This window comes from Henckelia pumila, chromosome 2, assembly GCF_033568475.1.
Source record: "Henckelia pumila isolate YLH828 chromosome 2, ASM3356847v2, whole genome shotgun sequence".
NCBI classification, from domain to species: Eukaryota; Viridiplantae; Streptophyta; class Magnoliopsida; order Lamiales; family Gesneriaceae; genus Henckelia; species Henckelia pumila.
The window spans coordinates 194,449,187-194,504,690 of NC_133121.1; the positions used below are offsets into that span (position 1 = coordinate 194,449,187).

General features: G+C 39.2%; 2 protein-coding genes across 2 annotated transcripts; one reads left to right on the top strand and one right to left on the bottom strand.

The window, feature by feature from the left end:
- Nucleotides 1-26,902: 26,902 nt before the first annotated feature.
- LOC140881406 (probable methyltransferase PMT28) lies at nucleotides 26,903-32,776 on the top strand. Its single transcript, XM_073286698.1, has 8 exons — nucleotides 26,903-28,154; nucleotides 28,219-28,368; nucleotides 28,660-28,930; nucleotides 29,024-29,116; nucleotides 29,411-29,585; nucleotides 31,014-31,256; nucleotides 31,622-31,819; nucleotides 32,195-32,776. The coding sequence occupies exons 1-8, from the start codon at nucleotides 27,309-27,311 to the stop codon at nucleotides 32,391-32,393; spliced, it is 2,175 nt and encodes a 724-aa protein (XP_073142799.1). The 5' UTR covers nucleotides 26,903-27,308; the 3' UTR covers nucleotides 32,394-32,776.
- Nucleotides 32,777-33,366: 590 nt separating this feature from the next.
- On the bottom strand, nucleotides 33,367-33,843 carry LOC140879297 (uncharacterized). The gene has a single exon (XM_073282974.1). It carries the CDS (start codon nucleotides 33,841-33,843, stop codon nucleotides 33,367-33,369), a length of 477 nt encoding a protein of 158 aa, XP_073139075.1.
- Between the last annotated feature and the right edge of the window lie 21,661 nt (nucleotides 33,844-55,504).

Consider the following 55,504-nt stretch of genomic DNA (forward strand, 5'->3'; position numbering starts at 1 on the left):
TTGCTATGGGTGGACATAGATTTTTGAATGGGGTAGGGGATAAGGAAAGGCGGCATGAAGGGGAGAGGAAGAGGAGAGAAAAGTTTGACGCAACTACTTTGGGGTATACTAATGGGCCGAAAGATGGCCCGTTGATTTTATATTCTTTAAGGCTTTCTCCACTCCGACTTTTAAAAAAAAAGTTACATCTTTTGTATTAAAAGTATGCAGAACCAAAACATTTAACTTAAAATTTTTCTTACACTACATTCGTAGGCAAACCTCGACTCCTTTGGTCTCCGTAAATCATTCCATACCTGGAAAACATTAAAATAACATGAAAATAATAAAACATTGGCATAACATATAATAACTTTTTAACACTCCTAAATAAAATACATATAATTATAAAAAAATTTAATTAAAACATTTTAAATCCTCGTGAGAGGGTTAGTGGACTAATAGACCTTACAATCTACCTTCCTTAAAAGAATTTCGTCCTCAAAATTTGACTTACCAAACAGCTCTGGATAGCAACTACGCATATCATCCTCAGTCTCCCACGTAGCTTTCTCTACCAACTGATTACGCCACAAAACCTTAACCATTCCGATTTCTTGGTTTCTCAACTTTGTGACTTGTTGGTCCAAGATTTGAACAGACATATTCTCATAAGACAAGTTTGGTGTCCAATGGTCTGGTTCATGATGAACCACATGGGATGTGTTCGAGACATATTTCCTCAACATGGATATTTGGAACACGTTGTGTACATTCGATATATTTGGAGGTAAGGCAACTCGGTAAGATCGAGCCCCACCTTTCTCTAGAATCTCGAAAGGTCATATGTATCTCGGACTCAGCTTCCCTTTCTTTCCAAACCTCATTAATCCCTTCAAAGGTGACACCTTCAGAAAAACATGATCTCCAACCTTTAACTTCAACTTATACGTCGCTGAACGGCATAGATTTTCTGACGACTTTGGGTTTTCTGCATTCTATCTCTGATCGAGGATACTAGATCCAACCTCATCCCAATGCAAAGGAGTTTTACACTTCTTCCCATACAAGGCTTCATATGGAACCATACCAATCGTCTCTTGGTAACTGTTATTGTAGATGAGGCAAATTCGACTCCCAACTACCTCTAAAATCGATTACACAAGCTCTTAGCATATACTCAAGAATCTAGATAACTCTCTCTGACTGCCCATATGTCTGTGGGTGAAATGATGTACTGAAAGCCCACTTAGTACCTAACCCACAGTGCAAACTCACCCAAAACCCCGAAGTAAATCCAGGGTCTATACCCCATGTAATCTGACTATCCCTTGAATGTACAATTCTGCATACTGATTCATCGAGAAAGTAGTCCTAAACGGTAGAAAAATGATCTGACTTCGTCAATTTGTCAACTATCACCCAAATAAAGTTCATATTTTGTGGTGTAACCGGCAATCCTACCACGAAATCCATGGTGACATCCTCCTACTTCCACGTGGGAATCGGAAGTGGTTTCAGAAGAATTGTTGGACTCTGATACTCCTCTTTAACATGCTGACATGTTAACACTCGTTTACGAGCTTAACAATGTCTTTATTCATGCATGGCCACCAAAACTACAACTACAGATCCTTGAACATCTTTATACTCCCAGGGTGAATGGAATACGGAGAAGTATGAGCCTCAGTAATCACATCTTCCCTCAATGAGTCAATTGCTGGCACCCACATTCTAACCTTGTACTGCACGATCCCATCCTTCACTGTGTAAAAGGTATTACCCTTAGCCTCATCTCTGCTTTTTCACTTGATCAACTGCTGATCCAACACTTGGCCAGTTCGAATTCTGTCAATCAAATTCGGCACTATTGATAAAGATGCCAAGCTTCCCAACTCCCTAGGTTCAACTAATTCCAAACTCAATCTCTAAAATTCTGCAATCAATTCCTGTTGTGTTGTCAATTGGTTCAAAGTCTCAGACTTGCGACTCAAAGAATCTGCCACCACATTAGCCTTACCCGGATGGTAGCTAATGCCGTAGTCGTAGTCCTTAACCAACTCCAATCATCTCCTCTCCGTCATATTCAACTTCTTCTAGGTGAATAAGTACTTAAGAATCTTGTGGTCAGTGAAAATCTGACATTTCATACCATAAAGATATTGTCTCCACAAATTTAGTGCGAACACCACTGCTTCCAACTCTAGATCATGAGTCGGGTAGTTTCTCTCATGAACTTTTAGTGTCGTGATGCATAAGCTATCACTTTGTAATCTTGCATCAAGGCTGCCCCCAATAAATTCTTAGAAGCATCTGTATAAACCACAAATCGACATGTGCCTTCCGAAATTTCTAGCACTGGCGATGTCATCAATCTCTCCTTTAGTTTAATGAAACTCTCCTCGCACTCGTCTGACCACTCGAACTTCACACCCTTCCTGGTCAATGACGTCAATGGTAGAGCTATCTTGAATAAATCCTTAATAAACCTCCGGTAGTAACTTGCAAGACCCTAGAAAATCCAAATCTTTGTAGCATTCTTCGAAGCAACCAATTCCAAATCGCTTCCACATTAGCTGGATCAACTTCATTCCCCTTACTCGAGACTATGTGACCCAAAAATATGATTTGCTCCAACCAAAAATCACACTTTTTGAAATTCGCATACAGTTGATTCTTCTTCAAAGTCTGCAATATTTTAGTTAGATGTTGACGATGCTTATCCCAACTACGAGAGTAGACCAATATTTCATATATGAAGACTATGACAAACTGGTCCAAGAAAGGCTGAAACACTCGGTTCATCAAATCCATGAACGCTGCCAGTACATTCGTCAACCCAAATGTCATAACCAAAAACTCATATTGACCTTAACGAGTTCTGAAAGCCGTTTTCTGGATATCTCCATCTTTCACCTTCAACTGATGGAAGCTTGATCTCAAATCAATTTTGGAGAACACCACCGCCCCTTGAAACTGATCGAACAAATCATCTATTCTCGGTAGTAGATACTTGTTCTTCACTGTGAGTCGGTTCAGCTCTCTGTAATCAATGCACAACCTCATCGACCCATCTTTCTTGGGAACAAAAAATACTGGTGCACCCAAGGGTGACACACTCGATTTGATGAACCCTTTGTCTAGCAGTTCTTCCTACTTATCTTTTAACTCTTTCATTTCGGTCGGTGCCAATCTATACGATAGCTTAGAAACCGGCGTAGTACCAATTACTAACTCAATTCCAAACTCCACTTCCCTAGCTGGAGGTAATCCCACAACGTCATCTGGGAACACCTCTGGGAACTCCCTCACTAATTCTACCTCTTCTAACTTCGATCAAGGAAAATCTACTTCTCAAGAGATACTCGCTAGGATGCCTAAACACCCCTTTCTCAACAACTGCCAAGCCTTACTTGCTGAAATCATATGAGGTAAAGTCGGCCTTGGTGTATCATAGAACACAAACGCCTCACCCCCCTTGCGGTTTCAATGTGATTGTTCTCTTCTTGCAGTCAATGGTAGCCCCGTGTTGGGACAACCAGTCCAACCCAAAATTACGTCAAAATCTGTCATACCCAGCACAATAAAATCTGCACATAGTTTGTGACCCTGCATCTAAATTTTATAGTTTCTCACAACACTGTTACTCCTCAATTCTTCCCCTGAAGGTAAAAAAACATTAAGCCCCAAAATCAACTGATCTAGTACTACCCCCAACTTAGCCACAATGTTCACATACATAAAATAATGCGTAGAACCCAAATCAATCAAAGCACAAACAGGAAAACCAACAATTAATAATTATACCAGTGACAATAGAAGAGTCTGTATCCACCTTCTCCTGCTTCATGGAAAAAACTCGTCCCTTAATTGGCTCCCTAGAGTGGGGACAATCCTTCACGAAATGTCCCGGATTCTTTCAAAGAAAGCAGACACTAGATCCCATTATACATTGGTCTGGGTGGAACCTTCCACACTTTTGACATGCAGCCCTGATGTTAGTCCTGGGAGCACCACCGATTGCTGGTCATTGCCTTTGAGGCTTAGGCTGAATCGATAAATGTTGTTGTTGCAGCCTCCTCTGAGACATAGACTGATACGGCCTCTTTGTCCCAATCGCATGCTGGTCATGGCCTTGGTAGCTAGCCCTCTTTCCCTGAGCCTCCTTTATGATATCATTTTTGTCCTTCTCCGCTAGCATCATTTGATCCATAGCCTCCCTATAAGTTGTAGCCCCACTTAATTGGACATCACGACCAATAGAGGCATGCAGACCCTCCATAAAATGTTTCAAATCCTCTTCTGGTCTCTCAGAAATCAAGGGCACAAAGTACCGCCCCCGTTCAAAATTCTTGACATACTCCGCTATGCCCATGCTCCCCTAACGAAGCTCCAAGAACTCCATTGCCAACCGGTTCTTGGTACTCACAGTGAAGTACTACCCATAAAACAAATCCTTGAACCCATTCCACGTCAGTGTGGTCAGTTTCACATCAGACCGGGCTCCTTGCCACAAAATACGGGCATCGTCCCAGAACATAAAGGTAGCACACCTTAATCTATCTGTGTCTGTTAGCTGCATGAATTCAAATATGGTCTCCAACAACCCGATCCACTCCTCTTCCACAATCAGATTAGATGATCCCTTGAATTTACTTGGCCCCAAATTCTTGAACAGCTTGAATATGGGGTTCGTGATTGCTACAGTGCAGTTATTTCCTGTATTGGCCGTTTAAGCCTGAAGCAACTGCTGGATCTGCTCCCCTTGATCACGATTCTATTCCTGTAGAATTGCGGCTAGACCCGTAAAAAACTAATTATTCTTATTATTCAAATTGCTCTGATCATTGCCATCGTTGTTGTTCTGTCCTCTCTGAGTAGTCATAGTCCTGATGTCCAACATCATCCACACACTCAGTCACGACTTTTACATAGAAAACATAACCTTTAACATGCATACATCATAAATTTAAAATGCTATATAACATTTTATCACTTGAAACTTTAAAACTTACAGACATGAAGACGAAGCATCCGAGTCGTGGCGAGAATATATGCACGCACTGTATTACAGAACTAACCACTCTGATACCAAGCTGTAACGTCCCCGAAACACAAGGACGCTACTGAAATAACATCTTAAAATACTTAAGAAAATGCGGAAAAATAGAAATTTTTATTTAATGGAATTGTGTATCAAACAACAGTACTAAAATCGTTCGCAGAAGTTTTCCATCAAGCCCAAAAAAAATAAATAGTTTTCCCTTCAACTAAACTTTCAAGATGCACACAAAAATATAAAGATCTCTCTAACAGCGCGTTTTTGCATCGTCCTTTGCCGTACCGGCTACTCCGTTTCTTGTACCTCAACATACTCGTCGATAACAACATTAATATCCTCATCACCTACATCATTTAAGTATAGTGAGTCTAACGACTCAGCAAAAAACTTACATTCAAAGCTATTTCAAAATTAAAACGTAAAAACATGATCTTGACTAAATAAAAACATCATGCATAAATCATATATCATAAAATTATTCATTTTTGGGTGATGAAATACATGCAATTGTGTTAGCCACCATTTATGAACACATTGGGTTCTCGTGATCACGGTCGTTGTACAACAAGCATATGAAGCAATACTGGCCTTGGCCAATATGCCTCTCATCTCGACCTTGGCTGCTTAAACTTTCAGTTTTTGGAAGGGCCTCTCCGGGGTTCAAGCCAGAGTACCATTCCCATATTTCTACGACAAGAACACATACAACATCAAAATATTTTCTAAAAACGTCAAGAACGATACACGTATCCCAATTCTACATCATTCTCTCCGAAAAATCACATAGAATCAATGCAATATACATAACTTACACATCAAAAAGTATAATTTTCATATAAAAATACCTATATTCTTTAATGATGGTTTCAAAACATTAAAAACTTGCCTTTGATTGCCGATATGGAGAAATCATTGACCTCGGGTGCAAGTTAGCCCTACAAACAAACGATGACCGAACTTCTTCTTGCTAGGGGTGGAGGCAGATTTTCGAATGGTGTAAGGGAGAAGGGAAGGCGGCATGAAGATTAGAGGTAGAGGAGAGAAAAGTTTGACGCAACGACTTTTGGGTAATGGGCCATAAGCTAGCCTGCTAACTAAAATAATATTCTTTAAGCTTTTCCCCACTCCAACTTTTAAAATAAAAGTTACACACAACTTTTGTATGAAAAGTCTGCACAATAAACATTATAACTTGAAAGTTTTCTTACACTTCGTTCGTAGACTAACTTCGATTCCTTTGGTCTCCGGAAGTCATTCTATACCTGGACAACATTAAACTAACATGAAAATAATAAAACATCGGCATAACAGATCATAACTTTTAACACTCCTAAATAAAATACATATAATCATAAAAATTAATTAAAACATTTTAAATCCTCATGATTGGTTTAATGGACTATTGGATCTTACAGTTTGATGCAGGGAATTGAAATTTGACAGTGTATTGGAACTTGTCTTGCTAGGGGATTTCTAGCATAATTCCGGCTTCACTTCCATGTAATGTGGAGGATCCATATACATAAAGTGTCCATGGTTGGCGCTAAGGATTCTGCATCATCAGTTCTCATCTCAACGAGAAAATCTTCAAGAACTTGTGCTTTAATAGTCGGGTGATGTTGGAACTCAATTCCATACTCACTCAATTCGACGGCCCATTTAACCATTCTACCAGATGACTCCGGCCCGACGAGCACTTTCTTGAGCAGATGATTGGTTAGAACCACCACTTAATGAGATTGAAAGTAGGGACATAACTTTCTTGTTGCAGTCACTAAAGCTAATGAATGCCAGCTTTTATATGCTGGTATACCGAATCTCTGCCCCTTACAACGTCCGGCTTGTGTAATACACAAGTTTGTTCTCTCTTCCTTCTTCAACCACTATTACATCCCTAACTACTCTCTTCCTTCTTCAACAAAAGTATCTCCTTCATGAGGTTTGGTCAGGAGTGGTGGTGTTGATAAATAAATTTTCAAATCTTCAAAGGCTTGCTGGCATGCTTCAGTCCATTGGAATCTCTTTCCTTTTCATAACACCTTGAAGAATGGCAAGCATTTGTCTCCAGATCTAGAATTGAAGCGGTTTAAAGCCGTTATTCTTCCGGTCAATTATTGTATTCCTTTCATGCTTTGTGGGGGTGTCATGCCTAGAACAACTTTGATCTTTTTGAGATTCACCTCTATGCCTCTTTGTGAAACCATGTAACCCAAAAAATTTCCACATCGCATGTCGAAAGAGAATTTTTTGGGATTTAGTTTCATCTAATACTTTCTCAATATTTCAAAACACTCTGAAAGGTCCTCCACATGTTTGTTTGCATGGATTCTCTTAACTAGCTTGTCATCTATGTATACCTCCATGTTTCGTCCAATTAAGTTTGCAAACATTTTGTTGACCAATCGCTGATATGTGGCTCCGAAATTCTTGAGTCCAAAGGGCATTACATCATAGCAATATATTCCGCGATCAGGGATAAAACTTGATTTTTCTTGATATTGGTGGTTAGGCCTATTTGATTGTACCCTTGGTACGCATCAAGGAATCTAAGTATCTTGCAGCCTGTAGTCGAATCGACAAAGATGTCTATGCGAGGAAACATGAAAAGATATTCTGGACAAGCTTTATTTAAATTGGTATAATATATTCAAAAATGCCACTTTCCTCCGGGTTTTGGGAAGAATACGACATTTTCAAGCCATTCTGGATACGAAACCAATCTGATATATTTCGATGTTAAAAACTTTTCAACCTTTGCAACGATATGTTTGTTTTTGTCTGGACCGAAAGATCTTTTTTTCTACTTGACTGGTTTCATTCGTGGGTCCACATTAATATGACGTAGTGCAAGTTCTGGAGGTATACCTGGTAAGGCCTCATCACCCCAAGTAAAGACATCAAAATTATGCTACAAAAAGTTCGTCAAAGCATTTTCCTCTTCAACTGGCAAATCTGATCCGATATTTAGGATTTTATTTGGATCTCCTGGCACTATCTCTATATATTTGAGGGTTTCTGTGGCCTTAATTCTCTCTTGCTCTTCTGATTCTCCCTCAATAAGGTGTATTTTGTTTCCATCAATATCATAGTCAAGCTTTTTCTTCTTTCCTTTCAATGAGTCTTCACAAGGACCTGACTATATACGACTTCCCGTAGAGTTCCGTAGGATAGATGCATGATATTCCGTCGCAAGCCGAATATCTCCGTTTGCCTGACCAATTTCGTCAGTAGTTGGAAATTTAAATTTCATATGTGGATGCTATTGCTTGAAACAGATTCAATCTTGGACGTCCAAGTATTACATTGTAAGGAGAAGAGGCCTTAACAATTAAGAATTTCACCATTTTGGTCATTCATTAGGGATATGATCCTAGAGAAAGTGGCAGCATGAGTTCCCCCGCTGCTTCAACTATATCTCCTACAAAACCGACGACATGAGTTTTCACTTGCATTTGTTGTGTGTTGCTGATTCCCATTTTCTGGAATGCCCCATAAAAAATGATATACGCTGAACTTCCAGAGTCCACTAGCATCTTTTTTACCCAAAAGTTAGAAATTGTGGCGGAAATTATTAATGCATCATTGTGTTTATCTCAAGAGGCTTCCAAGTCTGCATTTCCAAATGACACCTCTTCACTTTTTCTTGAAATCTCATGTACTGTTTGGGTGGAGACCGGGCGTCAGGATGGATGATCTCCTCTGACTGCACGCGCCAGATTTTTCCATGCATGATTTGTATCACCGCAAGTAGGCTATTGGGATATGTTTTGGTATTTGACAGAACATGAAGAAATATTTCTAAGCAGTCCAGTCGGACATTATATTGATACAGTTCAAGACCATTTCACATATCTAGTCCCAGTATCAAGACTGTTGAGGAAATGAATTATTCAAGACATATTTCAAATATAAAAAAGATTGTTGTAAGATCCAGACACTTTTATTGAAGAATGAGCAACATCATTAAAGTCCTCATAAATAATTATTGAAGATCTAGAGGAAAAGGAGACATGCATTTATGACAAAGATGAACGTTGCAAATATGCATATATAAATGTATGAAAGCTTCAGAAAGGAGTTAGAGAAAATTAGAAAACAAATATATACAACATATACAGTAGCAAGATACATAAAGATACAAGCTTATTGAGCACTCATAAAAGATTTATCTAATCTGCTCAACGTGCCACTTATACAATTCATTAGGGGTGGAAAATTTTATATAAATCCCGACCCGTCCCGATTCCCAACCCGATCCCGTCCCAAAATTTTCCCGACCCGATTAATTTCGGGATCGGGATTGGGATAGGCTACTCTTCCCGACGGGATTCCCGACCCGACCCGAATATAAAAATAATTTTTTTTTAATAATATTTTTTAATTAAAAAAATATTTTTTAAAAAATTTTATGTTTTAATATTAATGTTTTTATAATTATATACCATATAATTTTTTACATGGTGCAGGTGAGTATTTTTAAATGTTTTAAAAAAAATTTCTAGCATTTTATTAGATTGAGTCGTTTCATTTGGTATCAGAGCACGGTCTTTGGAGGGTGACTAGTTTGCTACGTGAAACTCAGAAGCCACACTACCGGTCTGTAAATTTTAAATGTTTTAATATATTTTACTAGGAGCATGTGTTTATGGTTTAAGAGTTTAGGTTAAGAAAGTTTTAAAATACTTAGTTATGCATTGCGATTTACGTGAAGAAATTGTGGTGATGCAGTATGGCTTCTAGACGAATTACCCGCCGTAGAGATGATCAACCTCCACCTCCACCTCATCCACTTGAGCAGCTTTCAGCATTGGAGAGGGCCAGTGCTAATATGATGGTGGGGATTACCAGGCTATTAGAGCATCAGACCACACGGCCTGGGTTGTCTCATGATGAGGGTGTCACTGAGCGGTTCCAGAAGAAGGGACCGAAGGAGTTCACTGGCACCACCGATCCACTCGTTGCTGAGGGGTGGATCCATTCCTTGGAGAGCATCTTTGCTTATATGGGTTTGACTGATGCAGACAAGGTGAGGTGTACGGTGTACATGATGAGGGATGATGCGGCCCTTTGGTGGGAGGGCGCAGTACGAGGGGTGAACCTGGAGACGTTGTCTTGGGAGGATTTTAGGCGGATGTTTTTCGCCAAGTACTTTACCGAGGACTTACGTAGCCAGATGATTCGAGATTTCATGAGTCTCCGACAGGGAGACAAGTCAGTAGTCGAGTACATCAAGAAATTTGAGCGGGGGTGTTACTTTGTGCCCCTGATTGCGGGAGATGCTCGGGAGAAGATGAGGTCGTTTATTGATGGGCTTCGGGCGGACATCAAGCATGATGTACGCAAGATGGATGTGGCTACCTACGAGGCAGCAGTGAGTAGGGCTCTTCAATCTGAGGATGGCAGGAAGGAAATCCTGCGAGAGCAGCAGAGCAATAGGCCGTTCCAGCCAGCGTATCATCGACCATCTTTGCAGCCCCCTGCGAAGAAGCAGTTCACTGGGCCATCCAAGGGCCCGATTCAACAGAGACCACCGCAGAGGCCTCTGGGACGCCAGCAGCAGCAGCAGAGGGACGCGGCCCCTAACCCTGGAGGAGTTCCTCTTTGTCCGAAGTGTCAGAGGCCGCATTCGGGCCAGTGCCTGGTTGGGTCGAATGTTTGCTATCATTGCAAGGAGTCGGGCATATGTCTGCTAGCTGTCCAAGGAAGAGGAACACCACTGGGAGGGTGTTTTTTATGCAGGCCGAGGAGGCAGACCCAGATACCTCCTTGATCACTGGTATATCCTATCTCTTACTTCGAAAATTTATGATTTAATTGTCTTGGTTATCGAAGGCATGTTATCTGGGTTATCAATCTGTATGAATAGTGTAAGAATTATGTTTTCTTGTGATTAGAAGTAAGGGGTTATTAGTAAATTATCTTTGGGTAACTTAAGTTTTGGTATGCAATGGTTGGGATTTTCTGCGTGCAGGGAGAATTCTAGTCGGGGGCAACTCCATGTTTGCGTTTCTTGATTTAGGAGCCACGCATTCGTTTATCTCCCTGGATTTTATCAGACGGATAGGTATCACACATGAGGTTGTTACCATAGGGTATGATGTCACCATTCCGTCTGGGCAGATTCTTACTACCACTAACATCATCAGAGGTTTGGATTTAGAGCTACAGGGACACTCCATCAAGGCTGATCTAGTGGTTTTGCGGATGACCGGGTTTGATTTGATTTTGGGTATGGACTGGCTGAAAGTTAATGGAGCTTCGATTGATTTCCGTCGGAGAATAATATCAGTGAAACCTGCTGAGGGCAACTCGTTTATTTTCTTTGCATCTCAAAGCAGCAGTGTTTTGAATATTATCTCCTTTGTTCGTGCGAGGAAATTATTGCGACGAGGTTTCCAGGGGTTTCTGGCCAGTGTTGTTACAGCGTAAGAACCGGATAGTAGATCTTTACAAGATATAGATGTTGTTCATGATTTCCGGATGTCTTTCCGGATGACGTTGCAGGAATTCCACCAGTGAGAGAGGTGGAATTCAGTATTGAGTTCTATCTCTAAGGAACCATACCGACTTGCTCCAACCGAGATGAAAGAGTTGAAGGAGCAGATTCAGGAATTATTGGAGAAAGGCTTTATTCGCCCTAGCTTTTTGCCTTGGGGAGCGCCAGTATTATTCGTGAAGAAGAAGGATGGCAGCATGAGATTGTGTATTGACTACGGAGAGCTCAACAGGGTTATAGTGAAGAATAAGTATCCACTGCCAAGGATAGAGGACTTATTCGATCAGTTGCAGGGAGCCTCGATATTCTCCAAGATCGATCTGCGATCTGGTTATCATCAATTGCGGATTAAAGATGCAGATGTGTTCAAGACTGCTTTCCGGAAATGTTATGGACATTACGAGTTCTTGGTGATTCCATTTGGGTTGACCAATGCTCCAGCGGTATTCATGGATCTCATGAACCGTGTATTTCAGCCGTATCTAGATCAGTATATCATAGTGTTTATTGATGATATATTGATTTACTCGAGGAGCATCGAGGATCATGGACAACACTTGCAGACAGCTTTGCAGACTTTGAGGGAGCATCAACTGTATGCGAAGTTCAGCAAGTGCGTGTTTTGTCTTGAGCAGGTGGCATTTCTTGGCCATGTTGTTTCTAGAGACGGGATAGCAGTGGATCAGTCTAAGGTAGAGGCAGTGCAGAATTGGGGGACTCCGAAGAATGCATTGGAGATTCGCAGTTTCTTGGGTTTGGCAGGATACTATAGAAAGTTTATCAAGGGCTTTTCTTCTATTGCAGTGCCCTTGACATCCTTAACCTAGAAGAATGCGAAGTTTGTGTGGAGTCCTGATTGTCAGAGGAGCTTTGACCAGTTGAAGAAAGCACTAACTTCTGCGCCAGTGTTGGCGATGCCAGTAGCACACGAGGAGTTAGTGGTGTACACCGACGTGTCTAAGCTGGGTTTAGGCTCCGTACTTATGCAGTGTGACAGGGTTATTGCGTATGCGTCGAGACAGCTGAAAATTCATGAGCAGAATTATCCGACGCATGATTTAGATCTTGCAGCAGTAGTATTTGCGTTGAAAATCTGGAGGTACTATCTGTATAGCGAGAAGTGCAAGATTTTCACCGATCACAAGAGCCTCAAGTACTTCTTCACCCAGAAGGAGTTGAACATGAGGCAACGCAGATGGTTAGAGCTGGTGAAGGATTATGATTGTGACATTAACTACCATCTGGGTAAAGCTAATGTAGTGGTCGATGCTTTGAGTTGGAAGACATCAGTGGTATCTTTCTTGTCAGTTCAGTTTCCACTTCAGAGACAGATTTAGAGGTTTGAGTTGGAGTTCTACTCGGACGGGCATGCGCCGAGTTTGGCAGTGTTGACAGTACATCCGAATCTTCGAGATCGGATCAGAGATGGACAGCCTGCTGATGAGGAGTTACAGCGATTGAGGCAGAGAGATGAGGCCAAGGGCAATCTCCTTTATACTGTTGTTGATGGCATTGTTCAGTACCGTGGTCGGATGTGGGTACTGAACGTTGATCAGTTGAGGATAGAGATCTTAATGGAGGCTCACACATCTCCGTACTCTATTCATCCCTGAAGTACGAAGATGTACAGAGATTTGCAATCATTGTATTGGTGGCCTGACATGAAGAGAGACATCGAACTATTCGTATCAGAGTGCTTGACTTGTAAGCAAGTCAAGGCAGAGAATCAGCATCCAGCAGGGTTGCTTAGACCTCTTGATAAGTGTATTTTATACACTTAATTTATATATGATTTTAATTGTTAATTATTTGTTTCGAGCAGATTTATGCGGAGTTTTGTTGTTTTTGTGGTTGAAGGAAATTATTGAAGTGTTGTGGAAAAGAAGAGAAAAATAAGAATTTAGAAGAGAGAAGAAAATAAAAAGGAAGAGAAGAGAAGTCAGGAAAAGAACAGACAAGAAAGATTAATGGGCTTTCCTAATGGGCTTCAAATTTCAGCGCTTGCTTTTAGCGCTTGAAGAAGCGCTATCGCGCTGTTCACGTGAAGATTGAAGATTGAAGTCAGAGACGTATACGCGTCCGCCTCGATTATTTGGAGCGCCCGCGCCTGTGGGATTTTTTATCGGGAAGGAAACTTTTAATAATTTCTTGGGCTCTTAGCTGGGCTTCTCATAACGATATAAAAGGGATTTTTCATCAGATTCAAGGGGGTTAGCCTCCACACACATATCTTACGTACAGATCAGAGACTTGAACGTGAGATTTTCTGAAGGATTTTGGGCATACTTGAAGAACGAAGACGGATATTGATCGACCGAACACGGTGTCGACGACGGATTTGTTTTCTTTATCTTTTGTTTACTTAATTCTAAATATTTCTGGATTTATGAATTATTGTTTTATTCAAAATTTTATTATGAACTAAACTTTTTAAGTCTAGAGGTTGATGAAACCTGGTGTAGACGCTTTCATGAATTTTTGATTTTATTGAATTGAGTTTCTTCTAGATTAATTGTTTTTCTAGAATTGATTGTCTTTTCAATTACCTGATCAATAATTGAATTGTTATATTTATTTGAAATCTGGCACTCGGGAGAGGAGATTTTGAATAGGACCATTAGAAAATACACTGTTAATTATTTATATAACTCGGGAGAGTATATAATTTTAACAGAGCTTTTAAAAAAAACATTGTTTCGAATTGATCACTGCAAGTAGATTCTTAATAGGGATATTGGAATTGAATTGTAGTTGATATATTTTATTTGGCACTCGGGAGAGGGAATAATACACTTAAGTGTTCTTGGCTATTAATTGACTAGAATTCATGAAACTAAATTAATTAGGATTGATTGTTCTTGAAACCAGGTGAAATATAAACCTCTAGACCATTTTTCTCTGATTGATTATTTCTGAAAGTTGTGTGCGTGCTATTAAAATTCATTGATTATTTTATTATTCTGCAAAATTATGAGATTTTGATTTTCTAGATAAAGTTTAGACTATTTTAATTACAAACACTGAATATTTTTATTTTACTCTCTGTGGGATCGATACTTGATTTTATCACTATATTAAAACTTGACACTCGTACGCTTGCGAGTATTTTTCACAACAAGTTTTTGACGCCGTTGCCGGGGAGTAAATTTTTATTATTTTTTAGTCTTGTTACCAATTAGTCTAGATTTTAATTTAGAGTTTTTTATTTTATTTTAATTTAAAAATTAATTTCTTCTTATTTTTAATTGCAGTTTGTGCGACGATCTCAAAGTGCGAATTCTTTACTGTTTGACCCGAAGATCGAGCGAACTGCACGTGCTTTGAGAAGAGCGAGAAGAAAAGAATTAAGGAACATGGCTAAAGAAGAAGTAAATCAAGCTCCCCTGGTGCCAATCAGAGATCACTTCAGGCCAGTAATCCAGGCTCACTACTCTGGAATAGCTCGTGGAACTACCAATGCTAACAATTTTGAGCTAAAGCCTGCCTTGATCAACATGGTTCAACAGAACCAATTTAATGGGAGCGCCACTGCTGATCCTCACCTACACCTACTCACTTTCTTGGAGATAACCGATACGGTAAAAATTAATGGTGTGTCTGAGGATATTATACGCTTACGCTTGTTTTCGTTTTCTCTCAGGGATCAAGCAAGGAGTTGGTTGCAATCACTGCCGCTAGGAAGCATTACTACTTGGGAGGGAATGACAGAAAAATTTCTTGCAAAATATTTTCCACCTGCCAAATCCACCCAATTGAAGATCGAAATCAGCATTTTCCGGCAGATGGAGTCTGAACAGCTCTACGAGGCATGGGAAAAGTATAAAGAATTATTAAGATGTTGTCCTAACCACAATTTTGCAAATTGGGAACAGATCGAGTGGTTTTACAACGGACTAAATGCGCCTAGGGGATGAATGTGGATTCTGCAGCTGGAGGTACTATATTTGCAAAGGACCATGTACAGGCCTACGATATGCTGGAACAGATGACGGTCAATAGTTTTCAATGGCCATCTGAGCGTATGAGGGTCAAGAAGCTAGTTGGAGTGTATGCAGTGGATCCTCTCACATCGATCACCGCTCAATTATCTGCACTGACTACACAGGTAGCTGCATTGAATGAAGTGAGTGTTACAGAACCAGCATGTGTTCCGGGTGCTATGGACGAATCTCACTATCCTGAACAAGTGCAGTACATCAATCAGAGAGGTTATGGAGGCTATCGAGGTAACCTTATTCCCAATACTTATCACCATAGTTTGAGGAATCATGAAAATTTTTCTTATGCTAACAATAACAATGTGTTGAATCCTCCGGGGTTCATTACAAATAAGGGTGAGGTTAAGTCATCTTTGAAGGATGTTGTTAGTACTTTCGTGCAGGAATCGAGTAAGAGAATGACGAGGACTGAGACTCGCCTGGACAGCTTGAAGACACACATGGCCAACATGGGTGCTGTATTGCAATCCATGGAGACTAGCATTGGGCAGTTGGCGAACGCACTGAAAGACAACAACCGCGGCCAGTTCCCTAGCAACACAGAGGTAAATCCGAAGGAGCAGTGCAATGCTATCATGTTTAAGAGTGTAAAGCAAGTAGATAGAGAAGAAATCCAGCCATCCGAAAGGACTAAGAAAGCTGTAGTTGAAGAGAAGGAAGTCGAGAATAAGGAGCCTGAACCTGAGCCGAAACCGATGTACAAGCCTCCACTGCCATATCCTCAGAGGTTCAAGAAGAAAGTTTTAGATGAGCAGTTCTCCAAATTCTTGGAGATTTTCATGAAAATCCATATCAACATTCCCTTTGCTGATGCTTTGGAACAAATGCCGAATTATGCAAAGTTCATCAAGGAGGTGATGTCCAAGAAAAAGAGGCTGCTAGAGAATGAGGTGGTGAGTCTAACTGAAGAATGTAGTGCCGTTCTACAAAAGAAGATGCCACAAAAGTTTAAGGATCTAGGGAGTTTTACTATTTCTTGTTCTATTGGTGGTTCTCATTTTACTACTGCACTTTGTGATTTAGGGGCCAGTATTAATTTAATGTCATTATCTATTTACAGGGCCTTAGAGTTTGGAGAGATGAAATCGACCATGATTTCATTGCAGTTGGCGGATAGCAGCAGTACATACCCACTTGGAATTGTTGAAGATGTTCTACTCAAAGTGGATAAATTCATATTCCCCGCGGATTTTGTGATCTTGGACATAGAAGCAGATCATGGTGCTCCACTGATTTTTGGAAGACCATTCTTGACCACAACGGATGCCAAAATTGAAGTGAAGAAGGGGGAATTGTCGATGGGTGTGGAGTGCGAACGAGTGATTTTTAATCTATTTACGAAAGCACCTAATCCACCCATCGAAGAATTTGTTGGAAAACGCGGCTATCAGATCAATTAGGATTGATACCCGGTGCAGCGGAAGTTTAAAATTTTTATATGGAACGATTCCATAATGGGTATCAACCTTACGATTAAATTGTGTGTGTAAAAATCAAATAACGATTATAAAATTTTTACCTTTAATCTCGAATCGAGATTTTGGACACCAACAGATTTCTCTGCTCTTGTTGTATATCCCTGGAACTGATGGACGAACTGTTCTTCAATCAGGTCCACGAACGGATATTTAATCCCTCTGATAGATTGCACTACAAAATCTATCAGAAGTTTCTACGAAGAGAATTAACGAATTTGATCCGTTAAACCAGACTGTAATTCAAAATCACAGGCTGGATTTTACCGAGTAGAGAGGGAGGGGGGGGCGGCCACTATTGATAGAAAATACTTACTTTTTCGAAAATTGTGACCTGTTGTGTGTAATTTTTGTACTGCAATAACTTATTTATAATGTAGGCCACTAACAGCTTAGGGCCCATTAGTCATAAGTTCAAGCCCGACAAGCAAAGCCCGCATGTTCAGAAATTAATATAAAATTCATCGTGACTCCGATTGATAAACCGATTTCACCAATGTGCACAAAAACCATTTCTGCACCTTTTAAAGTCAAGATAAATTTTTTTGAATCCGAATTCAGTGATTTCCAAAAATGGCCATCCCTATGTCATTTTAGGAAATCTTACTCCTCTACTCTTAAATAAGAAGTCCAACTTCTTTGTTCATTAAATTTAACTCTTTAAATTTAACTATCTCAACGGGGATTAAAAATCCATTACACTGTGTGACCCTCAATGGTTCAGGGATACAGCTAGCCGTGGGCTCATAACTCCTTGTGACTCGGAACAACAATTTCCGACTTGCCCATCGAATCATGGTAAGAGCGTCTAGCAACATCGCCCCATGATTTCCTAGGTATCACTGATAGTGCCTACAAGAACCAATAGATTTTGGTTAGCGTACAGTACGGTCCCTTCATCCATATATCCCGATCGAATCAACAACCATTGGTATATCGAGAGTCGTTCGAGATTCGATAACTATGTAATACATCTTGAAGATCAAATAGTGACATCGCATGTGCTACTAAGAAACCATTTCTTAAAACACATCATGTACTCTGGCCAGAGATTCGTCACACTAATATCTCCTCAGACCGCATAGTATATCCACACTCGCAAGTATGTGGTGAATCCTTGACAACAAAGCATCGACTCCTATATGTGTTGTAACTGTACCCAATCCCGACACCTGATGACCCCAATAGAGTCGGTAAACGAGTCAAAGCACAGTACTAGCATATAGAGTCTCAATGATGTTTCAAGTAGTAAGGACTAATGGTGTACAACCAAAACCGCGGACTATATCCACTCGATAAGTGATAACCACTTGGAAAGTCCGGATAGGGTAGTTCGATCATTCATCGTATGAATATCCATTTGCATGCTTCGAACATCTCTATGTTCCTTACCAATGAAACGTGGTACTCCGCATCGCAAATGCTAGTCTCAAACTCGAGTGATCCTTATCCTTATTATCGGACGGCTCAATCGACTAGGAACAGTTTAGAATATACAGTGACTATAAGATGTGTTTCATGATAGACATCTCCATGTTCTACCACATCTTACATACACTATAGTATATTCAAGGTCTTTATCAAAACAACAATAGTATATCACAATATAACAATATGAAGAAAGATAAAGTCATTGCCATTAATAAAAGTGTAAATAATATTAAACAAAAGATTGTTTATACAAAGAGTCATCAAAGCCCTTAGCCACAAGTTGGCTCACCGGGCACCCACTCTTTCAATCTCCCACTTGCCCTAAAGCCAACTAGTTATACTACGTAGACCCATTGCTTCACGATGTTTGTCAAATAATGGTCCTGGCAAGGGCTTAGTAAGTGGATCAGCGATATTGTCTGCAGAGGCCACTCTTTCGACAGTGATGTCTCCTCTTTCCACAATCTCCCGGATGATGTGGTATTTCCTCAGTACGTGTTTGGATCTTTGATGAGACCTTGGTTCCTTTGCCTGAGCAACGGCACCCGTGTTGTCACAGTATACCGGGACTGGACCAACAACTTCAGGAATGACGCCCAACTCTTGGACGAAATTCCTCATCCAAACGGCCTCTTTAGCAGCAGCTGATGCTGCAATGTATTCTGCTTCAGTGGTGGAATCCGTTGTGGTGTCCTACTTGGAACTCTTCCAAGAGACAGCACCGCCATTGAGCATGAACACAAATCCAGATGTTGACTTCGAGTCATCCACGTCACTTTGGAAGCTAGAGTCGGTATAGCCTTCCAATTTTAGTTCTCTTCCTCCATATACCATGAACATATTCTTAGTCCTTCGCAAGTACTTAAGAATGTCCTTCACGGCTTTCCAATGCATTTGACCGGGATTAGCTTGATATCTGCTCGTGACACTCAGAGCAAATGCTACATCCGGTCGGGTAGATATCATCCCATACATGATACTACCTATGGCTGACGCATATGGTACATGTGTCATTTTCTCTATCTCTTCATCAGTCTTGGTACACATAGACTTGGATAGAGAAACTCCATGACACATGGGTAGATGTCCTTTCTTGGACCCATCCATTGAAAACCGTTTCAATATGGTGTCGATGTAGGTTGATTGAGTGAGTCCTATCATTCTCTTAGATCTATCTCTATAGATCTGTATCCCAAGAATATAGGATGCCTCACCCAAATCCTTCATCGAGAATCTACCTGATAACCATATCTTTGTTGACTGCAACATCCCTACATCATTCCCAATGAGTAGGATGTCATCAACATAAAGTACTAAGAATGTCACAGCATCCTTAACTACTTTCTTGTACACGCATGGTTCCTCCGGATTCTTGATGAAACCAAAATCTTTTATTGTTTCATCAAATTTCTGGTTCCAACTTCTTGATGCTTGTTTTAGACCATAAATTGATCTTTGAAGCTTGCATACCTTATGCTCGCTTCCCATGGATGTGTACCCCTCAGGCTGCTTCATATAGATTTCTTCCTTAATGTCTCCATTAAGAAAAGCAGTCTTCACATCCATTTGCCATATCTCATAGTCATACCATGCAGCTATGGCAATAAGGATTCTTATGGACTTGAACATTGCAACTGGTGAAAAGGTTTCATCATAGTCAACTCCTTGTCTTTGAGTATAACCTTTTGCCACCAATCGTGCCTTGTAGGTCAATACCTTACCATCAGGCCCAAGCTTTCTCTTGTAGATCCATTTACACCCTATTGGAACAATTCCATCGGGAGGATCTACTAAAGACCAAACTTGGTTTGTATGCATCGAATCTATTTCCGACTGCATAGCTTCAAGCCATAAATTTGAATCCGCATCAGAAATTGCTTCCTTGAAGTTTCTTGGATCATATCCAACATCGGGTTCATCTTGATCCCCTTCAAGAAGAAGACCATATCGAATAGGAGGTCTAGAAGTCCTCTCGGATCGTCTAGGTACAGGCGTGTCCAGCAATGGTTCCTGAGGTGTAGGATCGTTATTTTGTATTTCGGGTTCTTCTCGAATTTCTTCGAGTTCCATCATCTCGCCTTTCTTATCCAATAAGAACTCCTTCTCCAAGAAGGTGGCATTCCTTGAAACAAACACCTTTGTTTCAGCAGGATAATAGAAATAATATCCGATTGAATTCTTCGGATACCCTACAAAATAACATAAGATGGATCGACTATCCAACTTATCTCCCACCGTCCGCTTCACGTAAGCAGGACATCCCCAAATCCTCAAGTACGAATACTTAGGAGCTTTGCCATTCCATAACTCGTATGGTGTTTTGTCCACTGCTTTAGTGTGGACGTTGTTCAACAACAATATGACACCACAGCTTAATGGTGTATCGGAGCGTCGTAATCGAACTTTGTTGGACATGGTTCGGTCCATGATGAGCTTCACTGAGCTTCCACCTTCGTTTTGGGGCTATGCGCTTGAAATGGCGGTATTGTTATCTCCCACCGTCCGCTTCACGTAAGCAGGATATCCCCAAATCCTTAAGTACGAATACTTAGGAGCTTTGCCATTCCATAACTCGTATGGTGTTTTGTCCACTGCTTTAGTGTGGACGTTGTTCAACAACAATACCGCTGTTTCAAGCGCATAGCCCCAAAACGAAGGTGGAAGCTCAGTGAAGCTCATCATGGACCGAACCATGTCCAACAAAGTTCGATTACGACGCTCCGATACACCATTAAGCTGTGGTGTCATAGGAGGAGTCCACTGAGAGAGAATCCCATTCTCTTTTAGATAGTCCAAAAACTCGGTACTTAAGTATTCTCCACCTCGATCCGATCGAAGTGCTTTAATACTTTTACCTAGCTTGTTTTCTACTTCAGCCTTGAATTCTTTGAACTTTTCAAACGCTTCAGACTTATATTTCATTAAATATAAATACCCATACCTCGAATAATCATCAGTAAAGGTAATGAAGTAGGTGTGGCCATATTGAGTACCAACTCTAAATGGACCACAAACATCTGTATGGATCAAATCCAACAGATTTTGACTACGCTCAGGTTTCCCCTTAAAAGGAGATTTAGTCATTTTTCCTTTCAGGCAGGATTCACAAGTAGGTAGAGAGTTAATATCAGACATATCAAACATGCCCTCTCCCACTAGCTTGTTCATCCTCCTTGAGGAAATATGACCTAGCCTAGCGTGCCAAAGGTTTGCCGGGTTTTGGCTATCGATTTTCCTTTTGTTTGTTGTTGCCGGTTTATCAACATAATTTATTGGAACGTCTTTTAGTTTTAAGTTGTATAGATCGTTTTCAAGTTGTCCATTTCCAATCAAACATTCATTCTTGTAAATATTGCAAATCTCATTCACAAAATTGCAAGAATAACCATCTCTATCAAGCATAAAAACAGAAATAATGTTTTTAATCAAATCCGGAACAAATAAAACATCTCTTAAAAGTAACTTAAAACCGTTCTGCAAAATTAAATAAACATCTCCCACGGCTTTAGCTTCAACTCTGGAACCATTTTCGAGCCTCAGCTGGGTCTCACCCATTCTAAGCCTGCGACTTCTTGTCATCACCTGCAAATCATTGCAAATGTGAGATCCACATCCGGTATCCAATACCCAAGAAGTAGTATTAAGTGAAACATTTATTTCAATATAGAACATACCCTTCGCAGTTCGCAACTGCTCTAGATATTCCTTGCAGTTACGCTTCCAATGACCGGGCTTCTTGCAGTAATGGCAAACATCCTTGGATTTTTCCATGTTTGAAGCCTTTGTCTTGTACTTCTTCTCGGGTTCGATTTTCTTGGGTGGGGCAGAACGTTTCTTGCCCTTTTTACTTGGCCCCTTCTTAGCAGAAGAAGAGGAGCCCACCAAGAAAGCCGGTTTATCCTTCTTTAATGTGGATTCATATGTCATAAGCATATTGACCATCTCTTCAAGGGAGGCCTCTATCTTGTTCATATTGAAATTCACCACAAATCCGTCAAACGAAGAAGGAAGAGACAGAAGTAGTAAATCCACGTTGAGTTCATGCTCCAACACCAAATCAAGGGTTACCAACTTCTGTATGAGCCAAATCACTCGTACCCCATGATCACGGACCGAAGTCCCTTCACGCATGCGACACGTCATTAGCTCCTTTACAGTAGCGAACCTTTCAGCCCTCGATTGAGCCCCAAAAAGTTTCTTGAGTTGAACGTGAATGTCAGCAGCATTCACGGTGTCCTCAAATCGCCTCTGGAGTTCATCAGACATCGAGGCTTGCATATAGCATTTGGTCTTGATATCATGGTCCCACCATGTATCAAGTTTGGCTAACTCCTCTGGACTTACGTCAGCTGGTGCTTCCTTCGGAGGAGATTTTTCTAACACGTAGAGCATCTTCTCCGAAGTCAAGACAATCTTCAACTTACGGAACCATTCCGTATAGTTTGCGCCAGTCAACTTATTTTGTTCGAGGATCGAGAAAAGTGGATTACGCGAATTCATCTTATGAAATACTGAAAAGAAACAGACAAATATCAGTGATTGTTTAAGAAATTTACTAAGACATAAAATAGGCGATATTTATTTTATGAATCTCACTCCCACTATTTTAACGATTTCACTACCCTCTAGTGAAAACGGGAAACTGTTTTCCTTAGTGAGAACATGGAGTCCAATTGACAAACTTATGGTCCCGAATAATATCAGCCAACCATAATTTTCAAAAGGTAGAGCCCAATTGCTTCCAAAGCAACCTCCACGTTTTTACCTCATGTCCAATAAGGGCCCAATAATATGATGCCGTTTATTGTGACATGTCAAGATGACCAATCAATATTAAGTTGTGATGGACGGTCGCCATGTGGATCCCCCAATAATATGAGCCGATCCCATGGGAGTTCCACCCAACTTACAACATGTGTCGATCCAATGTACAGCTTTCCGACGAACGGGCCCCCCCAATAATATGAGCCGGACCGTATCCGCGGGTAGCATCTCATACATTGATCGTTGATGGAAGGTAGGAACATTTAAACAAATTTAAATTTCCTTTATTTATCTTGATATCAATTTTAAATCATATTTAAAATGAGGGATTTTAATTATAAAAATTTGTCTCATCATTTTTAAAATTTTGTATGCTTGCCGGATTCACACAATTATGTCTAAAACATGCATACAACAATAATATCACATATTATATAGGATGATCGATTCCATTTCTAATCGACCCGTGGTTGCCAATTACGAGTCTTAGTCCAATCCTAGGTTATATGCAGTATGCAATGCAATCCTATTACATTTGCTTCCAATTTACATTTTTTCTGTCTTTATTGTCTGCTGGGCCCACCTCCATCTTCAAATCTTGATCTCCCATGGGAGCTGCACAGGGCGGCGCACGGCGCTGCCCGGGGCAGCGACGATCGCTGCCCCTGCCCCGGGCAGCGATCCAATCGCTGCCCGGGTTTTTGCCCGAAAAAAAAAAATTTATTTTTAAATATTTATTTTGTTTCAAAAAACCGAGGCTTAAAATATTTTTGTACAATCGATTAATTTAATCGCTTGATCTGAGCAACCTGGCTTTGATACCACTGTTGGAAAACGCGGCTATCAGATCAATTAGGATTGATACCCGGTGCAGCGGAAGTTTAAAATTTTTATATGGAACGATTCCATAATGGGTATCAACCTTACGATTAAATTGTGTGTGTAAAAATCAAATAACGATTATAAAATTTTTACCTTTAATCTCGAATCGAGATTTTGGACACCAACAGATTTCTCTGCTCTTGTTGTATATCCCTGGAACTGATGGACGAACTGTTCTTCAATCAGGTCCACGAACGGATATTTAATCCCTCTGATAGATTGCACTAGAAAATCTATCAGAAGTTTCTACGAAGAGAATTAACGAATTTGATCCGTTAAACCAGACTGTAATTCAAAATCACAGGCTGGATTTTACCGAGTAGAGAGGGAGGGGGGGGCGGCCACTATTGATAGAAAATACTTAGGTTTTCGAAAATTGTGACCTGTTGTGTGTAATTTCTGTACTGCAATAACTTATTTATAATGTAGGCCACTAACAGCTTAGGGCCCATTAGTCATAAGTTCAAGCTCGACAAGCAAAGCCCGCACGTTCAGAAATTAATATAAAATTCATCGTGACTCCGATTGATAAACCGATTTCACCAATGTGCACAGAAACCATTTCTGCACCTTTTAAAGTCAAGATAAATTTTTTTGAATCCGAATTCAGTGATTTCCAAAAATGGCCATCCCTATGTCATTTTAGGAAATCTTACTCCTCTACTCTTAAATAAGAAGTCCAACTTCTTCGTTCATTAAATTTAACTCTTTAAATTTAACTATCTCAACGGGGATTAAAAATCCATTACACTGTGTGACCCTCAATGGTTCAGGGATACAGCTAGCCGTGGGCTCACAACTCCTTGTGACTCGGAACAACAATTTCCGACTTGCCCATCGAATCATGGTAAGAGCGTCTAGCAACATCGCCCCATGATTCCCTAGGTATCACTGATAGTGCCTACAAGAACCAATAGATTTTGGTTAGCATACAGTACGGTCCCTTCATCCATATATCCCGATCGAATCAACAACCATTGGTATATCGAGAGTCGTTCGAGATTCGATAACTATGCAATACATCTTGAAGATCAAATAGTGACATCGCATGTGCTACTAAGAAACCATTTCTTAAAACACATCATGTACTCTGGCCAGAGATTCGTCACACTAATATCTCCTCAGACCGCATAGGATATCCACACTCGCAAGTATGTGGTGAATCCTTGACAACAAAGCATCGACTCCTATATGTGTTGTAACTGTACCCAATCCCGACACCTGATGACCCCAATAGAGTCGGTAAACGAGTCAAAGCACAGTACTAGCATATAGAGTCTCAATGATGTTTCAAGTAGTAAGGACTAATGGTGTACAACCAAAACCGCGGACTATATCCACTCGATAAGTGATAACCACTTGGAAAGTCCGGATAGGGTAGTTCGATCATTCATCGTATGAATATCCATTTGCATGCTTCGAACATCTCTATGTTCCTTACCAATGAAACGTGGTACTCCGCATCGCAAATTCTAGTCTCAAACTCGAGCAATCCTTATCCTTATTATCGGACGGCTCAATCGACTAGGAACAGTTTAGAATATACAGTGACTATAAGATGTGTTTCATGATAGACATCTCCATGTTCTACCACATCTTACATACACTATAGTATATTCAAGGTCTTTATCAAAACAACAATAGTATATCACAATATAACAATATGAAGAAAGATAAAGTCATTGCCATTAATAAAAGTGTAAATAATATTAAACAAAAGATTATTTATACAAAGAGTCATCAAAGCCCTTAGCCACAAGTTGGCTCACCGGGCACCCACTCTTTCAGAATTATGCTTAATTGAACCGGTTGTGAAGTTCGAGAGCTGTCAAAAAGCTGTGATTAAAGTTGAATCGCCAAAGAAGAAAGCGCCCAATTTAACAAAGAAGAAAACCGCGAAAAAGAGGGCGAAACATAAAAAGCGGTTCGTGGAATTAATTTGGCGAGTGAAAGAGAAAGGGAAGACTTAACACCGGTGAAAGTCGGGCTGACGACTATAAACCAAGCGCTTTTTGGGGGCAACCCAAAATTTTTGTGTTATTTTATTTTTTATTTATTTTTTATTCTTTTTTTTATGATTTAATTTTATTTTTGTTCATTAGTTAATTTTTGATTTTTGAATTATTATTGGAAATTTCGGAGGCCTGATATTATAGATTTTTTGAAATTTTTTCAGGAATTTAGAATTTCGGGCAGCAGCTCATGCGCGCCGCCTCGCCTTTACGCTTCCTTAAGTGCACAATCATGCGCTAACGCGCTGCTCATCTGCGCTACTCCTTGCGTTATCGCGCTCATCACTTGCGCAACACCAAGCGCTAACGAGCCTCCCCAACAGCGCTACATCAAGCGCTAACGCGCATGCATAAGGGCGCTTCTCATAGACTCTCCGGGAGGAGCATAGACTCTCACCAAGCGTTTTTCAACTTTTTTTTATCCTTAACAAAATTGGACTTATCAGCATTTTCTTATCCTTACAAAATTTCACAAAATTTGTTGAAGAAAAGCTAAAAAGTGCTCACAAAATTTTGTTGAGGATAAACAAAAATTGAGAAGTGTTTTTTAGATGTTCTCTCAAACACTACCTTAGTATGTATATATTTTCATTTTGATAAACTTTTATAAAATTTACAAGGAAAAATGAAGAAAAATTAAAAATGTTCTCATTTTGGGTCCGAATTCCTTTGAAAAGATTACTACTATTTGTTTTTTGACCACAACTTTCTAGTTTTAAGAATAGAATTTTTCTTTTAAGATTAGAACAAGAGAATAACTCATTCTTGTTTAAAAAAGAAAAAAAGAAAAAGAGAATAACTCATTCTTCGTAATTCGAGATTCAAATTATGCTTTCTTTTCCCGTGATCATTGTAAGAGGAGATTCTCAAAAAATTTGTAAAAACCAACCAACCAACCAAAGGTCCAAAACACACTGCTACATTATCCCGAATTGTGTTCACCGAAACTCATTCATTCGTTTGAGAGTTTCGTTTTGAGAGTTTCGTTTGGTAGCATTTAGTTAATTTTAAAGAATCGGAACAATTTTTTTTGGATCTTTCTTCGTATTTACTTTAGACAGTTAGAACTTCATTGTCTGCTAATTATTACCGTCCCAAGGATTCTACAAGTTAATGCTTTTCTTGATGGTGGTTAACTTGTTTTAGCTGAATCTGATCCAAAAGTTAGTACTTTGGAAGGAAAAATCTGGGTTTTGGGGTAGAATTGCGATGGCTATTGCAAGATTCGGTCGCCAAGTTAAACGCTCGTACCAGTCATATGGGTTCTTCGTGAAGTTGTCAGTAGTTATAATCTTGGGCTTGTGTTTTGTATTCGTCTGGTCTGCGTTTTCAAATTTTTCTGTCACTGATACAAGGGAGAGCTTTGATGATATTGTTGAGCCAGTGTCTGTATCTGCTGGGAAGGCGGGTAATTCACAGATTAGTTCTGGACCCAGAAATGGTCAAGAAAGTGGCAAGCAGAGATTTAAGTCTGGATTGGATGATAAAGTCAAGAAAAGTGTGAATGGGTCTGTGGTGTTGAAGCCCGAGGAGAGGCCGGAGAAGGTGGAATCTGCGGGTGTGGAGAGAAGAGGTGATGAGGATTCGAGGTCGTCGAAAGGATCTGGCGAGGGGAAAAACGAAGAGAATGATGGATCTGAGGTGAAAGAGGTGACAAAAGAGGAGGAGGAGGAAGATGGCAGAAATGATAAAGAAGGTGAAGAGTTGGAGAGTGATGGTAATGAAAATGAGGAGGTGGAAGGGGATCCTGATTTGGTTAATGCAGAAAACTTGGATCAAGAAACTCTAGACGAAGAAATAGAAAGTTCAGTGAAGAAGACGAATAAGATTTCCGGTCCTCTATTTGATCCTAAAGCAAGATATACATGGAAATTATGCAACACTAGAAGCAAGTATAACTACATTCCTTGCATTGACATTGAAAGTGGGACAGGAAAGATACAGAGTTATCGGCATCATGAGAGGAGTTGTCCTAGATCAGCTGTTATGTGTCTCGTTCCGCTTCCCCATGACGGTTATGGTGAGCCCGTGCACTGGCCTGAGAGCAAAATGAAGGTATACAATGTTCATACGTAGTATAGGATATATATGGGATGTAGCTAATCTTTGTTGCTTGCAGATATTATATAAAAATGTGGCACATCCGAAATTAGCGTCATATATAAAGTCCCAAGATTGGGTGGTGGAATCTGGAGAATATCTTACTTTTCCCTCGAATCTATCTGTTTTCAAAGGCGGAATTCAGCATTACCTAGAATCCATAGAAGAGGTAACTTGTCCATTTTGGTCTGCACTGCTCTGAAGTGTGTCTGTATTGTGTCTCTCTATGTATAATATTATAGGTGGCTAGTGAAATGGTCAAACCTATGGAAGAAGTAAATTTCTAGATTTTTGAGAGTGAAGTAGATATGAAGAACTTACTAAAACTAATGTTAACCATTTTACTGTTTTTTGGCAATTGCTACTTCAAATTTGTTGTATTTGATATTTTGGTTGCGACTCTTTCTATCACAGTATCTCTGCATATTTGATGTTCAGTTGGATTTGGTGAACTTTATAGATGGTACCTGACATTGAGTGGGGAAAAAACATACGCGTAGCATTAGATATTGGCTGTCAGGATTCGAGCTTGGCAGCTTCGCTACTTGAGAAGAATGTATTGACACTTACACTCGGGTTGAAAGATGACCTGGTGGACCTGACTCAAGTTGCCCTTGAACGTGGTTTTCCTGCGGTAGTCAGTCCCTTTGCAACTCGTAGACTTCCTTTTCCTAGCGGAGTCTTTGATACAATTCATTGTGGTGATTGCAGTATTTCGTGGCATTCAAATGGTTTGTGCCGTCACCCTCAACATTTCGATTGTCAATCTTTTTTTGTTCATTATATCTGAATTCAGGACAGTATATACCTGTTTTAAATTTCAGGAGGTAAGCTTATCCTAGAAATGAATCGGATTTTGAGGCCTGGAGGGTATTTTATTTTGTCTACTAAGCACAGTACTATTGAAGCTGAAGAAGGTTTGCTCACTCTTCCCATTCACAAGTGCAATTGTGTTTCCTGCTCTTATTTCCATCGTTAAGTCATGGCTTCATACTGAAAATAGAAAATATCTCTATCCTAAGAATGGTAAAAATATCCAGGCATTCATATTTCTTGCTTTACACCTCGCATACTATGGTCGATGAAATTTTAGTCCCAAATACCAAAAACTCGTGATTTCACGCTATTTTGTGATCTCTAGAAGTTTGTGTGTTTGTCATGTGTCTTGCCATGCAAGGATGTAAAATTCCTCCGAATTTCTCCTCTACCAGCTTTGTCCATGTTGACCTCCTCAATCTGTTGGAACATCCTGGCTGATAAATCCGATGAGGTCAGTGACATAGGTGTCAAGATATATCAAAAACCAGAAACAAATGACATATATGAATTGAGGAGGAAAAAAGTTCCAGCTCTATGCAAGGAAAATGAGAACCCCGATGCTACCTGGTAAATCACACGAGCTCAATCCTTACATATATATATGGCTGTGCTTAAATCATTTGTCAGACATCTAAATTTTTCATGCATCCAAATAAGATACATATATGCTAAATTGAAAAAAAAAATGGTTTACGTGGCACTTGGTGGGAGTGATGAACATGATCCAATGCACTGATCAATGGCGGAGCCGAGTAGGCAGGGGCCTCGCCCTTCCTTCTAATTTCTGAATTTTTCTATAAATATCTCCCAAAATTTTCGAGCATGAAAGATTTAAATTGAACTTAATTGTTTGCAATTTCAGCTGTTAGGAAAAAAATTTAATGGTGCATTTTGAAGGTCATCACAGTAACCAAATGTAATGATTAACAAATTACATGATAAAATATGATGAATATTTTGATTTCATTTCAAAAAAGAAATAAAATATTTCAGTAAGAATTTAAATGATATAACTAAAGTAGTTTAAATTTGTCTAAATTAAGCTGTTTTCGGGACCTTAAAACATAAGATGGATACAAGGTTCCGATTCCAATATCTTATTTTAAGAGTTTGAACCTACTAGAAACTGGAACTAAACTTTCCAATAGCTTATTTTTAAGAGTCTAAACCTATTGAAACTGGAACTAAACTACAATTCCTCAGTTTCCAGTTTATGTCAACGGTTGGTAGAGAACCATAGTCCGGTCAACCTAATAGGCTTGTATTACTTTTGGAATCTCATGTTTGTGTTTGCACAAATTATTTTGCGGGCGCTTTAGGCATGATGTTCGCAGAAATTTGATTACAACACAGAATATCTAACTTCTTTTCAACTGACTATGAGCCCTGGTTTGCTCGTCAGTTCTAATGTCCCTGGTCAAGATTCGAAAAATATAGAACTTAATGTGCGAAAATGAAGATAAAATCTGGGACAAATGCTTCAAGAATGACAATAAATATTGTCATTATGATAGAAAAGTGCAGAAAACTACAAATAAAATGATGCGAAAAGCTAGAAATCCTAAGGAAATTCTAAAGCTATGGACAATAATCTCTAGTTGACATTTATAATTGGAAACAAAACTAAAATTATGAGCTATGAAATTGTAGAAAGTTGTAGAGTGCTGCATTTTGTTGTTGAGGTTGTTGTTATCGTGTTTCTGACTTGGTTCCCCGACTTTTGTTGCTTGGTTCCTTGCACTAGTTCTTCCAACTGCCTCTCTCTGCTACCTGAATGTGGGTGCAGCAGTTTTCCTAGCAGTTGTTGACTTCTTCCACTCACTCCCTTGATCAATTTCGACCTTCATCATCATAATTTAATTATTTGGACAATTCGCTTTTGGGCCGAAACTTATTTAATTTTGAGCCTAACAGTTTTATTGTAAAATATCCATATGATGTTATTTGCTTGATCTGCTTTTATTTATGTGATAGCAAGAATTGTACTTGTTACAGGTACTTTCCATTGAAAACTTGCCTGCACACTATCCCCGAGGGAATCGAACAACGTGGGACGGAATGGCCTGCAGAATGGCCGAATAGGCTTAATGTATTTCCCGAATGGATGAACGATCAAGAGAAATTGATTGCTGACAGTGAGCATTGGAAAGCTATTGTGAACAATTCTTATCTTATTGGAATGGGCATCGACTGGTCCGCTATCCGCAATGTAATGGACATGAAAGCAATAAGTGGAGGGTAAGCAAATTAAGCTGTTAAAGGTATCTCTGGTTGTTATTTCACGAATCAAGCTCGAACAACCTCCAAGGCATATTCGGCCAGAAAAAAGAAACTCACTACTCAAACTCATGTTCAAACTCTATCTAGTGGTGAATTTCGAGTTGGAGCTTGAGTTGATACTTTTCAGTTTCCTTGGGCTCGAGCTCGATTTTCAGAGTATCAATTGATCCTAGGCTCAGTGTTGGACAATGTCGTGGTTGAGCTACTTGAGCTCGATTCTTCAATCCAATAGTTGAGCTACTTGAGCGCATAATGTCAATCCACCCCCACACAATTTGTCACCGAAAAGCTGTCTCAAACTTTGAATTTTTCGTTTTGAACAGATTTGCTGCTGCGCTTGCAGACCAGAAGATTTGGGTTATGAATATTGTTCCTGTTCATGCACCCAACACACTTCCAATTATTTTTGAGCGAGGCCTTATTGGTGCTTACCACGACTGGTGCGAATCTTTTGGTTCGTACCCAAGATCGTATGACCTACTGCATGCTGATCATCTCTTCTCCAGGCTTAAGAATAATAGGTGCGACAAAAAATTCGAACTTCATTCAACAGTTCACTTGAATTCTGATTTTCATCTGCACAAAATATCATTTATCATACGTGAATCTGGCACTTTGTCTCATTATCAGTCCCATGATCATTAATTTTTGACTAATTTTACATATGAATTCAAAAATAGTTTGGCTCATCTATTTAGCACTTCTTGAGATCAACCGTAATATTTTCTTGGAGTTCGAGACATACTCGATTCTGAAGTTTTGGAATCCCAAACACGACTTTTTTTTTCTTCTTTCTTTTGGTGTCATTACCTTTCATATTATTCAACAAGTAGCTCTGCTCTCTCCCTTTGTGTATAAATTATTTTTCATGCTTTACCTTTTGTTGTCATTATCAGATGCAAACAAACAATAACAATCGTTGTTGAGATGGATCGACTAGTAAGGCCGAGTGGTTGGGTGATCATACGTGACAAGGTAGAAATACTTAATCCACTCGAAGATATTCTTAGAAGCTTGCACTGGGATATCCGGATGACGTTTGCACAAAACAAAGAAGGTATCCTTTGTGCCCAGAAAACCATTTGGCGACCCTGACCGAGAGGGGTTCTTTACCTGAAAACTACTAACATGGCTCCCCTTCCCCAAATTTTTGGATTTGCCCCGGACCACGAGTGTTGCCTTGGTGTTAGAGTGTATATCATAGAGCCTTTATCCTGCATTCGTCGCCCCTATCAGGGAGCGTCTTACCATGTATACAGATGAGTATTGTCTCGTGCCAATGTTCTGTAATTAGATCATTGGATTTTCCCACTTCTCGGCTTTTCTTGGTTTCCTCACTAAGTGGAATGGACGAATATTTTTATTTTTACAATCTTTTGTAGAGTCATTTTTTGACGTTCTTGAATATCGAATTGGAGTTTGTACAGCAAGGTCATGACATCATATAACCTTTGTCATACTTAGAGAATTCATATTCGTGATCAGCACGGAGTTGCTACAAAAGCATTATTTATTTGTTTGTTTGTTTTTTTAAAAAAAACCGATGTAGATTTGTTATTCGTGGGTTCGAGTTAACTAGGCCGATTATTCTCGTTGCAGTCCGATGACCCCCATTGCCAAAACATGTGGGGTTGCTTGGGTAAAATTTTTGGAAAAATTATAATATAATTTAATTTTATATTAGAAATTTCATGATATGGTTAGTTTCTCTAGAAAAACAGGGATAAAGCTCATTTTCGTCCCTCTTGTTTGTGACTTATTTTCAAATAGTCCCTCGAGTTTTCGGGCCGCTCAAATGGTCCTTCGTGTTTCATTATTTTTTCGCATTTGGTCCCTCCCGTCATCTGGACGTTAAATTTTGACGGTGATAAAAGCTCACGTCCATAAATCATAACATTGTATTCTTCCAGTGTTTCATTCTCGTCTTGCTTCATTTCATTGCATTCTTGTGGGATGGTCTGTTCCTGTTCCACAACTTTACTTTGTGGTGATCTAGGTCTGGTAAAACTTCTCTGGTTATGGCCAAATCCACCACACCGCTTGCATTTGTTGTTTCTTCTTATCCCTTTCAGCTTTGTTTGGTTTTAAGATGGTACTTCATCAGGTTCCCGTCTTCGCAACTTCGCTGGCCTACCAACTCTTTCTTTATAAATTGGTGGTAAGGGGGGATTAAGGCACATAAAGGCCACAACTCTGGTTCATTCACTAGCATGATTGACATTGCATAACATCGTTTATACGCTTCAACGCTATAATAACGATGCACATAAGCCTCTGGATTTTCTTTTTTGCACCAAATAACACATATAACATGTGGGCATGGAATCCCAGTCAATTCCCATTTTCTGCAGCTGCAACTCATTTTACTTAGGTCAACATAATGCTGATTGCGTAACCCCAAGATCTGAAAATGCATCTCATCAGCCATCATCGGTCTAAACGCAGCTGCATCCTTGCAATTCTTTGTCATCACTGCTTTAATCTTTGGGCAGATTACACCATTCCACTTCTCAGACTTTGACCAATTCAACTGAAATCTGACCATCAACATATTTCTAATCGATTCGAACATTGGAATTATTGCCTTCTCCTTACCCTCTAAAATCATACTGTTGAAACATTCACACATATTGTTCAAAAGTATGTCACATTTGGGGATGGTGCTAAAGAATGCCTTGCACCAGTGATGTTCAGGTTTTTTGGCCAACCATGCATATGCATTTTCATCGATCTTCTTCAAATCTTCCATGCGTCTTTTGAACTATTCAACTCTTTCGCTCTTGCTGCAGCCCAAAGAGCATTCTTGATCGCCACACCTCTAAAACCATTCATTTTCATGTAGCTCAAGATATGCCTAACACAAAATCTTTTTTCAGCATCGAAATACAAACTCTCGAAGGCAGGAATCAACCCTTTTTGTTTGTTGGACATAAATATCCAACCATGCTGATTTTCAAAGCCGATATCATTATCTAACAAACAAAGAAATCACACCCAACTGTCCTTAGTCTCGCTTTCAACCAAGGCATAAGCAATAAGAAAAATGTTATTGTTAGGATTTAGGACAACTGCCGCTAACAACTGTCCCCCTGTCTTTGTTTTCAAAAAACAACCATCCACACCAATCACGGGCCTACATGCATCCTTGAAACCATCTTTGCATGCTGAGAAACAAACATAAATCTTTGAAATCTTGGCACATCCTCGTCTTCTGTCAATTTCAGAATTACAAAAGCACCTCGTCAGTCCTCTTCAATTCAGAGCAATAGTTTTTTATTCGGCTTAATTGTTCTTGCATGTTGACCTCAACCAGTTTCATTGCTTTTCTCTTAGCCAAATAAGCTTGCTTATATGAAATAGTTGTGCTCAAAGTTTTTTCTACCTCGTCTTTGAACTCGCTGGTACCTAACTTAGGATTTGACTTGAATTTCTTCTCAAAAGTAGCACCCAACCAGCCTGCTTTGATGCTTCTGTTCTTGCTGTGCGAATAGCAATTGTTATGCTTGGGGATAAATGTTTTTATTTGTCAACATGTGTCTTTATTCATTGGTGAACAGAGAATACACCAATTGCAACCTTAATTGATGCATTTACCACGAAGTCTTTTGTTGTCATTCTTCACAAACTTAACTGTACGCCCTCGTCTGATACAATGGCTCTTTATCGCAAATTTGGCCTCATTCTTTGAACTGAATATCATACCGAGATTCAAATCAGGATTTTTAGAATCTTCAATAGGGTTGTACATTGGAAAGGTTGGTGCATCGTCCTCATCAGGTTCAATAGCACTCCCAAAACCATCACTTTTTAGACAGTCATAATTCCCTTTTATCCTGCCAATAGCAATCATTTGAATTCCAGCATCTTCCACCACAAGCGTTCTACTAAGGGGCAAGTTCCCCCCTTGCATTTTTTTTTTTAAAATTATCAAAATATTCTTATATTTTAAAAATGATAATTTATGATCATAAATTAGGAACCAAACATGAAAATACAAAGATGATCAACAAATTTAAGTTAATCTTTATTGTTTAATGTGTACAAAGTGACCCAAATATTTGTGGCTCATAACTCAATAGTTGTCTCTAACGGAGTCAGACAATAAAAACACTAGATTCCCTTGGCACTAAACCGAGTACCAATCTAAATCTTATCAAGAAAATTCATCTAATAATCGAAATGTTCCTTGCTACTATACCCTTCTGTGACTGTGTAAAACATCATGACTAAGGTAGCCTTCCCTGTACACCCTCTGAAGCACGAAAGGCTTCCAGAGAAACACTGGCATTGGGCGCGCATCCTCAAATGTTTAGTCATAATCCAACACCTTCCACAGTACTTGGTATAAAAACACACATGTGCCCCTAATGCAACTAGTCATCCCTAACACCAGTTATCAAGATCACATACTTACCCAACTACTCTAGGAAGCCACCTAGAACTAATTACTTGGCATGTATTTACAACTGAAGGAATCATATTACTCCGAATAATCAAAGAGTCACATATTTGAACACTAATCAACTAAAAACAAACACTGGAATCAAACCGATGTAATCAAACATGAAAACGGACCAGATCAGTAAAAATTTATTACAGCCCCATCAATACAAAACATAGACAACCAAATACTAGTAGATATACCTAAATAGACTCATCTATTGATATCAGCCTTGGAATCTCCATCCATCCTAGATTGCGTCTGAGCTCCCTAAAATTCAAACATCTGACGCTGCATTCGAGACTACTGACTGCCTCAATGATGCATACCCTGGGTCCTCTGCTGCACTGACGCCTCAGAAGGTCTACCAGCCTGAGATCCCATCCCAGATGCTTGACAACTCTGTCCATCATGCTTAGTACAATCTCTCTTGAAGTGGTCCACACTTACACATGAAAGAAACGGTGTACGTGGTTGGTTATGTAAAGTAGGCAGTGTTGTACTTCGTGTTATAATACTACATACAACACAGTGCAGCGGAAATTTAAAACGTAAATAAAACACAAGTAATTAATTTTGCACGAGTATAAAAACTCGTGCAGGTGCCTTAGGGCTAAATATCACCAGTAAATGCAAGATCAGTCTTACAAAGATAATACTAGTGATTTTACGAAAAGTCAATAAATCCTAAATTTCTCAACAGATTGAGAAATTAAACTTGCATCCTAAACACAATCAGAGTATAAAAGAAATTAGATGCAACTCCCGTAGCCTAAATTTGAAGAGACAAAAGATCTTCAACAACACAGTTCCCACAGTGTTGTCTCTGATGTCTTCAACACGAACGGCAACACGGGGACAAGCAACAACGAAGGTTGCAAAACTTTGCTTCAGATTCTTCAAATTCTTCAACAGAATTCTTCAGAGTTTGCGCAGAGTATTGTACGTCTGAAGTCTTAATTTTCTTGTGCGTGAAAACCTCCTTTTATAGATTAGCATCCAAGTTTTGAAGGTTTCCTTAGATAGAGTCCTACATGAATAAGAAAACATGTTTTAGTAGGAAACAAACTCTATCAAATCTTGCAAATCAAATCTTGATAATTTCAAATAGTATTATATCTAATAATCACTTTATCAAGACTCGATTTAAGTATGGTAAAAATATATCTTAACATATTCAAGATATACACAATATATTTACCAAATATTTGATCTTGTCTAGAACGCAAAATCTTGTAATTCAAAATAAATTAAGGGCCGAGAATATCAAGAAATAAAATTCCTTTCAATCTCCCCCTTTTTGCTTTCTGGACAAAACATAACACAATCAAACATACTCATAAACTCCCCCTGAGTTTAAAAATTCTTCTCCCCCTGAATTTTAAATTTCCCCTGAAGTGTTGTTCCTCGTGTTGTAACACGGTGAATAACATGGAAAATAACACGTGGGATTCTGTAATTCAAATATTGAGCATAAATGGGGTAGAAGTTTTTAGTCTAGATAAAGCATTTTAAGAGCACTTAAGGCACATAACTAGATCAAACAAAACAGTTATATTAAAAACAAAACGAAACAAATAAAGCAAAGATGAGAGAAGAAGCAAAATCTAAAATTGATCACTATCGGATCCCTCTTGAGCAGTAGCTTCACCCTCATCATTTTTAGTCCCAGATGGACCAGCAGCTTCATCTTGTGCACTATCTCCCCCTGTTTGGCCAGAAATGCCAAGTTGTCTCTGACAATTAGCCTAGACCATGCTGTAGAAGGCAATATCTTCCTGTGCTTGCGCAATTTTCTCTTCAGCACGAGTCATCAGCAGCTGAGTAGTGGCAGTAGTGAATTCCAGGGTGGTAGGAGTGAAAGAGTGGGTGCCCGGTTAGCCAACTTGTGGCTAAGAGCTTTTATGACTCTATGTAAAACAATCTTTTGTTTAATATAATTTACACTTTTATAATGGCATTGACTTTATCTTTCTTCATAATGTTATATTATGATATACTATTGTTGTTTTGATAAAGACCTTGAATATACTATAGTGTATGTAAGATGTGGTAGCACATGGGGATGACTATCATGAAACACATCTTATAGTCACTGTATATTCTAAACAGTTCCTAGTCAATTGAGCCGTCCGCTAATAAGGATAAGGATCGCTCGATATTGAGACTAGCATTTGCGATGCCGAGTACCACGTTTCATTGGTATGGAACATAGAGATGTTCAAAGCATGCAAATGGATATTCATATGATGAATGATCGAACTACCCTATTCGGACTTTTCAAGTGGTTATCACTTATCGAGTGGATAAAGTCCGCGGTTTTGGTTGTACACCATTAGTCCTTATTACTTGAAACATCATTGAGACTCTATATGCTAGTACTGTACTTTGACTCGTTTACCGACTCTATTGGGGTCATCAGGTATCGGGATTGGGTACAGTTACGACACATATAGGAGTCGATGCTTTGTTTTCAAGGATTCACCACATACTCGCGAGTGTGGATATCCTATGCGATCTGAGGAGATATTAGTGTGACGAATCTCTGGCCAGAGACATGATGTGTTTTAGGTTACTTGGTGTTCCTAGTAACACATGCGATGTCATTAATAGATCTCAAGATGTTATGCATAGTTATCGAATCTCGAACGACTCTCGATGCACCAATGGTTGTTGATTTGATCAGGATATTTGGTTGAAGGGACCGTACTGTACGCTAACCAAAATCTACTGGTTCTTGCAGGCACTATCAGTAATACCTAGGGAATCATGGGGCGATGTTGCTAGGCGCTCTTACCATGATTCGATGGGTAAGTCGGAAATTGTTGTTCCGAGTCACAAGGAGTTGTGAGCCCACGGCTAGCTGTATTCCTGAACCATTGAGGGTTACACAAGTAATGGATTACTAAAACCCCGTAGAGATAGTTAAATTTAAAGAGTTAAATTTAATGAAAGAGAAGTTGGACTTCTTAATTAAAATGGAGTGAGATTTCCTAAAATGACATAGGGATGGACATTTTTGGAAATCACTGAATTCGGATTCAGAAAAATTATCTTGACTTTAAAAGATGCAGAAATGGTTTTTGTGCACATTGGTAAAATCAGTTTATCAATCGGAGTCATGATGAATTTTATATTAATTTCTATAACAACGGGCTTGGCTTGTTGGGCTTAAGTTATGGATTGTGGGCCCTAAGGAGTTAGAGTCCTAATACAATTATAACTTAATCTAGTCTAGAAATTATCTATAAATAGGATGCAGTGTTCGAAATTCTCATAAGAGAATTCAGTCTAGAAATTTCGAACACTACATATAATTTTCAAGAGGATTTTCGAAAATTCCTCTGTCCCTTTTGGAGAAAATTCGACTTGTGATTTTTGTGAAAAATTACAAATCGAATTAACAGATCATATCTGTTTATTCTCTACGTAAAACTTCTGATTGATTTCTAGTGTAGTCAATCAGAGGGTTTCTGTTTTTCATTCGTGGACCTAATTTCGGAGTTAGATCGTGACTGTCATCGGTTCCCCGGATTTACAAGAAGAGAAGATTAAATTCTGTTGGAGTCCACAATCAAGCCTTTGTTTGACGAGGTAAAAATTTAACTGTGTTTTATTTTTACTTGAACAAATTTAATCGTAAAAGTTTTGATACCCATATATGGAATCGTTCCATATAATAAAATAAAAATTTTAAACTTCTGCTGCACCAGGTATCAATTCTTAATTGATCTGAACACGTTTTCCAACAGTGGTATCAAAGCCAGGTTGCTCAGATCAAACGATTAAATTAATCGATTGTACAAAATTTTTAAGCCTCGATTTTTGAAACAAAACGAAAATTTTAAAATTGAATTTTAATGGGCAAATCGGGAAGCGAACGTCGCTGCCCAGGGCAGCGCTGGGCGCTACCCAAGGGCAGCGTGTCCATCGCTGCCCAGGGCAGCGATGGGCTGCCCTGCCCGGGCCCCTCTTTGGGGCGCGGGCTGCCCGGGATTGTCCCGGGCAGCCCGGAAAAATTATTTTTAATTTTTAATTAAAATTTTAATTTTTTAAAATTCTAGTTTTTGATCCGATCGAAAATTATTTTTGATTGGTTCACGAGGCATCGGATCGAATTGTTCGAGTCCGAAAATTTTAAAATTGATTTTGGATAAATTTGAATTTTTGGAAAACTTATAAATTTTATCCGTTAAATTTAATTTTATAAAATTAATTATTTTGGTACAATTGATGATAAGATATGATCTTATGGTTGGATAAGATAAAATATGATTTTATCTTTTAAATTATGATGTCTTTGCATGTTTATCCAATAATTTAATTATTGAATTAATTATTGGATAAAGAATGATCGATTGCCATGACCAATATTTTAGGTGTATGTTAGATAATTTACATTTGTCTTATTGTTGTTGTATTTTATTAATGGGCTTGGTTTATAACCCAATATGATTGTCATATGTAATAAAAGTGGGCCTGGTTTATGGCCGGTTCCCACCCCTAAAAATGTATCCCATATTTGTCATCGAAATTTATTGTAAATTTATTAGACTTAGTGGGAGACAAATATTTGAAGAAATGGTGGGCCCAGCAGACAATGAAGACCGAAGAAATGTAAATTGGAAGCTCAATGTAATAGGATTGCATTGTATACTTGCATATCACCTAGGATTGGACTTAGACTCGTGATTGGCAACCACGGGTCGATTAGTTAATGGGATCGATCATCCTTAAATAATATATGATATTATTGATGTATGCATGTTTAGACTAAATTGTATGAATCCCGCAAGCATACATAAATTGCATGATGAGACAAATTTTCAAAATTAAAAATCACTCATTTTAAATATGATTTAAAATTGATATCAAGATTAATAAAAAGGGAATTTAAATATTGTTTAAATATTCCTACCTTCCATCAACGATCAATGTATGAGATGCTACCCGCGGATACGGTCCGGCTCATATTATTGGGGGGGCCTGTTCGTCGGAAAGCTGTACATTGGATCGACACATGTTGTAAGTTGGGTGGAACTCCCATGGGATTGGCTCATATTATTGGGGATCCACATGGCGACCGTCCATCACAACTTAATATTGATGGGTTATCTTGACATGTCACAATAAACGGCGTCATATTATTGGGCCCTTATTGAACATGAGGTAAAAACATGGGGGTTACTTTGGAAGTAATTGGGATCTACCTTTTGAAAATTATGGTTGGCTGATATTATTCGGGATCATGATTTGTCAATTGGACTCCATGTTCTCACTAAGGAAAACAGTTTCCCGTTTTCACTAGAGGGTAGTGAAATCGTTAAAATAGTGGGAGTGTAATTCATAAAATTAAAATTCGCCATATTTTATGTCTTAGTAAATTAATTAAACAATCATTGATTATTGTCTGTTTCCTTTTCAGTATACTATTACAATGACTTCTCGCAATCCACTGTTTTCAATTCTCGAACAAAACAAATTGACTGGCGCAAACTATACGGAATGGTTCCGTAAGTTGAAAATTATTCTTACTTCGGAAAAAGCTTTCTACGTGTTAGAGAAGCCGCCTCCGAAGGAAGCCCCGGCTAATACAAGTCCGGAAGAGTTGGCCAAACTTGATTTATGGTGGGACCATGATATCAAGGCCAAATGCTACATGCAGGCTTCGATGTCTGATGAGCTTCAAAGGAGATTCGAGGATGCCGTGAATGCTGCTGACATTCACAAGAACCTCAAGGAACTCTTTGGAGCTCAGTCAAGGTCGAAGAGGTATGCCACCGTCAGAGAGCTCATGACGAGCCGCATGCGAGATGGGACTTCGGTCCGTGAGCATGGGGTGCGCATGATTGGGCTCATTGAAAAGTTGGTAACACTCGACTTGACTTTGGAGAATGAACTTAGCGCGGACTTGTTGCTTCTATCACTTCCTTCATCGTTTGACGGTTTTGTGATGAACTTCAATATGAACAAGATAGAGGCCACCCTTGAAGAGATGGTCAATATGCTTGTCACATATGAAGCCACACTAAAGAAGGATAAACCGGTAATCTTGGTTGGCTCCTCTTCTAACTCTAAGAAAGGACCAAGTGGAAAGAGTAAGAAACGTTCTGCCCCTCCCAAGAAGATTGTACCAAATAAGAAGGGAAAGGCCAAGGCTTCAATTGGGATAAAAGATGAAAACGTTTGTCATTACTGCAAGAAACCCGGTCATTGGAAACGTAACTGCAAGGAATACCTCGAACAGTTGCGAACTGCAAAGGGTATGTTTTACATTGAAATAAATGTTTTGCTTAATACTTCTTCTTGGGTATTGGATACCGGATGTGGATCTCACATTTGCAATGATTTGCAAGTGATGACAAGAAGTCGTAAGCTAAGGATGGGTGAGACCCAGCTAAGGCTCGGGAATGGTTCTAGAGTCGAAGCCAAAGCTATAGGAGACATTTATTTAGTTTTGCAGAACAATTTTAAGTTATTTTTTAGAGATGTTTTATATGTTCCGGATTTGGTCAAAAACATTATATCTATTTCTATGCTTGATAGAGATGGTTTTTCTTGCAATTTTGTGAATGAGATTTGCAATATTTACAAGAATGAATGTTTGATTGGAAATGGACAACTTGAAAACGATCTATATAGCTTAAAATTAAAAGACGTTCCAATTAATTATGTTGATAAACCGGTAACAACAATTAAAAGGAAAAACGATAGTCAAAACCCGGCAAACCTTTGGCATGCTAGGCTAGGTCATATTTCCTCAAGGAGGATGAACAAGCTAGTGGGAGAGGGCATGTTTGATATGTCTGATATTAACTCTCTACCTACTTGTGAGTCCTGCCTAAAGGGAAAAATGACTAAATCTCCTTTCAAAGGGAAACCTGAGCGTAGTCAAAATCTGTTGGATTTGATCCATACAGATGTTTGCGGTCCATTTAGGATTGGTACTAAATGTGGCAACATCTACTTCATTACCTTTACTGATGATCATTCTAGGTATGGTATTTATATTTAATGAAATATAAGTCTGAAGCATTTGAAAGGTTCAAAGAATTCAAGGCTGAAGTAGAAAACAAACTAGGTAAAAGTATTAAGGCACTTCGATCGGATCGAAGTGGAGAATACTTAAGTAGCGAGTTTTTGGACTATCTAAAAGAGAATGGGATTATCTCTCAGTGGACTCCTCCTATGACATCTCAGCTGAATGGTGTTTTGGAGCGTCGCAATCGAACTTTGTTGGACATGGTTCGATCCATGATGAGCTTCACTGAGCTCCCACCTTCGTTTTGGGGCACGCGCTTGAAACGGTGGTATTGTTGTTAAACAATGTCCACACTAAAGCAGTAGATAAAACACCATACGAGTTATGGAATGGTAAAGCTCCTAAGTATTCGTACTTGAGGATTTGGGGATGTCCTGCTTACGTGAAGCAGACAGTGGGAGATAAGTTGGATAGTCGATCCACCTTATGTTATTTTGTAGGGTATCCAAAAAATTCAATCGGATATTATTTCTATCATCCTGTTGAAACAAAAGTGTTTGTTTCAAGGAATGCCACCTTCTTGGAGAAAGAGTTCTTATTGGATAAGAAAGGCAAGATGATGGAACTTGAAGAAATTCGAGAAGAACCCGAGATACAAAATAGCGATCCTACACCTCAAGAATCATCACAAGACACGCCTATTACTAGGAGATCCGATAGGACTTCTAGGCCTCCTATTAGATATGGTCTTCTTCTTGAAGGGGACCAAAGTGAACCCGACATTGGATGTGATCCAAGAAACTTCAAGGAAGCAATTTTTGATGCGGATTCGAATTTATGGCTTGAAGCTATGCAATCGGAAATAGACTCGATGCATTCTAACCAAGTTTGGTCTTTAGTAGATCTTCCCGATGGAATTGTTCCAATTGGGTGCAAATGGATCTACAAGAGAAAACTTGGGCCTGATGGAAAGGTATTGACCTACAAGGCACGATTGGTGGCAAAAGATTATACTCAAAGACAAGGAGTTGACTATGATGAAACCTTTTCACCAGTCGCAATGTTCAAGTCCATAAGAATCCTTATTGCCATAGCAGCATGGTATGACTATGAGATATGGCAAATGGATGTAAAGATTGCATTTCTTAATGGAAACATTAAGGAAGAGATCTATATGATGCAGCCTAAGGGATACACATCCATGGGAAGCGAGCATAAGGTATGCAAACTTCAGAGATCAATCTATGGTCTCAAACAAGCATCAAGAAGTTGGAACCAGAAATTTGATGAAAAAATAAAGGATTTTGGTTTCATCAAGAACCCGGAGGAACCATGCGTGTACAAGAAAGTAGTTAAGAATGCGGTAACATTCTTAGTACTTTATGTTGATGACATCCTACTCATGGGGAATAATATAGGGATGTTGCAGTCAACAAAGATATGGTTATCAGGTAGATTCTCGATGAAGGATTTAGGTGAGGCATCCTATATTCTAGGAATTCAGATCTATAGAGATATATCTAAAAGAATGATAGGACTCACTCAATCAACCTACATCGACACCATATTGAAAAGGTTTTCAATGGATGGGTCCAAGAGAGGACATCTACCTATGTGTTATGGAGTTTCTCTATCCAAGTCTATGTGTCCCAAGACTGATGAAGAGATAGAGAAGATGACACACGTGCCATATGCGTCAGCCATAGGTAGTATCATGTATGAGATGATATCTACCAGACCGGATGTGGCCTATGCTCTGAGCGTCACGAGCAGATACCAAGCCAATCCCGGTCAAATGCATTGGAAAGCTGTGAAGGATATTCTTAAGTACTTGCGAAGGACTAAGAATTTATTCATGGTTTATGGAGGGAGAGAATTGAAGTTGGAAGGCTATACCGACTCTAGCTTCCAATGTGACGTGGATGACTCGAAATCAACCTCTGGATTTGTATTCGTGCTCAATGGCGGTGCTGTCTCTTGGAAGAGTTCCAAGAAGGACACCATAGCGGATTCCACCACTGAGGCAGAATACATTGCAGCATCAGCTGCTGCTAAAGAGGCGGTTTGGATAACGAAATTCATCCAAGAGTTGAGTGTAATTCCTGAAGCTGTTGGTCCAGTCCCGGTGTACTGTGACAACACGGGTGCCGTTGCTCAGGCAAAGGAACCAGGGTCTCATCAGAAGTCCAAAAACGTACTGAGGAAATACCACATCATCCGGGAGATCGTGGAAAGAGGAGACATCAGTGTCGAGAGAGTGGCCTCTACAGACAATATCGCTGATCCGCTTACTAAGCCCTTGCCAGGACCATTGTTTGACAAACATCGCGAAGCAATGAGATTACGTAGTATGACTAGTTGGCTTTAGGGCAAGTGGGAGATTGAAAGAGTGGGTGCCCGGTTAGCCAACTTGTGGCTAAGGGCTTTTATGACTCTATGTAAAACAATCTTTTGTTTAATATAATTTATACTTTTATAATGGCATTGACTTTATCTTTCTTCATAATATTCTATTATGATATACTATTGTTGTTTTGATAAAGACCTTGAATATACTATAGTGTATGTAAGATGTGGTAGCACATGGGGATGGCTATCATGAAACACATCTTATAGTCACTATATTCTAAACAGTTCCTAGTCAATTGAGCCGTCCGCTAATAAGGATAAGGATCGCTCGAGATTGAGACTAGCATTTGCGATGCCGAGTATCACGTTTCATTGGTATGAAACATAGATATGTTCAAAGCATGCAAATGGATATTCATATGATGAATGATCGAACTACCCTATTCGGACTTTTCAAGTGGTTATCACTTATCGAGTGGATAAAGTCCGCGGTTTTGGTTGTACACCATTAGTCCTTATTACTTGAAACATCATTGAGACTCTATATGCTAGTACTGTACTTTGACTTGTTTACCGACTCTATTGGGTCATCAGATGTCGGGATTGGGTACAGTTACGACACATATAGGAGTCGATGCTTTGTTGTCAAGGATTCACCACATACTCGCGAGTGTGGATATCCTATGTGATCTGAGGAGATATTAGTGTGACGAATCTCTGGCCAGAGTACATGATGTGTTTTAGGTTACTTGGTGTTCCTAGTAACACATGCGATGTCACTAATAGATCTTCAAGATGTTATGCATAGTTATCGAATCTCGAACGACTCTCGATGCACCAATGGTTGTTGATTCGATCAGGATATTTGGTTGAAGGGACCGTACTGTACGCTAACCAAAATCTACTGGTTCTTGCAGGCACTATCAGTAATACCTAGGGAATCATGGGGCGATGTTGCTAGGCGCTCTTACCATGATTCGATGGGTAAGTCGGAAATTGTTGTTCCGAGTCACAAGAAGTTGTGAGCCCACGGCTAGCTGTATTCCTGAACCATTGAGGGTTACACAAGTAATGAATTACTAAAACCCCGTAGAAATAGTTAAATTTAAAGAGTTAAATTTAATGAAAGAGAAGTTGGACTTCTTAATTAAAAGGGAGTGAGATTTCCTAAAATGACATAGGGATGGGCATTTTTGGAAATCACTGAATTCGGATTCAGAAAAATTATCTTGACTTTAAAAGATGCAGAAATGGTTTCTGTGCACATTGGTAAAATCAGTTTATCAATCGGAGTCACGATGAATTTTATATTAATTTCTATAACAACGGGCTTGGCTTGTTGGGCTTAAGTTATGAATTGTGGGCCCTAAGGAGTTAGAGTCCTAATACAATTATAACTTAATCTAGTCTAAAAATTATCTATAAATAGGATGCAGTGTTCGAAATTCTCATAAGAGAATTCAGTCTAGAAATTTCGAACACTATATATAATTTTCAAGAGGATTTTCGAAAATTCCTCTGTCCCTTTTGGAGAAAATTCGACTTGTGATTTTTGTGAAAAATTAAAAATCGAATTAACAGATCATATCTGTTTATTCTCTACGTAAAACTTCTGATTGATTTTTAGTGCAGTCAATCAGAGGGTTTCTGTTTTTCATTCGTGGACCTAATTCCGGAGTTAGATCGTGACTGTCATCGGTTCCCGAGATTTACAAGAAGAGCAGATTAAATTCTGTTGGAGTCCACAATCAAGCCTTTGCTTGACGAGGTAAAAATTTAACTGTGTTTTATTTTTACTTGAACAAATTTAATCATAAAAGTTTTGATACCCATATATGGAATCGTTCCATATAATAAAATAAAAATTTTAAACTTCTGCTGCACCAGGTATCAATTCTTAATTGATCTGAACATGTTTTACAACAAGGAGTGGGCACTGTTTCTTCAGTGTTGTCACCCGTGTTGGCAACACCGGGTGTAACATCAGAAACTTCAGCAGCAGGAGTATGAGTGGCAGTCCAGGGCAAATCTAGAACTCGATTTCCCTTAAGAAGTCTAGCTGCTAACTTCAAAATCTCAAGTTGATAAGTGAGTTCTTCTGTAATATTACAGATGAATCCCTGAGATTCCAAAATGCCATAAATCAAGGACGGGAATGGCAGCTTTGTAGATTTGAGTCCTCCATCAGCAAACTGGAGCACTGTCTTGAATACCATCTTCCCAAAATTGAAAGGACTCCCAGTCCCAATGGCATAAAGAATGAAGGCTTGAGGCCGTGTGATAAAAGTAGAGTTTGAGGAGGGTGTCCAATTTCTCACAGCTATCTTGTGTAGGACCGAATAAAAAGATGTCAACTTGGCTGCAGAAAAGTGGTTAGAAAACTTTTTGACGAAGCCACCAGTAAGGACAGAGATCATTTCACTGACATATGGATAGGTTCCTTCATCAACATCGGGGGTTGAGTAGAGAGAGTTGATAACAGCTGGAGTAAACTCAAACAGCCTTCCCCGAAGATAGACCAAGCCATACTTCGCAGATTCTGGATCTTCAATCCTTGCGGTTAGGTTGACATAGAATTCCAGAATCACCCTCTTACAGTAGGGTATCACAGCAAAAACAGTGGAATAAAGTTGCCTAAGCTTCAAAAAATCAATCAGATTGTACCTATCATAGGAGCGTACATCTATGTTCCTCTCATCCAATAGACCTCTATGAGCGAAGAGGGGCCAAACAGCAACAGCATCACCAAAATAAAACATGAGGGAATGAGCAGCATCCATGTCATAGTCCTCATCAACAGTGTTGTCTGTGGTGTTGACGACACCAACAGCAACACGGGCATCAGCAGTAGAAACATCCTCTTGGTCCAGAGGTTCTTCATCAGCATCCATGCTGGAAATATCTTCAGAGTCTTCTTCATCACCGATATCTGCACTCTTATCAGAAGAGTCAGCATCAGAGTCGGCAGAAGAAGAAGAGGAAGAAGGATCATTAGCTTGATGGGCTTTGCTTGCAGCAAACTCCTCCATCATCTCATCATCGGAGAGATGAGCAGAGGGAGGAACAGACAAGGAAGCCTTTCCTTTCTTAAGGCTTTCCAAAATTTGTGCCAAAGTGGCATCCTCATCAGAAGCAACAGGTTCTGGTGGTACAGTTTCTGCAGGAATATCCTTTGAAGGAACATCACCAGAGGTGTTTGAATCATCGCTCTCAGAAGCAAATTCAATGATCGGAGCGGAGGCAGAGGCAGAAACGGAACCAAAGGGTTTCGTACGAGCAACAAACTCGTAGTTGACATCATCCGGATCATCGCCCGAGCTACGATCTTCTTCGGCCATGGAGATACATGGATCCTTGTAGAACCGCTTAGACTGAGTAAAATCAGGGTTGTATCCTGCCTGCCTTTTTGATCGCCAAACCATCGGTGGAGGAGGATTAACTCTATTCAATACGGAGAAATCAGGAGGATTCTCCAAATCAATCGCATTCCCTGGTTCACCAGGCATGAGAACATCAAGAGGAACAGGTTCCATGGGTACTGGAACAATCGGCAGAGAATGGGCCGTTGATGGTTCTTCTGGTGTTGCAACACTGGGGGCAACATCGGGATTCACATGACCCATCTCACTTCGAATATCCTGTGGATTCTCCAAATCCATCGCTTAAACTGTTTTGCTTTCCCTTTAAATAAATTCTTTTTACCACTGCTAAAACCTACTCCTTCAAATCGAGGCAGTGGTGGAATCTATGGCTGATCAGCAATTGGTACATGTATAGCTGGTGCTGGCACAAATGGTGCTCCTCGTTGCCTTAACAACCCAGCTTCAGCCCCTTTTGCATGATCAAGAGCATCGGAAAAGTTCGGTCATCCCGCATTCACGAGAGTAAAAACATCTGGATTCAAGCCGTTAATGAATTGGTCAGCTTGAGCTTCATCACTGTCTGCTATATAGGGAGCAAATTTCAACAAACTCGTGAATTTAGCAAACATATTGTTCAATATTTAGTTGCCCTTGCTGCAAGCTAGCAAATTCTGCTCCTTTCTCCTTCCTATAAGATACTGGGAAGAATCGTTGATAGAAAGCAGTTTTAAAAATAGCCCATGTAATGACCGTACCTCGATGCTCTAGTGCTCTTCGTGTTTCTATCCACCAACCTTTTGCAACTTCGTGTAGTTGGTGTATAACGAGTTTGACTCGACGATCGTCTGCATAATATTCAAAAAATTTTTTAATATCCTCGAGCCAACTCTCACATTTCACAGAGTTCTCAGTTCCTTTCAGTGTTGGCGGTTTAAACGACTGAAAGCGTTTCAACAGAGTTTCCATCGGAGTAGCAGTCATATCCCCCATATCTCTTGAAGTACTACCCTGTTCAGTTCTAGGCATTTCCTTTGTTGGTGGCACTATCGGTTCTACTCTCGGTGCTTCAGTTGCTTGTGGCACTGTCAGTTCTATCACTGCCTGTTCTGGCAACAGAGTATGGCCAGTCTGTCTAGTCACTGGTCTTCGAGGAATATCTGATTAGGAAACAGATTAGCACATAATTCAATCCCAGACATAATAAATTTGTTTCAGTCCTCCTCTGATTAGCATGATAATGCCTTCTCAAGAGATTGAGTTCTGATTCAGTCTCAGTCAAGACGTGATTCCATCCAAATCATATAAACAAGTAGCATGCAATTCTCAAAGCTGTAAATCAATTCAAATAATAAACATGCTTCAAGAATAAATAAACAATCAGATAGAAGACTCAATCTACCCCGCTCACTCACTACAGTTCAATCTAGGTCCAAGAGCAACGTCAGCTCTGTTACCACTTGTTGTGGGGCCTCGGGTTGCTAATCTCATTTTTAAGGAAATTAGCAATTAAAAATCATTAATTAACAAAAGAAGGAAGAATATCAAACAAATTTTTTTTTCAAAGAGGGGTGCGCTCGGTCGGTTAAAAATCGCCGACCGGGCGCCCCCAAATTTCCCAACCTTCGGGTTGGTTAAAAGAGAGCTGCGCTCAGTCTGCTATTTTCTGCAGACCGGGCGCTGCCCTGAGCAGCTTCATGCTCTTCATCTGTGGTATATAATTCTTCCAACCACTCGAATCCATCCTATTGAAGTCCGAAAACACGTATACATACATAGAACACAAGATTTAAACATGATTACAAGCAGTTGCTACATCAATCTATAATTTTGGAATCTCACAAAAACCATAAACTTATACAAGTGTTCAACATCTCAAGAACAACATTTATAAGTACTTTCTAACTTGCTTGCTAGTCTTCTAAGTTCATCAAATCAGCTACACAACCCGAGTCCACATATCTATCCTCTCTCATGAGCTACCCTCGGTGACTTTGGCCAGCTTTTGCCCCATCTGTCGTCATGCACACATACAAAACAAAACAACAGCCGAAAACATCCAGTGAGAATACAATCTCAGTATAATCAACATATATACGCGGTAAATGAAAACATATCCACTCTAAATATTTCAACTCGAGAATAGAGTAAACGCATATATATAAAGAATTGATTCCTATCACACTCTTTGCCATCAAGATTCGTATACGATCTTGACATGGATATCCATCTATCGCCGTCTCATCAGACTCGAAAATAAGGTCGCCTCAGACCTTGCAATAAGAATCAATTCATATTTCATATCGTATCATAATCATATAGAAACAAAGATCCACTACCTGAGATGGATCGACAACATCATAACAAAATCAAAACAATAAACAAGTATGTGATTTCGGCGGGACAACTCAAGAAGCTTCATTCTCGAGTTTCATGTCCCTGACTTGCGATGTCGTATTATACCTTCGGATTTTCTTTTCGGTTCTTGAAATACTTCAAATCTGAAATAGAATATCAAGAACACATATTAATATCTATTCAACTTCACATACAAATCTGCTCAATTCCATCATTTCATTCTCAAAGAACAACTTGAAACCTCAAGCAAATCTTATTTGGTTCGAAGGCGGACTTCGCGAGTTTATCAAGCTCATACTAATCTGAAATATAAAGATTCTAACCAAGAAACATCAGTTATGAAGTTAAGAGATCAACAACTCAAGCATAGGACACCGAAACAGCCTCAAATCATAAATCGACGACGCAGCGACTGAAAGTCGGTAACCGAAACAATATCGAAATCATTCTATCTATCATATACAACTCATATCAGTAAGAAAACTTCATATTCCAATATATCAGCAGCTACACATCTCGAATTACATGCTGAAAATTGTAAGAAACTCATACAACACTCGTTCTTCGATCCGGTTTCGATATCGGAATGTATAAAAACTCAAGAACAACTATTTATGCTCATAAACTGATTTCTTCAACATAAAAAATCTCAAAACAGATGGAATCATTAAGATACTTACATGAAATCAAAGCCCTCGTTGTAAGGATCGCAACTCTATTTTCGGAATTAAATTCGGACAATCGGATCAAAAGATACGAGGTTTTGAAAATCAAAAATCAAAGGAAAAGAGAAAATCTCGACTTCTTCTCTGAAATTTTCTGAATAGATATGGAACATACACGCACACATGCTAAGTAATCATTTCAGATTTAGATAAATTCAATCTATTTGCAATTTAGCCCCTCGAAACTTCATAAATTGCAATTCAGTCATCGACCCTCTTTTTAATTCAATTTCAATCCTAAATAATTTAAGAATATTAGAATTTAAATCTAAACTCTAAATATTCCCAAATTAAATATACTCGGATTAAAATTAAATAATTTCGGATTAAATCAAATAATCTCGGGCCTTACACATTATCCTCGTCTCCCACCACCAAGGGAATGTGATTGAAGTTAGGACAGTTAAGTGCAGTATACTCTCATGCTAATAGATCTTCAAAGAATTTAGCTCCTAAATTCGGAATAAGAGTTTGGACCTCCAACAAAGAGCCATCATCCCAAATACAAAAAATTTTATTCCTTGCTCTACGCCTATTAACTGTATTATGAAACAACTTGGTGTTCTTCTCTCCATCGACCATCCACTTAGCAGAAGCCTTTTGGTTCCAGAATATCTCTTCCATGGCTAAGCAATGCGCAAGAGACGCTTGAGCAAGAGACATCTCCACCCGATTATCGACAGAAGGATCTTGATCAGAGTTTGACTTTGCAATATCAACCTTTTCGGATAAAAGTCTAACTTGATCATGAATATTGCCAAAAACATCTTGGTTCCACCATTTCAAATGATTTTTGAGGTGTTTCAGTTTGATAACCAAACGAGTGAGTCTATGAGCCTCACAAGGATTGTTCCAATTCAATCTGACTGTTTGGAGAAAGCTATGATGTTGAACCCACATATTCTGAAACCTAAAAAAAAACTTCGACTTTGGTAATAGTGGAGCAAAAACCAATAGCGGACAGTGATCAGAGGTCCCCCTATGGAGATGTTCCACTTTGAAGGAATCAGAAAAGGAGCTCCAAATAGATGAAATAAGAACTCTATCCAACCTTTTCCTAATCTTCGAATTAGTCCAAGTGAATTTAGATCCTAAAAAACCAGGATCCAAAAGACCAGCAGCAACAATAAAGTCTGAGAATTCGTACATACCACCCGGGCTGTTAACCACTCCCAAAGAATGTTCTGAAGAATCTGTTATGACATTAAAATCTCCTCCAACCATCCATGGACACCCATCTAGAGGCTTACAACTCAGAAGCCCATCCCATAGCTCACGCCTTTCTCCCCTGTCATATTTAGCATACACCACTGAAAGATAAAAACGCGTAGGGAACACACGCAGAAGTTACCTTCACATGAATAAACTGAACATGATCCAAAATTATATCAAAAGTCAAATTACTATTCTAGTAAAGCCAATTTTATTGTTACAATTCCCATACACCGACCCAAAACCAAATTTATTAACCAATAACTCATTAGCCAGAGTATTTTTTGGTTCCATCACCCCCATTGGAGTTTAGTATCACTTTTAATAAATTTCAACCTCCTTTGGACTGCTTTATTTTCGATACCTCGAACATTCCAAAAGAGCCCCTTCATTGATTAAATATAACCTCCTGGTTGGTATCTTGATTGAGAAGTAGGCTACGATTCCTCATAGGAGGTACCGATTTTGTTCTCTTAGGTGGACGTCCAAATTTCCTCTTAGGGATAATTTCAACCTGATCTTCTGTGATGTTGTGATAGAACTCAGCAGCCGTGCTCATCATTTCTTTGCATTGGTTTGGTTCTATAGTATTTTCAACGACAAACTCCTCCGAATCAACAGTTCCAACTAGCCCGTGCTCTTTACCGTCCATGATTGGCTCATGAGACTGAGCCAAACAATCAATATCAGATACCAATCCTTTAGAGTCATTTTTTATTGGTTCATCATCAACAACCTTATCCCCTTCTTTATCAATAATTTGCTGATCAATCCGCTGCTCCCCCTCTGGAGATTCTGAAATGTGATCGCCCATGTCCGAAGCCAGATCGTTATCATTCTCCTGAATATTTTCCAAAAAAAGTTGTTTCATCCCCTCTTCGATGAACATACCATCAACCCAATTCCCCTTCCATATACCAGCATATTTAGGTTTAATGAGATTAATCTTCTCCGACCCAACCTTAAGATCCTTTGCTACCAACGTATCCTCTTGTAAATCCACGCTCAAGGTTTCAAATCTATTCGAACTCGAAGGACCTGTTTCTTTAGCTGGACTTGAAGCCTTTGGAGAATTAACATCCACCTTTTCCTTGCCCTTTCTGGATCCCACTTTAATCCATTCTAACCTTGGAACCTCATCTGAATTTTTTTGAACATTATCCTTATTCATCTGCCTTTTATTATTGATGATGTCTCGTAGATCGCCTTGATTTTTTTTGACTCGATATGGAGGTTTAGGGTTTTTCCCATAAGCATAGCATTCCGTCGATGCATGTCCCACATGGCAGCATTTCGAGCAGTAACTAGGTAAATTCTGATATATCACTCGCTTCTCTATGACTTTCTTGCCCAACCCTACGCAGATTTTCTCATGCAATGGTTTAAGTAGATCAATCTCTACAAAAACTCTTGCCATCGTTCACCCTTAGAAGTTAACTCATCCATTTTCAGAGGCGTCCCCACCACATTTGCCACTGAGTATAACAGCTTTTTATCAAATAAAGAGATTGGAGGTCCGGAAACCAAACCCAAACCGGAACTATAGAGCATTCACGTTGATAATCAAACGATGGTGTCCATTTGAACACCCTAAGAAGATGTCCTTGGAGAAACCATCGCCCTTTCCCCCAAAACCAAGCCATATCTTCTTCCAACTGAAAGTATATGAAGAGAAACCCCGGACGTAATAATTGGACTTTGTAGGGACCCAAAAAGCCTGCAGATGAAAATTCTTGAAGAGTTTTGTCACGAGTCGGCCAGCCTCCTGAAAATTTTCCAATCAAAGCAAATGGATGAGCCTTTCCCATGTCCATGACCTCTTCCTCCGTGAAGAAAACTCCAGGAACGTTTTTGTACATTGTCATGGGCTTCGCGATGATATGAGATTCATCGAGTTGAAAACTTTTGTTGAGAGTGCGTGGAGAAGAAGCCATAAAGGCAGCGGCATATGATTTCCTTCCTCCGTCCGGTGGCTTGAGATCAGCCGCTGCATCTCCACCAATAGCATCTGCGAAATCGCTCTCTAGGGTTCTCAACACTTGCATACAATTCCATCAAACATATAACTTCTTTTTAGGACCCATTTGCATTCTAATTTCTTGGTACCTGGTGGAAGATACATCAATTCCTAGGTGTGATTTTTCAAAATGGAATCTATTTTAGTATTGATGGCTTCTTTCTAGTATGGAGCTTCAGGGCTAGACATGCAACTAAGTTTTTTTGTTCATTTTCCAACATATAGGTAAGAAAATATGGACCAAAAGACTTCAAAGTTCTAGCCATTTTACTTCTTCTATGTTCTTCATATTGTGCAAATCCTTCGTTAATCGTTTTTCTTGTTTTTTACTAGAACTAGGACTATTTTTTTTACAGAATCATCATTCATTTGTTTAGACGGTTCTATTTGAGAAAAGCTTTGGGTTGAACAGGTCCATGGGCCTTTTTGTTAACTAAAATATTATATTAGGACCTTTATTTGGCTGATTTTTATTCTTTAAACCAAACCAAGAAGAAAAAAGATTCTAGATAAAGAAATTAAATAAATAAATAAAAAATTATACAAACAAACTATACAAAGACATTTTTTTTCCCTTTTTTCTTTGTTATCGAAAATTTTTGAAATCGTTATGATATTGTCTTCTTTCTTTTGAGATATAATTTTTAGTACACGATCTTCGGATTATGTTTGAAGTTATAAAAATTAATTTCTAGCTCATATAATTACACACGCAAATCGTTTTAACGCCTTACATGATTTAGTAAGCATCATTCCTAAATTT

Excerpts from the sequence above, each read along its gene's own strand:
- LOC140881406 (XM_073286698.1), top strand. The coding sequence starts at position 27,309 with ATGGCTATTGCAAGATTCGGTCGCCAAGTTAAACGCTCGTACCAGTCA. Across the intron at positions 28,369-28,659 it reads ACCTAGAATCCATAGAAGAG|ATGGTACCTGACATTGAGTG; the intron begins GTAACTTGTCCA and ends TGAACTTTATAG. Across the intron at positions 31,257-31,621 it reads ATGAAAGCAATAAGTGGAGG|ATTTGCTGCTGCGCTTGCAG; the intron begins GTAAGCAAATTA and ends CGTTTTGAACAG.
- LOC140879297 (XM_073282974.1), bottom strand. The coding sequence starts at position 33,843 with ATGGTCAGATTTCAGTTGAATTGGTCAAAGTCTGAGAAGTGGAATGGT.